At 44.8% G+C, this 72,089-nt stretch overlaps 1 protein-coding gene across 1 annotated transcript; it reads right to left on the bottom strand.

The window, feature by feature from the left end:
* Window positions 1-23,705: 23,705 nt before the first annotated feature.
* On the bottom strand, window positions 23,706-50,931 carry LOC138371607 (T-complex protein 1 subunit epsilon-like). The gene is made up of 5 exons (XM_069336551.1): window positions 50,680-50,931; window positions 44,741-44,966; window positions 31,565-32,550; window positions 24,660-24,840; window positions 23,706-24,049 (listed from the first exon to the last, which is right to left on the bottom strand). The coding sequence occupies exons 1-5, from the start codon at window positions 50,782-50,784 to the stop codon at window positions 23,919-23,921; spliced, it is 1,629 nt and encodes a 542-aa protein (XP_069192652.1). The 5' UTR covers window positions 50,785-50,931; the 3' UTR covers window positions 23,706-23,918.
* Between the last annotated feature and the right edge of the window lie 21,158 nt (window positions 50,932-72,089).

Genomic DNA, 72,089 nt, shown 5'->3' with positions numbered 1-72,089 from the left:
TCCAGGGTTCGAGTCTCCTAGAGCCCAGGTGAATGCAATATGAATCATTTCTCAAACAAACCTTCACTTCCAGTGCGGAAACTTTTCCACATTTGTAGCTCAAATGGAACTAATTATAAACCTTCATCAATTCGGATTTAAAAACAGCTAATTGGGGATCCCTCTGTAATATAACCGGAATTAATCCTTAATAGACCGGATGATGGGAGTACTTAAAGTAGGAAGAGGCCGGGGGGGGGGGTATCATCCAGAAGTAATTATTCTTACCGGAAACATTGACGATAATGATGATAATGAGAACAGAATAAAAGCTGATGGCAGAATATGACAAGTGGAAGCAGAGTATGATGATTAATTATTGCAGTCTAGTGATTATTATAGAATATGATGAGGAGGCAATAAGAAGATTAAGGCAGAGTATTATAATGAGGATAGAGTATGATGAGGGGACAGTACGATCTTCGGGTAGAATATAGTGAGGGAATACTCGCTATCGAAATAAAAGGGGGAACTGAAGGCGGCGGTGGGTCACATTTTGCCCAAACCCCCCTGCAGTTTTCAAAATATCCCAAACATCCCAAATTCGAAACCTGAGCCATATTTTGGACCCAAATTCTGGCTCTCTGCACCTATTCGCAGTTTGAAATTCCGACTTTTTATACTAAAAATATGCAATTACTGAAAGCGGCGGTGGGTCACATTTTGCCCAAACCCCCCCTGCAGTTTTCAAAATATCGCAAACATCCAAATTCGATACCTGAGCCATATTTTGGACCCAAATTCTGGCTCTCTGCACCTATTCGCAGTTTGAAATTCCGACTTTTTATACCAAAAAATATGCCAATTACTGTAAGCGGCGGTGGGTCACATTTTGCCCAAACCCCCCTGCAGTTTTCAAAATATCGCAAACATCCCAAATTCGATACCCGAGCCATATTTTGGACCCAAATTCTGGCTCTCTGCACCTATTCGCAGTTTGAAATTCCGACTTTTTATACCAAAAATATGCCAATTACTGAAAGCGGCGGTGAGTCACATTTTGCCCAAACCCCCCCGCAGTTTTCCAAAATATCCCAAACATCCGAAATTCGATACCTGAGCCATACTTTGGACCCAAATTATGGCTCTCTGCACTTATTCGCAGTTTGAAATTCCGACTTTTTATATAAAAAATATGCCAATTACTGACAGCGGCCGTGAGTCACATTTTGCCCAACCCACCCGCAGCTTTCAAAATATCCAAGCATCCCAAATCCGATACCTGAGCCATATTTTGGAGCCAAATTCTGGCTCTTTTATGACATAATACATTCAGTATTATTATACATAATGCATAATGCAATGAATAATATATTTACTTAATAATATGAATAATACTAAAATAGTTTGTAATCAATATCATTTTGTTTATTTGAATAATTTTGATGACAAATTAAAAAATTATTTGTCAATTTTTATTTTGTTTGGAAGCACAGTTTTCATAGGCATATTGAAAATGGCAGAGCGGACATTAGTTGACAGGTTGAGCGACAGGTTGAGCGACAGGTCGAGCGACAGGTTGAGCGACAGGTCGAGCGACAGGTTGAGCGACAGGTCGAGCGACAGGTCGAGCAACAGGTCGAGTAAATGCTTTCTCGACCTTGCTGGGTTCTAACACGTCAAATTATATAGTCAGCAAAATAAATACTAAATTCTTCTAATTCTCTCGTCTTGAGTAAATGCTAGAGTGGTTGGTAGGATGGTTCGTAGATAGGATGGATGGTTGGCTGCTTGGCTGGCTAGCTAGCTACCTAGTTGCGTTAATGCATTACGCATAATTTTCCGATGAATTTTCCTGCTATGTAATGCTACGGTGTTGTAATTGATCGATGTAAAGCTGTTAAGGTCGGGTGGCCTTGGACGGGACGAGGGGAGGGAAGGGGATTAACCACTTACAACCGCTCAGTATATTATAGTCAGCTACCTAAACCTAGTTACCCTCAATACCCCTCCCTCCCTCCCTCTTTCCCCTTGGTTCAACCGGTGGTTCGTGTTTGCGTCTCTGTAAGCTCTCTCCTTCACTCAATACATCACCCTTCCTCTCTCTCTCTCTCCCCTTTCTTTACGTTGTCTCTCCCTCTTCCTCCATCGCCGTATTCACAGCCTGACTCCACTTCCTGTCCTGCTGTCTAAACCCTTACACTCTGAATGTGAGCGGAAACGAGACATGTGACACGCGTGTTTGGGGTGGTGTGTGTGTGTGTGTGTGTGTGTGTGTGTGTGTGTGTGTGTGTGTGTGTGTGTGTGTGTGTGTGTGTGTGTGTGTGTGTGTGTAGCTGGATACTGTTTCCGTCAACGTGAGCAGTTTTTATTAGCAACCCCGTGTTTGAATACTTCTACATGATTGAACACTGGGAGAGGGAAAATGAATTCCTTCCTTGGGATTCTCTCCGTCAGCGTGCACGCGTCTAAGAGAATAAAGCTGAACGCTTTCCTAAGTATTGTGATAAGTCTGACGTTTGAAACATTATCATTTCAAAGGAACACTTCCTTGGTGTTTCTGAGTAATGGTTTGTGATAGTTCATCGACCAGCTCCTAGATGGTTTGGCCTGAATTCTTGCTGTACCTGGAGCTGCTGTGAATGACCACCACCAATCACTGACGGCATCGTGGGCCACCAATCACAGGCAGCATCGTGGGGCACCAATCAATGGCAGCATCGTGGGCCACCAATCACAGGCAGCATCGTGGGCCACCAATCACAGGCAGCATCGTGGCCCACCAATCACAGGCAGCATCGTGGGCCACCAATCACAGGCAGCATCGTGGGCCACCAATCACAGGCAGCATCGTGGGCCACCAATCGCCGGCAGCATCGTGGCCCACCAATCACGGGCAGCATCATGGGCCACCAATCACCGGCAGCATCGTGGGCCACCAATCACAGGCAGCATCGTGGGGCACCAATCAATGGCAGCATCGTGGGCCACCAATCACAGGCAGCATCGTGGGCCACCAATCACAGGCAGCATCGTGGGCCACCAATCACAGGCAGCATCGTGGGCCACCAATCACAGGCAGCATCGTGGGCCACCAATCACAGGCAGCATCGTGGGCCACCAATCACCGGCAGCATCGTGGGCCACCAATCACCGGCAGCATCGTGGGCCACCAATCACCGGCAGCATCGTGGGCCACCAATCACCGGCAGCATCGTGGGCCACCAATCACCGGCAGCATCGAGGGCCACCAATCACCGGCAGCACCACACCGAAATAAACACCGTCAAGTGTTTTTTTTGTGCTCGCACGCCGCGTGTGTGTGCAGGTAGAAACAGGAATTATCCCGGGTAGTGTATTCAAGGGAGACTCCCTGGTCTCTTGCACAAGACCACACACCTGGCAGGCGGGCGCACACACACACACGCACGCACGCACGCACACACACACACACACACACACACACACACACACACACACACACACACACACACACACTAAGGTTATCTTGAGATGATTTCGGGGCTTTTTAGTGTCCCCGCGGCCCGGTCCTTGACAGGCCTCCACCCCCAGGAAGCAGCCCGTGACAGCTGACTAACACCCAGGTACCTATTTTACTGCTAGGTAACAGGGGCATAGGGTGAAAGAAACTCTGCCCATTGTTTCTCGCCGGCGCCTGGATCGAACCCAGGACCACAGGATCACAAGTCCAGCGTGCTGTCCGCTCGGCCGACCGGCTCCCTCACGGGCACACACGCGCACACACGCACACACGCGCGCGCACACACACACACACACACACACACACACACACACACACACACCACACACACACACACACACACACACACACACACACACACACATTACAGTACATAGACACGCTCTACTAGTCTTTGGGAATATTTAAGTTGATTTTTAGCTACATTTTTCCGGACGATCAAATTAATAGTACAAAAAGTAGTTTTGCCGATGAACCGTCGCTACATATTGGTGCTCTCTACCACACAGCTGAGTGGTATTATGCCAGGAGGACGGCGGGTTGGTGGATAACAGTTCTTACGACTGTTCTAACTGTTCTAACTGTTCGACTGTTCTTAGTTCTAACGCCGGTTGGTGAATACCTACTTGCTATCTTTCATGAGATTTGTAAACACGCAACTGTACTCTCTGAAGTCAGCCAGTAGGTCCATGGAGTCCCGTCCTCTCACGGCTGAAACAAGTCCTGTGAAGTCCTGTGGCGGGTCTATGAAGCGTCCTGACGCAAGTATTGTTCAGGGCTCTGAGCGTTACAGGAGGCCTGGTCAACGACCGGGCCGCGGGGACGCTAAGCCCCGGAAGCACCTTAAGGTAAGTTCAAGGTAGGTCACTCCGTCCAAATTCACGAAAACTATTGGTTGTTTGCTCGATTTGCTTCGATTTCGTTGGTTTGACTTCAAGAGATGCGCCTCCCTCATTGAGTGCCTGCAATGTTGTGTTTTCGCTTCCTTATATTACATTTAATTAGGTTAAAGTCGAGTAGCCATCATTCGGACCAGCATTTTGCAGTTTGTCCAGCTGCTCCTACAGCATTCTAGTCTCGCTCGTGCTAATATAGTTGTAGAAACTCTTCATTATTTGCATACATAATTATGTATATACTTCCTCGGCCAGGTCACTGTCATATATATATATATGGACATATCATATATGTACATATACATATATATATTACATATCATATATAGGAACAGAATTGGTGGTAGTGCTGGGCCCTGCGGTACTACCATTATCTCCCATCTGACGGCAAGTCTTTGCCTCCTGGGCCCAGATTCTCCACGCACCTGGCATGTTTTTTAATTGGTTTTGTCATGAACGTTCTTGATGAGCCCGTAGGAGCTGTTCCACCACCGAGACAACAAACCCTTCCAACGACTTCTCAACTAATGTTGTAATAGTTCACTAGCTTGTCAACACAGGGCATTACTAAAGCGACCATACGAGTCATAATACTCATACTCCGCCCAAGTAAAACAGAAACAAGCAACACTTAGTGGGCCAGCCAGAGGCTTAGGGCCCGCCCAGTGGGCCAGCCAGAGGCTTAGGGCCCACGCAGAATATCCCTGCAAAAAACAAAGGGCACTAGTACTTTTGTTTGACCTTTCAGAGTGAAGTTAACATTATACCAGAGTGAAGTTAACATTATACCCCGCATTGTGGGTTTAGCTGAACACTAACCAATCACAGGCGTTTTATACCAGCTGTGAATAAGGACAATTTGCGTCATATTTAATTTTGACGGCGACAGGAAGCCTGAATATATATACACTACACTATATGACACACTATAGGAGCCTCGAACGGTCAACCCTAACACCTGCATGACATTTTATAAATGGTCTTCGGGTACTTAAGGTGTCGAGTGCCTTGAACAAATCCACAAGGACCGTGACGTGGATTCGAACCTGCGTCCGGGAGTATCTCAGAGTGCCTTTCTTATCCGGAGACTCGTATACGAGGTCACTTATCGTCTTCGTTATCACAAAGTTGGAACTAAATGAAGGATATTGGAGTCGATGAGTCACAATATCGGGGCTGAAGATGTGATGACCAACTACACATCAGAAAATAAAGAAAAGACGACATTTCAGTCCGTCGTGGACCATTACGACTTGATAACGGTCCACGACGGACTGAAACGTCGTCGTTTCTGTGGTGTGTTTTGATAGTGTGTGACTTTTGGTTATCATGAAGGATAATTTTCGAATGATAACTTTCTCTTTCGTCCGATTTTTTTTTTTACCGATCGCCATTTTTTTTCCTATCCATCTACCCTTCCTCTTCCACTTCTTACCATTCTCTCTCTCCCTCCCTCTCACTCTCTCCCTCTCACTCTCTCTCCCTCCCTCTCACTCTCTCTCTCTCACTTCTCCCTACTCCCTACTCCCTCCTCCCACTCCCGCGTTCAATTCCTGAACTTTCAAGTGGTTGGGCACCATTCCTTCCCTCCGTCCCATCCCAAATCCTTATCCTGACCCCCTTCCCAGGGCTATACAGTCGTAATGGCTTGGCGTTTTCCCTTGATAGTTCCCTTTCTCTCTCTCTCCTCCCATCTCCTCACTCTTTCCCACTGGACCTGTTCTCCCTCGTGACCCGACACCCTGGCGACCTTTGACCTCCATCTCCCTCTGACCTTTCCCTACGTGAGTTGCCGACACGGGTTTGTCTGGACGAGTTACACACACTCTCTGAAGGGTAGTGAAGGTGGTGAAGGGTAGTGAAGGTGGTGAAGGATAGTGAAGGTGGTGAAGGGTAGTGAAGGTGGTGAAGGATAGTGAAGGTGGTGAAGGATAGTGAAGGTGGTGAAGGATAGTGAAGGTGGTGAAGGATAGTGAAGGTGGTGAAGGGTAGTGAAGGTGGTGAAGGGTAGTGAAGGTGGTGAAGGGTAGTGAAGGTGGTGAAGGACAGTGAAGGTGGTGAAGGGTAGGGAAAGTGGTGAAGGATAGTGAAGGTGGTGAAGGGTAGGGAAAGTGGGTGAAGGATAGTGAAGGTGGTGAAGGGTAGTGAAGGTGGTGAAGGACAGTGAAGGTGGTGAAGGGTAGGGAAAGTGGTGAAGGATAGTGAAGGTGGTGAAGGGTAGTGAAGGTGGTGAAGGGTAGTGAAGATGGTGAAGAGTACTAAGTAAATAAGTAATTATCAAAAGTAGGCACCGAGCCGGGAAGGTTAGGCAGCACCATCAAATGTACGGGATAATCAGAGGGCGCTAAATATCACCAAGGATGCCAATATGAGAACAGAAACGGATAAGGCGAACGATATCAAAAGTATCCGATTCACCAAGAATTTTATCGAGGGGCAAGTGACCGCGGGGGACGGTCGGAAAGCAAGACACACGCTCGTCCTGGAAGTCAGGACATTCAACAAGGATGTGCACAACTGTAAGAGGGACAATGCAGTTAGGGAAAATAAGGAGCAGGGCGGCGCTTCATTAAATTTCCGTGAGTTAAGCGCATACGGCCAATACGTAACATTGCCAGAGCCGTTTCCCACTGTCAGTTATGGTGGTAGGAGGAAGGCCACCGGGACACACTACTCTTAAGAGTACGCAGTTTGTTACCAGTAACAGACGACCAACAACCCTGCCAACGGGCAAGGATGGAGGAATGAATAACTGGGTAAAATCGGAATAAGGAATACCTTTACGGGAGATGGGACAAGTGCGGATAGCTTCCTTAGCGGCAGTGTCCGTGCGATCATTTAAAGAGACACCAATATGACTGGGAACCCAGCAAAACTCAACTGTCTTAAATCTACTGGAGATAAGAAACAGTCATTGTTGAATCTCGACTACCACCCGATGGACTGGATTAAAGGACTCCAGAACCATGAGGGCACTCCGAGAGTCAACTACAACCACAAAGGAGGATTGACGGCAAGAAAGCTGGAGACGAAGAGCATAGACAATAGCATAAAATTCTGCCGTGAAATGCTAGTCTCCGGAGGCAGGCAACACATACAGGTGTGGTCAGGAGAAACAACAGAGTAGCCTACACCGTCAGCAGACTTAGACCCATTGGTGAAGATGGAAACGAAGTGGGAGTGTGAAGAAAAGTGTTCAAGGAAAAGGCGTTTCAGAACTGTAGGAGGGGGTAAAGCTTTGGTGATGTGGGTCAGAGATTTACAATATTGAGGAAGGGGGACCCTCCACGGGGGCAAGGATGGAACAACGCGAGGAGAAATATTAGTAATACAAACCAAAAGAGAATATTGCAGGCGAGACAACCGGACAGAAAGAGGGAGGTGGTGAAGGGGAAACAGGAACTACAGGAGGGGGAGAAGTCAAAGCACGACACGAGAGCAAGGGTGTTGTAAGGACTGTGCAAGGTAGCGAAGACAGTAGCGATCTCTGCGGTCATTTAGACAGGAAGCCAGTGTCAACGAACAAGCTGAGGGTAGGAGTCGAACGAAAGGCACCAGAGCTGAGGCGCAACCCAGTATGGTGTAAAGGATCAAGACAGCAAAGAGTAGAAGGAGAAGCAGAAGAATAAGCAGGGCAACCGTAATCGAGTTTAGACAGTACGAGAGAGGAATGTAAAGAGAGGATCGTGTGTCTATCCGCTCCCTAAGAAGTATGGGACAAAACCTTAACTAGGTTAAGGACCTTAGAGCATTCAACCCGGAGGTAAGAGATATGGGGCGACCAAAACAAACGAGTGTCAGAGATTAACCCCAAAAGCTTCGTGGAATCTTTGTACACAAGAAGGAGACCATAAAGTGACAAAAAGGGACGAAGAACGACATGCTTCCGAGTCATAGCACAAGTCTTAGTTGCAGAGAACTTGAAGCCATGATTGGTGGCCCAAGATGACACGGCATCAATCGTAAGTTGAAGAAGAGGCAAATCATCACTTCGACAGCAAAGAGTAAGATCGTCGACATAAAGAGTGGAGAAGACGCCAGAAGGAAGGAAGGAAACAAGACCATTGAGGGCAACCAGAAAAAGAGTAGTGATCAGAACACTACCTTGGGGTACACCTTCATACTGCCAAAAACATCCTTAGGGGATATCCTGAGAGACCTAGGTTTCCGAATTGGAAGTACAACGGCATCGAGCCAGTCCTCAGGGTCTGACGACGACTCCCAGACCTGGTTATACAGACTCAGTAAATACCGAGACGTGCACGGAGGGAGATGGCGAAGCATCTCATAATGAATGTCATCCGAGCTCGCTGCCGTAGATCCGCACAGGGCCAAGGCAGACTGAAGTTCAGAAAGAGAGAAGGGATCGTTATAGGGAAGGCGGAGATGAGTGTGGAAATGTAAGGGATGAGATTCAAGGATGGGCTTATGAAGAAGAAAGGATTGAGGAAGACGAGAACCAGAACTAACAGTAGAAAAGTGGGAACCCAGTTCGGTCGTGACCTTCACTGAGTCTGCCACAAGAGTACCACGGAGGTGAAGAACCGGCGAGACATCTGGAACGAACTTACCCACAATCTTGCCCACCTTCTTCCAGATCTGCGGCAGAGGAGTATCGGACGTAATGGTGGAAACATAAGATTTCCAACTCTCAGGTTTAACCTGAGATTAATGGGTTAATCTCCTATTAATATCAGCTAGGATAGTTAGCCCGACCACCGAAATGGGAGGGGACGTAGCGATAGAGGCAGAGGTGGGGAGCAAGGAAGAAAGCGATGCCTTCTTACCCGCTGAGAAGAGAAAGGAGAGGAGCCAGGCTTACGTTTCCGACTCAAAAGAGACAGGTGTTCCAGCAACAACGTACTGGGCGACAGACTCAATGGTCTCAACAGGAGAAGAAGAAGAACGAGGGCGAACAACATGAAGATTGCTGGGAGGATGATGGACAATAACTTGGACAGACAGGTGGCGTAGAGAGCCAAGAGACTAGGGGGATGTTTGGGAAGAAGAATCGGGGGAGATGGGAAAGAAGACACAGGAGACATGGCAGACAGGGATAGGAAGGGGGGGGGAAACTCCAGATGGAGAACCAAGAGGGAGACCCGTCAGGACAGAATGTAAAGGAACAGGGGGAGGAGGCGGTGGGCGTGTCCGGATCCAAGGATGTCCTGGAAGCGGTTGTGTGACTGAGGAAGGTGCGAAGAACATGGAGAAGTAGAACGTAACACGCGAGCATAAGAAACACCAGTGAATGGCGTCTCGCTTCAGGAAATCAAATGATACCGGTGTTTCAAGTTGAGGATGGCTTCCTCAAGCTTGTAGTGGATACACGTGCGGGAGCAGGTAGGGGTGGGCCTCACCGCAATTGAGGCAGCAAGCCTGGGAAGAAGAGCAATCTGTCTTAGTGTGGTAATCGTCCTCACACATGGGGCATAGAGACACAAGATTTATGCATTTGAGGGCACTGTGCCCGAACTTCTAGCACTTATTACAGTCTAGCAGAGGGAATGTCCTCCTGAACGGAGCACCTGGCGCCAGCAAGAATGATAAGAGGGCAGAAGGGTCCTACTATGGAAGGTGATTTTCACAACTCGAAGGGGCTGATGACGACGACCACGAGGGGATCGAGTGAACATGTCCACCTGGAGGACAGGATGGCCTTGGGCTTCGAGGACATGTTTAATATCCTGATGGCAGTCTTTAGATCCTTAACATCAGTTGCAACATGGTGCGGGAGAACAGTGCCAACATTGGGATTTAACCGAGCGTTTTTGGAAACCCGAACAGGGGTCTCCTCAATGCAGGACAAGGCGGCTAAGCAGGTAGCTGCATCCTGGGAAGGAGCAGCGACGACACGTATACCGAGACGGGTGGGGTTAAAAGTAACAGAGGCATCTACCGAATTGACAAGGTGTTTATGGAGGGAGAAATCATCAGGTGTAGGATCCATATGGAGGAGATCAAAGTATTTAGCAAACGAAGCAGGACCAAACAAGGTGTGGTATGTCCCCTTCCGTCTGGGAAGGAATCGTCCGAGTGCAGCCATGGCAGGGACGGCGGTGAGAACCCCCCCAGAGAGCGAGGGGTTAAAAGGTGCAGTAGTCACAATGAGAGACTGAACCTCGCCAGGGAACGAGGTAGTCACCACAGAGGGCTTGAGGCTCGACCCAACCACAGAGGGATGGAGGGGAGTAGTCAGGAGGGTCAGAGGAGGAGCTAGGTCTGAGCCCAATGTAGCGGGGGCTACAGAGCCCAATCTTCCAGCACAGTCCTACTCGGGGGCTTGGTCGCCCACCCGATGAGCCTGAGAAGTCATAAGAGGAACAGTATTCAGCGACATGAAAACGAGAAGTAATACTTTCATTCACGAATGTGCCTCCACACTCACCGCAGTGCCACAATTAGAGGATAGGACACCCAACAAGAGACAGGTCTAGCCGGGCCTTCCCAGGGGTGCGTCGTGAGTATACTCCTCACAAAGCGCCACCTTAAGAACCGTCAATCCGTCGAGATTGGGTTCAGTGACAAAAGAAGGATTGACAATAAAAGGGTCTCCTCGCTCGTGACGTTGGGTACCACAGTTCCACGGGTGAGAGTGCCTCCCAAAACACCCGGGCATCAAAACAGAAGAAGTCCAAAAGAAGAATCAAGACGGGCAAGAGGTCGGCGGGAAATGACAATGAGAAAGGAGAAGAGGGGGGAGAGAAAAATGAAACATAAGGAAAATGAAAAGACAACGGGCAAAATTAGTGAAGACAGAAGAAAGAGCATAAGGCTTCAAAAGGATAGAGGGACTGTCCCATGGAGCATCACACTCCGGCAGCTGTCCACCAAACCCCCTCACGACGACAACGGGCCGGAAAGGGAGGGGGTGGTGAAGGGTAATGAAGGTGGTGAAAGATAGTGAAGGGTGGTGTAGGTTAGGAGAGGAGTTGAAGGGTTGGGAAGGTGAAGGGTAGTGAAGATTGTGAATGGTAGGGAAGGTGAAGGGTTTCTTAAGATTATCTTGAGATGATTTTCGGGGCTTTTAGTGTCCCGCGGCCCGGTCCTCGACCAGGCCGCCACCCCCAGGAAGCAGCCCGTGACAGCTGACTAACACCCAGGTACCTATTTTACTGCTAGGTAACAGGGACATAGGGTGAAAGAAACTCTGCCCATTGTTTCTCGCCGGCGCCTGGGATCGAACCCAGGACCACAGGATCACAAGTCCAGTGTGCTGTCCGCTCAGCCGACCGGCTCCCATGGGCATAATAAACTGCCATTTAATATATTTCATATTTAGCTGCATAACAACAATTACAGTGCAATGAGTAAACATAAAATAGACAAACATATGCAGTCAAAACAGCTTGGTGGATCACTAAGTTGCAGATTGTGTAGTGATCGCAGATGTAGATTGCAGATTGGGTAGTGAAGATTGTGAATGGTAGAGAAGGTGGTGAAGGGGAAGGAAAGGGGGTGAAGGGTAGGGAAGGTGATGAAGGGAAGTGAAGGGGAAACATCTAGGCCTGGTTGTGGTATTTAAGGTAAAATATATTTGTTTGTTTTTTAAGGCCAGTTGTAGAGTCCACATTATTATGTTTTACATATCAGTGCCTCTATTTTAGGAAAAAATATAACAATAATTCCAATGTTTAACAACAAAGCTGAAGTCTTTACCCCGTCAGCAGGAGTTCCTCAGGGATCGTGCATCAGCCCACTCTTCTTCAATCTCTCTAAATGATTTGCCACGCCCTATTTATAGACACTATTATAACTCAATTTGTGGTCAATGTCATTCATATAGTGCCGTTGATGCCTGCTGGCCAAGGAACTAAACACGATTCAGTCATAAGGAACACGAAAGCGGAACTAGCAGCCACAGCAAGTTGGGAACAAGACTGGAAAATCATGACAAACCCTAACATGATACAACTCTGTTCGGAGGGCTGCTGGGCTAGTTCACTCGGAGTCATCAATATTGGCGGCACGTTAATACATGTTCAGAAGTCCACTACAATCCTGAGCTATGTAATATCGAGACTGTTGAATCCCACTGAGAATATTAATAAGAAAGTAGCCTCAGCCAAAGCACGGCTGTACCGATTCAGGCAAGCAACGCAACTTGTGAAGCTACAGAATGCTTATTCGACCTCTTAGAATACCCAAACACCTCGCTCGCTCTTACAAAGAGCAATTTTTCTTAATAGACGCCTCCACAACTTCTCAGCAAAGCAGCTATACAAAATGAAGAGCACCTAACTATCAAATCGTGATGACCCCTTTAGGGTATATAACACTACTAACTATGAGATAAAAGATCAGCCCCATAGAACAAGGAGGATGTCACCACAACAAAAAGTCAGACGGTACATCCATAACAGGAATTACCCACAGCTCAGGTAAGGTAATTATCAAAAGAAGGCACCGAACCGGGAAGGCTATATAGCACCATCAAATGTGCAGAATAATCAGAGGGCGCTAAATATCACCAGGGATGCCAATACGAGAACAGAAACGCATGAGACGAACAATATCAAAAGTATCCGATTCACCAAGAATTCTATCGAGGGACAAGTGACGGCGAGGGACGGTCGGAAAGCAAAACACACTCATCCTGGAAGTCAGGACATTCAACAAGGATGTGCTCAACTGTAAGAGGGACAATGCAATTTGGACAATACGGAGCAGGGCAGCGCTTCATTAGGTGACCGTGTGTTAAGCGAGTATGGCCAATACGCAACTTTGCCAGAGCTGTTTCCTACTGCCGGTTACGGTGGTAGGAGGACGGCCATGAGGACACACTACTCTTAAGAGTACGCAGTTTGTTACCAGTAACAGAAGACCAACAATCCTGCCAACGGGCAAGGATGGAGGAATGAATTACTGGGTAAAAGTCGGAATAAGGAATACCTTTATGGGAGATGGAACAAGTGTGGATAGCTTCCTTAGTAGCAGCATCTGCACGCTCATTTAAAGAGACACCAACATGGCTGGGAACCCAGCAAAACTGTACAGACTTAAATTTACTGGAGATAAGAAACAGCCAATGTTGAATCTCGATGACCACCGGGTGGATCGAATTAAAGGACCCCAAAGCCATGAGGGCACTACGAGAGTCAACTACCACCACAAAGGAGGATTGACAACGAGAAAGCAGGAGACAAAGAGCATACAGAATAGCATAAAGTTCTGCTGTGAAGATGCTAGCCTCCGGAGGGAGACGACACATATAAGTATAGTCAGGAAAAACAACAGAGTAGCCCACACCGTCAGCAGACGTAGTCCCATCGGTGAAGATGGAAACGGAGTGGGAGTGTGAAGAAAAATGTTCAAGGAAAAGGCGTTTCAGAACTGTAGGAGGGGGGTAAAAGCGTTAGTAATGAGGATCAGGGTCAGAAGGATCAGAAGTTCAAAATTTGGGAAGGGGAACCCTCCACGGACGCAACAACGGAACAATAAGAGGAGAAACATTGGTAATATGAACCGAAAGAGATATCTTGTAAGCGAGACAAACGGACAGAAAGAGGAAGGTGGTGAAGAGGAACAGGAACTACAGGAGGGGTAAAATTCAAAGTACGACAAAAGCGAGAGCGAGGATGTTGTAAGGACCGTGCAAGATAGCGAAGGCGGTAGCGATCACGGCGGTCCTGGAGAGATAGGAAGCCAGTGTCAGCGTACAAGCTGAGGGTAGGAGTTGAACGAAAGGCACCGAAGCTGAGGTGCAACCCAGTATGGTGCAAAGAATCAAGACTACAAAGAATAGAAAGAAAAGCAGAAGAGTAATAAGGGCAACCATAATCGAGTTTAGACAGTACAAGAGAGGAGAACAAATAGAGGAGCGTGCGCCTATCCACTCCCCAAGAAGTATGGGACAAAACCTAAAGGAGGTTAAGGGCCTTAGAGCATTCAACCCGGAGGTAAGAGATATGGGCTGACCAAGACAAACGAGTGTCAAAGATTAACCCCAAAAGCTTCGAGGAATCTTTGTACACAAGGGGATGACCATAAAGTGACAAAGAAGGACGAAAGACGACATGCTTTCGAGTAAAGGAATTAGCACAAGTCTTAGTTGCAGAGAACTTGAAGCCATGCTTGATTTCCCAAGACAACACAGCATCAATCACAAGTTGAAGCCACCGTTGAAGGAGAGGCGAATCATCACCTCGACAGCAAAGATTAAGATCGTCGACATAAAGAGCGGAGAAGATGCCAGAAGACCATTGAGGGCAACCAGAAAAAAGAGTAGTGCTCAGAACACTACCTTCGGGGCACACCTTCGTATTGCCGAAAAGAGGCAGATAGACTGGTACCAAGCCTGACTCGAAAGGAACGACGAGAGAGGAAGCTTTGGAGGAAGAGAGGAAGATTACCACAAAGGCCAAAAGAACGAAGTTGGGACAGAATATAGTATCTCCAGGTTGTGTCATAAGCCTTTTCCAGGTAAAAAAGGACAGCAACAATGGAGGTCTTTGCAGCAAAAGCAGTACGAATATAGACCTCCAAGTTCACCAAGACATCAGTCGTGCTACGGCACTTCGAAAAAACCAAATTGAGAAGGAGAGAGGTGGTGATGGTGTTCTAAGAAGACCACATCAGACAAACATTTACCATACGCTCAAAGAGTTTGCAGACACAACTCGTGAGGGCAATAGGGTGGAAGTCCTTAGGGGATATCCTGAGAGACCTAGGTTTCCGAATTGGAAGTACAACAGCATCGAGCCAGTTCCTTAGGGACTGACGACGACTCCCAGACCTGGTTATACAGACTTAGTAAATACCGAGACGTGCACGGAGGGAGATGGCGAAGCATCTCATAATGAATGTCATCCGAGTTCGCTGCCATAGATCTGCAGAGGGCCAAGGCAGACTGAAGTTCAGAGAGAGAGAAAGGATCGTTATAGGGAAGGCGGAGATGAGTGCGGAAATGTAAGGGATGAGATTCAAGGATGGGCTTATGAAGAAGAAAGGATTGAGGAAGAACCAGAACTAACAGTAGAAAAGTGGGAACCCAGTTCGGTCATGACCTTCACTGAGTCCGCCACAAGAGTACCACGGAGGTGAAGAACCGGCGAGACATGTAGAACGAATTTATCTGCAATCTTGCGGATCTTCTTCCAGATATGCGGCAGAGGAGTATCAGACATAATGGTGACAACACAAGATTTCCAACTCTCACGTTTAGCTGTACAGATGGTCTGACAGGCCACTACACTTGCCTTTCGTCTAAACAAAATAAAAGAATCAGCTGTCTGCCAGCGTCAGTGTTTCTTCCAGGCTGCACGCTTAAAGAAGACAGCCCGAGCACAATCCGCATTCCACCAGGGAACGCACTTTTGAAAGCCCCGGGAGGTAGAGCGAGGAATAGAGCAGAGGGCAGTGTCAAGACGGTGTCAGTGAAAAATGAGGAGGGCAGCGAGAAGAGGCAGAGATGGAGAGGTCAAGATAGAGAGTAGCACAGGAGGGTGAATAGGTTCCAGTCAGCCTTGGCAAACTGCCAACTAGGGAAGGAGAGGAGGAGGGTGAAAAGAGAAAAAGAAAACGAAGGATGGGGAAATGGTCACTGTTATAGAGGTCATCAATAACCCCATCACGTGAGATCTAATTAAAGAGACGACAGCAGAGAGAAAGATCAATGACAGGAAAGGGTGTGAGTGCGAGAGTCTGCATGGGTGGGCTCACCAGAATTCAGAAGTGACAAGGAAGAAGAGAGGACGAACGGTTCGAGAACGCGGCTTCAGGTGCTTGTCAGAACATCACCCCAGAGGATATGTCGACAGTTGAAATCACCCAACAGGAGCACTGGCTCTGGCAAGGAGTCAAGAAAGTGCTTAAGATCAGGAAGGGAAAGCAGGACATTTGGAGGGAGATAAATGGAACAGACTGTATCCCATTTACTCACAAGAACACGGGCAGCAGAACCATAGATAGGCGATGGAAACAGTAGTGGGACGAAGGGAATATCAGTACGAATCAAGAGAGCAGTCGAGTTATGGGCCCCAGCAAGAGCTGGGGAGGGGGGGGAGAAAGAAAGGAATAACCAGGAAAGTTACCAGGACGAACACCAAGCATTGGTTCCTGGAGACAAACACAAAGCGGTGAAAACTGTGTAATCAGAAGTTGGAGTTCATGGAAGTTGGCATAAAATCCACGAATATTCCATTAAAGAATAGACATTATCAAAAAGAAAAAGGACAGCAACAGAAAGGTAAGAAACAAAGGTAAAGATTAACATGGTATAATAATAATTATTTAAGTAAGCTCAGGATCAGGATCAGGGTCAGTAAAATTAGGGTTAGGGAGCATGGGTAAACTGAGTAAGGATTGAGTGAAGGGAGCGAGAGGACAGACCAGAGGCAGAGGGGTAAGGTCCGGAGGAGGAGACAACTGAGAGGGGAGGTCAAGGACGGCAGGAGAAGGGGGGAAGGGCAGGAACTGGGGAGGTACCTCAGCAAGAGCAGCAACCGAGAGGGAATCAGGGGCTAAAAAAAAACTCCATAGCTGGGACAGGGGGCCCGACCACCGAAATGGAAGGGGACGGAGCGAGTGTCTGCAGTAGAGGGTGAGGAAGAAAGTGATACCTTCTTCCCAGCCGGGGAGGACGAAGGAGAGGAGCCAGGCTTACGTTTCTGACTCAAAGAGACAGGTGTTCCAGCAACAACGAACTGGGCTGAGACTCAATTGTCTCAACAGAAGATGAACGGGAGTGAACAACATAGAGATTGCAGGGTGATGGACATCAACCTGAACAGACAGGCGGCGTGGAGGGCCAAAAGACTGGGGGGAGGGATGGGAAGAAGGATTGGGGAAAGAAGGGAAAGAACACACATGAAACATGGCAGACTGAGTAGGAAGCGGGGAAACTTCAGATGGAGAACCCGGAGAGGGCCCCTTCGGGACAGAACGTAAAGGAACAGGAGAAGAGGTGGTGAGCGTGTCCGGGTCTAAGATCTGAAAACGGTTGTGAGACTGAGTAAGGTGGGAAGGACGAGGAGAGGTAGAACGCAACACGCGAGTGTAGGATATGGCAGCGAAAGGGGTGAGAGAGCAAACTTGACGTCTCGCATCAGGAAAATGCAGACGATCCCAGTGTTTAAAGTTGAAGACGGCTTCCTCAAATTTGTAGTGTATACACGAGCAGGAGAAAGTAGGGTGGGGCTCACCGCAATTGAGGCAGCAAGCCTGGGGAGAAGTGCAGTCGGATTTAGTGCAGTCGGATTTTATAACTGCTACTGATAATGTCAACTGGGAGTCCGAGTTAGGTAACATAGAGGACATCAACCTAGCAGTTCAATCTTTTCTTCAAAAAACTCTTAGCCTTTATAATACCCACTGTCCTATGCTTACAAAACAAGTCACAACCAAAAGGCTTAACAATCCCTGGCTTACAAAGGGAATACTTAAATCTATTAATAAAAAACATGACCTTGAGAAGAAGTATAGGTTAGGAATTGTCTCCAAAGAATTCTCAAAGAATTACTCATTATTGCTATCTAAGATAATTAGACGAGCCAAAACTAAATACTACGAAGATAAATTTACCCAAATAAAGAGCAACATTAAACAAACTTGGAGAACAATTTCACAAATATTGGGATCAAAGAAGTCTTTAAATAACAAACCGACTCTCCTGTCTAATAACGATGGTCAGCTTTCAGCCTCTGATTCTGCTATTGAGTTCAATAGGTTCTTCTCTTCCATTGGTTCATCCCTTGCTAATGATATTCCATCTTCCAGTACTGACATTAAGGACTATCTTACAGGGAACTATCCCCAGTCTCTGTACCTAAAGCCTATTAATTCCACTGACGTCAATGAGATAATCCTTTCCCTTAAAACCAAGTCTGGTGCCCTTGAGGAGATACCAACTTTAATCTACAAAAAAGCCTCCAGATCTTTAGCCCCTGCTATTGCTTTGCTCTTCAACAAGTCACTTGAACTCCAAACCTTTCCAGATATTCTAAAAAAGCGAGAGTAACGCCTGTCCACAAATGTGGTGATCTCACAGATGTTAACAACTACAGACCTATATCAATCCTGCCAAACTTGTCAAAAATTTTTGAAAAACTAATCTATAAGCAGCTTTACTCATATCTAGCCAAACTCAATATACTTAGCCCTTGCCAATATGGCTTCAGGCCCAAAAAAAGCACTAACGATGCACTTATTAGTATGCTTAACTCGATTCATACAGCTCTTGATAAAAATGAGTTCCCTGTTGGGTTATTTGTGGACCTGCGTAAAGCTTTCGATACTGTCAACCACCAAAACCTTCTTCTTAAATTACATCATTATGGTGTCAGAGGACACTCCCTACAATACCTCAAATCCTACCTTACTGACAGGCTCCAATGTGTTTCTGTGAATAATACAATTTCTCCCACCCTACCCATCAACATTGGTGTTCCCCAGGGCAGCATACTTGGCCCTCTCCTCTTTCTCATCTACATTAATGACCTTCCAAATGCCTCCCAACACCTCAAACCAATTCTATTTGCTGACGACACAACCTTCCTTTACTCCAGTCCTGATCCCCTTGCTCTAAATGCCACAGTAAATACTGAGCTAAATAAAGTCCATCTGTGGCTAACTGCCAACAAACTCACCCTTAACATTGACAAAACTTTCTATATTCTGTTTGGCAATATATCCTCTAATCAAATAAATCTCAAAATAAACAATACCCAAATTTGTACCAAATTAGATGGCAAATTCCTTGGCATTCTCATTGACCACAAGCTGAATTTCCAGGGACACATTCTAAACATATCAAAAAAAGTTTCAAAAACTGTGGGCATTCTTTCTAAGATCAGATATTATGTACCCCGCCCTGCCCTGGTGACTCTCTATTACTCCCTTATCTATCCATATCTCAACTATGGTATTTGTGCTTGGGGCTCTACTACCCAAAATCACTTACGTCCTCTAATTACTCAACACAAAGCTGCTATTAGGACAATATCCAATTCTGGCCCCAGACATCACTCGGTACCCCTACTCAAATCTCTGAATATGTTAGACATTAAGTCACTGCACATTCTCTCATGTGTATTATACATATATAAAACGCTAAACTATAATGCCAATCCTGATCTCAAAAGCTTCATAGAAGGTTGTAACAGAACCCATGAGCACCACACCAGAAATAAATACAGTTTTGATATTCCTAGAGTACGACTTAATCAAACCAGAAATGCTCTACAAATCAAGGGGCCCAGAATGTGGAATGACCTTCCCAACCATGTTAAAGACTGTACCTCTCTCAACCAGTTTAAGTTAAAAACGAAGCTATACCTAATAAATTCCCTGTAACCTACCTTACCCCTCTGTTGTCAACCCATGTATGTTTTTTGTTTTTTTTTTGTTTTTCAAATCAACGCTGTTTGAATGTAATTTTCTGTAATAATTTGTAATTGTATTTGTGCTGCTTTTTCAACAATGTTCCCCCCTCTTTTACCTCTATTTTTAGTTGTACTCAACACATTTTATTCTTTTTACCCATTAGTTTTAAGCTTTAGTCATTAGTGTTTTTTCCTGCCCGAAACGCTTTGAGTAATAGTGGCTTTAGGCATTGTATGTACTAGCTCTATCTATAAAGCCAACAAACTTTGTAAAATCTCTTTATGTATGTACCTTTACCTAAATAAAAAATTATTATTATTATTATAGTGATCATCGGTCCCACACATGGGGCATATATAGACAGTACTTGAGTATTTGAGGACACCATGTCCGAACTTCCAGCACTTATTGGAAAGTCTAGGAGAGGGAATGTACTCCTGAACGGAGCATCTGGCACCAGCAAGAATTATAGAGGGCGGAAGGGTCCTACTATCAAAGGTGATTTTCACAACTCGAAGGGGCTGACGGCGACGACCACGAGGGGGTCGAGTAAATGTATCTACCTGGAGGACAGGATGGCCTTGGGCTTCGAGGATATGTTTAATATCCTCATGGCAGTCGTTTAGGTCCCTAACACCAGTTGCAACACAGTGCGGGAGGAGAACAGTGTCAACACTGGCATTTAACAGAGTTTTTGGAGACCCCGAACAGGGGTCTCCCCAATGCAGGACAAAGTGGCTAAACGGGTAGCTGCATCCAGTGAAGGAGCAGCGACGAAACGTGTACCTAAACGGGTGAGGTTAAAAGTGACAGAGGTATCCACCGAATCAACAAGGTGTTTATGGAGTAAGAAAACATCAGGTGTAGAATCCAGAGGGAGATCAAAATATTTAGCCCACGAAGCAGGACCAAACAAGGCTTGGTACATATTAATATGGGAAGGGATCGTGCTAGTACGGCCGTGGCGGGGACGGCGTTGAGAACCCCGAGAGAGGGGTTAAAAGGTGCAGTTATCACAATGAGACACTGAGCCGCGCCAGGGGACGAGGTGGTCACCGCTGGGGGCGTATGGCTCGACCCAACCACAGAGGGAGGGGAGCAGCTAGGTCTGGGCCCAATATAGCTGGGGCTACAGAGCCCGGTCTTCCAACACAGTCCGACTCGGGGGCTTGGTGGCCCACCCCACGAGCCTGTGAAAGCATAAGAGGAATGGTATTTATCAACATGAAAATGAGAGGCAAGACTTTCATTTACGAATGTGCCCCCATAACCACCACGGAACCACAATTAGAGGCAGGACACCCAACAAGAGACTTGTTGCCGATCTTGCCAGGGCACCCCAAGGGTGCGTCGTGAGTATACGCTCCACAAACGCCACCTTAAGAACCGTCAGTCCGTCGAGATTGGTTTGTGACGAAAGGAGGATTGACAATAAAAGGGTCCCCTCGCTCGAGACGTTGGGTACTAGTTCTACGGGTGCAAGAGTATGCCTCCTCAAACACCCGGGCGTCAAAACAAAAGGAGGCCAAAAGAATGATCAAAACAGGCAAAAGGTCGGCGGGAAATGAAAATTAGAAATTATGGGAGCCGAGCGGCCGAGCAGACAGCACGCTGGACTTGTGATCCTGTGGTCCTGGGTTCGATCCCAAGCGCCGGCGAGAAACAATGGGCAGAGTTTCTTTCACCCTATGCCCCTGTTACCTAGCAGTAAAAATAGGTACCTTGGTGTTAGCTGTCACGGGCTGCTTCCTGGGGGTAGAGGCCTGATCGAGGACCGGGCCGCGGGACACTAAAAAGCCCCGAAATCATCTCAAGATAGAAAGGAGACGATGGGGTGGGGGGAGGGGAAGAAAAACGAAAACACAAGGAAAAGTTGTCCAGTGTGGGAACCGACCTGTGAGATTTATATATATTTAATTTATATGAATTTATATAGAATTTATATTTACATTAATTTATATATTTCGATAGCAATTTGTTTGATGTTAAGTGTATTTCTGCAATAATCTCACAAATCGATCCTCTACACATTGGGGGGGGGGGGATTTATATTGAATTTATATATATGCAGCCAATCAAACTACAGTATTAAACTACATATATTAGTATACATTGAAGAGGTTCCTTATCTTATTATACAGCAGGCTTAGTCCACCAGATATAACTAGGATGTAGACACCAAATTATCCTCTGTGAGGCAGCTTCCGTCACCCAGTAACTGATACACAAAGTTTGCTTCCTCTTCTTGACCTGTCAAAGGCACTAGCTGTAAAGTCAGAATCCTTATATATGACGGCTATATCAGAGAAAACACTGTACAATGAATCAGATAAGGACCAAGGTTTAATTACCTTTTTTTAAGAGGCTGTTCGCATTCTAACCGATTCGCCCTATCTACCGACATTAATGGCCAAAAATGATTAGATAAATGGGTTTCAGCAGAACACTTCCCTTGATTATTGTTGACAGCGTGTTGATGATGGTAGACCTTTGGTTTCCATAACACTTCGTCCAAGAGAAATAATAGGAGCCGAATTTTGCTCCACTGCGCCTCTGGCCTTAAACAACAATGGCTGACCACTCCTTCCCCACTCACCCTACTGGCCTATTTGTCCAGATATCAGCAAGTGATAGAAGGGTCACATTTACTCTATTTTGATAGATAATTAAATTAATTTAAATAAGATGTTTTTATGATGGTAAAAGTCCAGACTAATGTATTTAAGAATTCCCAGCAGAATAGTTGGTGAATTTATAATAGTATATGGCAATGATATCCCGTTTTCTATAGACGGAAAATTCCACAAGTTACATTTTCTATGGGTAACTTGTGTATACAACGCAGCAATATTATCTGCAATTGCATTGATATTAAATGGTGTCGGATTTTCCGACATCCAGCACAATTTGAGAGGACAGCAGCAGGAGTATAAGGCCACAAAAGGACAGAGGACTGTCTCATGGAGCATCACACTCCGGCAGCCGCCCACCAAACCCCCTCACGGCATCAACTGGCCGGACAGCGAGGACGACCTACAGCCCAGGATACATAGTAACCTACCATGTGATGTGGTACTACATTTCCTTCCCGGTTTGGTGCCTTTTTTATAATTACTACCACGCGATGAATGGGATCCTTCTGATCCATTATACACTTAGCATGCACAAACTATGAACTAACAAGTCAACACCTGACACCATTACCTCTACCAACCAGGATAAAATCATTGTGAACATCAACTACAAGCTTCTCTAGCAACTACACATCTGCAAGTCACCACAGTACTGCTCTCTCGGTACAACAGCAAGACTGAAACCCTGTCCTCACATGGCAACTACTCTCCTGTTGTACAGCAGCTACAGCTCGCTGCTATTGGCAGTTAGGCAACATTCAAAATAACCACAAGAAAACCATCAGAGTGCAATCTTGCCTCGGCCATCATATCACATAACTTATTATCACTCACAAGCCAAAGTGGTTGGGCCACTACCCTGTCCTTCCCACTCTCCACCAAACCACCTTGTTTTCCTAAATCCTTCCCTTGCCACTCCATCCCCCCGCTTACCAGCTACAGTATATGGATATTTTCAAGTCCCCAGAGATGCTCCCACTTCTTAACAACCTTGCCTCGTACATTCTCTCACACTGGTGCCAAGACATCTTTCAATGTACCTCAGCAAGTACAAGTCCTTGCAGAGGTACACGGATGTACCCGCTAAAAGTACACGGGTGTACTTACTGAAGTAAACTGGTGTACTTGCTGAAGTACACGGGTGTAGCAACCCCCGTGTACTTGCCAAAGTACATGGGTGTACTTGCTAAAGTATACGGGTGCGCGCGTCTTGGCACGTACAACACACAGGGAGGGGCAAGGAGGGTCAAGGAACCCCTCACCGGCCTCAGAGTCCTAAATGAGCCCCCTCACCACGACAAGGTGACACTCTGGAGGTGGTTCAGAATGGAAAGTCACAAACTAGGTTGACATCGGGTACAGTAAATAAAACTATTTATTTATTGTTTTATTAAATTACAGAAGTCTGTACTGTGACAAAAGTATAGAGCAAAATGCGAACTTAGAAAAATGACTCGTTTACAGATTTAAATAAGAAAAACACCTTAAGTCGCCGAGGTAAAGCAGACGGATTAACGGTACAATATTAGCTTTCCATCTCAAACATGTTCATCTTAAAGGGAATTTAAGTCCATTGTTTCTTTATAATTAACCATGTAATGCTTCACCCGGAGTGCGAATATCATCGATCTTTAGAATCATTTTCACAAGCTGAGTGGCAAGAAGCAGCTGCTGCTTCTTGCTGTGCAGAGTCTCAATCACATGTTGTTCCTTCATATCTGCCAAGAAAAAATATATATATATAATTAAAAGATAATCATGGCAATACAAGAACTTAAGATTTGATTTGCCCTTTGGACACTCATATTGCCCACAAATGCAATAAATGGAAACTTGTTCGATTTCAATCAAATTTTTTTTGACTAGTTGTATATGAAAAGGGCTTCAGCTGGTCCAATCTCAGCATTGTAGTATAAATAGATAGGGATTTGAAAAAATATTGAATTATGAGTATTTTCAAAATGTTCAAAAATAAATATCAAAATACAATTGTCAATTGAAACATGTCTGACTCATATCACAATAGCATATAATAATGTGATAGACGAGTGTCATAGAAATGATTTAATTTGAAACTTGCAGTTGTAGAGTAATTTTGAAAATGTTGAAATTTTTTTAAAATATATTTTTTCTCCTTTCTATTTAGGCTGTGATATTGAAACTTAGAACAGTTGCAGCCCTTTTCATATACAACTAGTCAAAAAACTTTGTCATTGAACAGCTTCTAATATCCAGCATTATGGCCCCTTAAACATGCTATGCTATGCTATAACATTAACCTGAAATAACTATGAGTTTTTGAATAAAATAACTGAGATCAATACTAACCACTCGTTCCCCTGCTATTGCAGTCTATTCCTAAAGATGGGTTCTTCTCTGAGACCTGTCGTGCCTTGCATTCAGCCAAGGTGTGGATGGGAGACAGACCAGAATTCTCAGCAAGGGCAAGCGGAATGCTCTCCAAGGCATCAGCGAAGGCACGGAATGCATATTGCTCCAGAGTCGAGATCTGAGAGAAAAAAGATACAATTTGTTTATACATGATACAAACTGATAAATGCCTTAGCTGTACATGGTAAAAAAAATCAATCATTAAATGTAATCACTCTTTTCTGGTGGAGGATCTTGGTAGCAGTTCCTTTAAGCTTATCACTGCATCTTGGGAAAATGTAGGCTTCCAAGAACCACTTTTGCTTACCAGGAATCTGGTTACTTCAAAATTGTGAAGAAAAAAAAATCAGAAAGCATAAGCTTAAAATAAGTACGTTCAGTATGAGCAATGATCATTGCTGTTATGCAAACATACTGAACCTGCCAAGACAAGCAGAGTCTTTGACCCGAGAACATTTTTACCCCCCATCATACCTACTCCTTACCCCAATCCAACCCAACCTACCCAAAATGAGAAAATCTGTTTTGTGGAATGGACAAGAAGTGTAAGAGGGAATGCTTCCAAAATCACAGCAGACGCAGCCAGGATTTCTGGAAACAAAAATGCAGCCGAGGCTTACCCATGGGAGACAACAAGAGGACCTAGGGCAGAAGAGCACCATGACATGGCTTTGGATGACATGGCAATAAGCAAAATGCTAACGTATATACAGACTTTCACAAATCACTTTCGAAAAGTTTTCTTTCAATTAAGTTTGTCTAAATCAAGTTCCAGGCTAGAGAAGGTATATTGCATTATATCCACAGGGGTGTGAACTGGCGAGTTGGCTTCAATTTGGAAAAAATGGCATGCACACTGATACTGTACTTAAAAAAAAAATACATGCTAATTAGTAGACCATGTCAAATAATATCAAGAAAGAGGGTCCCAAACCAGGAAGACAACTTAGAAATGTGTCGCAGAATAGGCAAACATTTAAATCTCTCTCTACACTGCAGCAAGACCAAAAGACAATGAGCAGCAGCAAAGGCATCATAATAACCAAGGGTTCTATTGAGGGACATTTTATGCGTTGCACAACTGTAAGCAGGACAATGTAGTTCAGAAATAAGGAGCAAAGCATGCTTCCATTGTGTGTCCATGAGTTGAGCACATGTAGCTGCTACAATCCCTAGCCAGAGCCGTTTCCCACCACCTATTACAATGGTAAGAGAATGTCCATAGGTTATATTTAATATGCAGTTTGCTATTAGTGACCTCACTGGACTATTAGTGAACTAGTACGCTGGACTAGTGTACCAGAAATGAAAGGCCTGACCATCAATCATGCCTACAGATGCAGTACCACCATTACTACTGGGTATCTAGCAAAATTTGACTGATCTGCTTAAGCCAAGAATTTGCCAGTATTGGATTTTAACCACAAGATGGGAATGGCTAAACAATTAGAACCACAAGAACACTGTCAGTTAACCACAATAATAAAGAAATACTGGCACAAATTCAGGCGGTGTAAGAGCATTCAAAATTGTGTAAAGCTCTTTCGTGAAAATGCCAAGTCTCCGGAGAATGGTGGCATATACAGAAACATACAAGAAAAACAAGAAAGAAGGGAAAAAGACCTGGGAGTAGACATATTCCAACTAACACTACAAGCCAAGATAAACAGGGCATCAGCATCAGCACATGGCAACTTACCAATCCTACAAATGTCATTGTCATTTAAGTCTTCCTTGTCTAAACAAGGGAAGCTTACAAATCCATACACTGTACAATACACTGCCTGTGCGAGACCATTACTTTAGTACTCAGCTCCAGCATGTAACCCACACCTTGCGCAGCATCAACAGAAACTTCAGAGGTTTGCAACTTAATTAGTACCGGAATTGAAAGGACTAAGAAATGAGAACAAGGGGAATGAACTCTTGACTCGCAACCTTAACCGTAAGTAAATGCAGGCAATTTATTACCTGCATTTACTTCCTCATCACAATCAACTTGAGAATTGGTCCCAGGACGGACCAAAACAACATCGTCCCTTCACCTTCTAGTGTGTGGTCTGGTCATCATACCAGTTCCTTGCTAACCAGGTTCTTGCTTGATAAAACTGGAGTGAGTGGCACAGTGCAACCAAAACAAAGGGAAATTGCCTGTGTTTGACAATGCTATGCAAGTAGGTGATTGCAAGGCAAGAAAAAGTGGTGCAATGATTTCAGTGCAGTGGAAAGACAGACGAAGTGAACATGCTGACCATCATTCACCCTGGTACAATGGTGAACAGTGGCAAGGTGAACAGAACAAAACAAATAATATATAAGCCAGATTGTGATGGACAACAACATCAACATGCATTTAGTTGATAAATGCGACATAATGGTGGGTGCTGTAGTGTGTGTATGGGAAAACAGTGAAGTGAACAAAGATGATTTTCCACCTTATTGACGTAACAATGCTGAACAGTTACAACATGTATCTTGTGAAAACAGATAAAAAAACCATATTTCTGTTCGTTTAGTTTTCAAGTTGTGAAACAATTACTAGGTAGTTTGGCAAAGACACCCCTGGCATACAAAAACCCATTCAGGACCCAATATTGGACCATGCTCCTACACCCAGGCTCGCTTACAGGGAGGCCTTTCTGGTACACCAAATCAAGAAATTACCACCAACTGGAGTGCGTGCAGCAGGCCAGTGTCAGTGTTGTATGTTACAGCACAAAAATGAGGAAACGTAAATTGGTGTTAACATGGTGCGAAGCGTGTGTAGTCCCTCTGTGCCGTGTCGACTGATTTGCACAGTATCACAGTCTCCAGGACTACTAAATGTCTAATCCTTTTGTAAATATATGTACATATCAAGTGAATTTTAGTGTAAATATTGAAAAAAACAAAAATACATTGTATATTTCCTGTAATACATACCATTTTGGTGCGCATACTTGTGACAATAATATGTGAGCACGTAGTGAATTTATACCAGTTGCATTATAATACAACATCAAGTGACAATAATTGGAACAATACTAGCAAAAAAAATTATTGTAAAATGTGCCATAGATACTATGAATAATGCCGCAAAAATAAATTCGCAGCAACTTTGGCCTCTTGAGTCGCCACATGCAACACCCTTGAGCGTTCACTCTCTAACGTCATCGGCAAACTTGTCAGCTCAATTACGTCATTGGTAAGCACAATAGAATTTTTGTATTATTTTTCACGTGTTCAGGGAACACAAAATTAAACATTTTTAGAAAAAAAAATTTAATTTTTTTTCACGTGCACGGGAGTAAATCTCCTCAGGAACCTTTACCAGCTTAAAGGTTAAAGAATCAGAGGAGATATGGTAACTACATACAGAATTTTGTGGGGAACAGATAAAGTGGATAAAGGAAGCCTATTTAAATTATAGAGCGAGAGGACAAGAGGACATCGGTGGAAGTCGGGAATGCAGTCAAGTAAAGGAGGTGTAAGGAAATTCTCGTTCCCTTTACGGGTGGAAGTCAAGTTGAATGCATTGAAGGAAGAGGTTGCCGAAGCAAATTCCATCCACAAATTTAAAAAAAGAAATGCACTTAAACAATCGAAGTACAGTAGCCAACACCCTAAACAGACTGTACCCACTTGTCAACACACCACTTACAACTTACTTGTAAGTTGTAAGAACACCACCACACCACTTACTTGTAAGAACAACACTTGGGTAATTACCAGTAATGTGCGAATGGGAGGGGCAGGGGGGGGGGGGACATTTCATAAGATGAGAAAAAGTCTTCACTGACTTCATCAGTCTTGCAAAACTTCAACTGTAGGACCAACTCCAGGGATAAAGTAGAAATTGTGAGGAGATACATTGTGGAAATGAACTGGGAGAGAATTCTCCAAGTAAGCCATACTTGCAGTCAATGAAAGGATGAGGGAGGCAGACCCATCAAAAGGGTAGTCAAAGTATGGCACAAGATGGAATATGGGTGATAAAGACCATACAAAATACCCAGGGCAATACCAATCACATCATTCCTTATGTGATGACATACCACGTTTAACATGAGCTCCTCCAGAAAACCGCTATTGCAGGTGTTAAATATCATTTGGGAAAGAACCCTAGATCTGTTATCCCCAACACCATTCAAACAGTAAAGATTGCACCAATCAACAAAGAAAAGCAAACAAACAATTACAGAACAATAGTGCTAACATTATACACAGAAATCACAATATTGCGATATATCAAATGGACAAATCCACGAGGGTCTTGAGGGTTCAAACCCACACATGCGATGTTCCCAGAAGCACCTTAGTCAGCTGTACCACCACATGGTCAAAGAATTGCAACCTGAAATACTACTGCCCTTACTAGGATCCTAAAGTTTCTCCGAAGCACAACCGGGGTTTTACAGTTCCCCCATGCATTCGAGCTCTGTCAACCTCTACGCCTTATATCAAATTAACAAATCCACAAGGGCCTTGATGCATAGGTTTGAACCATCATCAAGGCCCTTGTGGATTGGTTCATCATATTATAATCTTTTAAGAGTGTATGCTAAGTAGATCATAAAACAGGTTGAGTCACAACATCTATTTATCCCTGGCCAACGTGGGTTTAGAGTGGAATGGTTGCTCATCCACCATTTCATGGACGATGAACAAAATGCCAATGTAATATACAGAGTTCGTAAACAAGTGTGAACTTGGTGTTATTGTACAATAAATAACTAGCAAAGTAGGAAAATTAATTCTGTACAAGAAGTTACATTGGGTTTGAGAGTACTAAACACTGAAGTTCTGCAAAGATCATCAGACTCGTGTTTGTTTACAGACTGTGACTGGTTGCTACCACAACTGAATACCTAACTGCCTTTGGCTGGTTATGACTGACTGGCTAGAAATGGCTGCCACTGGTTGACTGGCTGGCTGGATGCTGCATAACAGAGGCAGTGAACTCTGAGAAGGGAAAATGTAACCGCTGGCCTAGCAAGGGCAAGGATGTCACAAACAGCGGTGGCCTCCAGTTTAACGAGCACCTCACTAGTTAAACTTCATACCGTATTCCCGATTTAATGGCTAATAACTATAAATAAGGCGCCAGTTAACGTTACAGTCGGCAGAACAGTAAATCAATGGTCCTTAAATCTAGTGGATATTGTAGATACATTATATATAACGTGTCTACATTTTATTCGCCATAATGAACCACTAAGTTGGTATGGTGTCCAAGCGGTAGAGCGTCACCACACACCAGCCAGCAGACAACGTCACCTCACACAGCAAGAATCCTCCACCCAACTTACAGTACTATGCACATTGCTAATTCTCACCACATTCCTATTATCATAATTCCGTAAATGAATATTTTGCCACAAGTTAATTTTTTATAGGAACACAAACTGTCATTCAAGATGCTTAGATGGACCCCACAATGGTAGTGCTGTGGTTGCCTTCCTAACACTGTGAACATAAACAGCATTGTGTGCACTGCTATCTCAACACTATAGTGTTTATCAGTCAGGCTCTTCTATAATACTATCACAAAATAAAAGCAGTTTCATATATATTTCAGAATTACTTAGCGATGCTGTGGCTTCAAGTTAAACAGCAATGTTGTTAGCTGCTGCTGCATGCATTACCCATGGTAGCTCTCAGTACTGTGGTCTTCACACCCAGAATGGTACCCACACCTTTGTTTCAAAATGGTATCTGTTTACTGGAGGCCTAAGGAAGCCAATATGAGCCCCGTGTACCTCGGGAAGTCTTAAAATCTTACGCTGTAGACTACTGCTATATGCGATGTGATGCATAGTCAAGAGCATAATCACTCGCCCATCATATGTGATGCACAGCCAAACGGGTAAACAATATACAGGGTACAAAACAATCAAATCTGCCCAAAGTAGGAAAGCAGCATGTAAAAGATCTGGGGATAATGATATCCCCAGTCCTCGGTCCTCAACCAGGCCTCCTTTTAGTTACACCCCCCAGGAAGCAGCCCATAGCAGCTGTCTAACTCCCAGGTATCCATTTACTGCTAGGTGAACAAGGACATCAGGGGGGAAAAAACTCTGCCCATTTGTTTCCGCCTCTAACGGGGGTTGAACCCGGAACCTCAGAACTACAAATCCCAAGTGCTCTCCACTGGGCTGTCAGGCCCCCACTTAAAAGGAAGTAGCCAACAACTTCATATCAACCTTGTGTAACCAATAGGGGCAAATTTATTTTGAGTTTGTTTAATACCATAGCAGGCAAAGGAAGACTGGCTGTTCACAACCAAACCCTGCACTAAACTTCAATCTGTCACTGACGTGCATCCCATGAATAATGTTGAAGTTGGTACAAGCAGCAGCAAACTAACGTTGGTCTTAGCGGGAGTGCAGTTAGGCTGGGGGGGGGGGGGGGGGGGTTCATTTAAGGTTCAAATAAATATCTTTTTTATATTAAAGGTTCAGTAACTACTGTACAGTAGTTTATATTAATCAACATAGTACTCTGCTGTACTTAAGTTCTTCCATTTAATACAATACTCAAGACCCAATCAAATTCCTTCAATACACATTCCTTTGTGTAAGCAAGGAAACTGATACAGGACAAGTGAAGTAGAATTTTGTACTTTTATGGATTTTTTTCTTGTTCTATCACTTGCACATATAAAAAAAGAAATGCACTCAGAAGTAACCTAGTTGCAACAAATTCTTCACTAACAAGTCAGATCCTGTAGTTCACAGAATTGAGATTGCACTTGTATATTTTATTATAATTTCTTTGGTGCTAATACTCAGGCTGCCTACATGCCTGCTAACTGGGAAAAGTCACTTTCTTAAGCTACCATAAACAAACAAGAAATGCCTTACCTTATCAGCTTCCTCAGATACAGCCAAGGCACAGGAAACTTCCGCAGCGCCACCACCGTACACAATCTTGTTGTTCCGCACCAAATTTCTTACAACGCACAGTGCATCATGAATACTTCGCTTTGCTTCCTCAATAATCATCTTATTTCCTCCACGGATGAAGATAGTCACAGCCTTGGTGTTGGGGCACTCTTCAATAACTAACATTTTGTCCTTTGTCGTTCCAAAGCTCAATTCACGAACTTTTCCACAAGTTCCAAGTTTTTCTGGGGACAGTTCCTCAAACCTTGGAACAATTCGACCATTGGTTGCAATGGCAATGAGTTCAATCTCGGGTCCACCAACCCATCTCACAGCAGGAAGTTTTTTTTGAAGGAGAAGATGGTTGGCTTCATCATCAAAGCCCCATTGACAAATTGCTAGATTAGCTCCAGCTGCCTTTACCTTGTCCACCATATCAATGAATTGTTGCTGCTCATATTTGTGAAGAGCATTGTACTCTTCTACACTACTTATTTCAAGCTTATGCTTTGTCTTGGGCTTGGGAGGTTCAAATGGACAGGTTAGAATTGCCATCTTAACATCCTTTAACTCCTTTGGCATCTGGGGGTGAGAGAAATCCTTATCGATGACGACACCCTTAACCAACATTGTGTCTTCTAACTTGCCTCCAACTTTCCCTTCTACTTTAATGAGTTCAAAATTTACATCACGTGTTTCCATATCAGCAACTGCCATTACAGCATTCACAGCAATTTCTGCCATTTGCCGATGGCAACGATTGATAATCTTTGAGCCCAATGTTGTCATTGCAGTCAAAATTAAGGGCTCTAAGTGATTTGTGTCAACAGTAAATGTGTCTGCAATATTTTCCAAATTTTCAATGGCTTTCTTAGCAGCAAGTTCATAGCCATCAGCAATCCTAATTGGGTGAATACCTTTGTCCAACAAATATTCTGCCTTCTCTAGCAGTGCTCCAGCTAAAACTGAAAAAGAAATAAACAAGCCTTAATAAAACAATCAAAAAATATATATCTGGTCTAATGCAGGAAAAAAAATCACGGAGTTAATAAGAAATATTCTACAAAATACAAAAGGCCTCCATTGCCCACTTCAGCACTACCAAGCTCTCATCATAAGCACAATATAGTGCATCCTCATTTTAACGAACCATATGGTGCAAGGCCGATTTGTTACACAGGATTTCATATTATATACAAGACCATTGAAACCAAACAGGTGAAATGTTAATTAATGCTAGAGCGTATGAATTGAATTGAACTATCAGAGGAAAGCACCAAGCCATTACGACTATATAGCACAGTGATAAGAGGTAGGGAAGGACAACTGCCCTTCCTCCCCAAGCTCACTTGTCAGCTTTCTTCACTTCACCTCAGATGAAGCTCACTTCATCCAATCAGAGGCAGCTATGCTCATGTTTATTCAGTTCCAAGCACTTGAATGGAACTGTATTCCAACATTTATTTCAATCTTAAGCATTATGGTTACTCCATTAAGGCATCTTCGCCTACTAACCAGCAATGGTGTTTGAACCAATCTACTAACTCCTGGCATGGATGCATTTTTGTCTTAATATTGTAGTTTTGAGTTGACAAAATTAATTTGGGGAAGGAACATGTGAGTGATGCCATAATCATATTCACTTTTGTCTATTGTGTTATATTTTTAATTGTCATTTTATAATATAATTTGTAAATTATTGTCATATTTAAGTTTAATGGATGTTTTTAAGCACTGTACAATAGGTCATGGGTGTTAACACAGCCCACTCCCGACACTTGGCCTTGGCTTAAACAATCCTCAATGAAACATTTGTATGTTAAAGTGAACTATTTATACAAAATACAACATGTTTGGACCATCCAGGAATTTAAGTAAGGATGGTCTCTGTACCTAAGAATATGGGGTAAAGGTATATCCTATAACAGGATATACCCATATACCCTTGCAAGTATGCATGTTACATTGCACTACATATTCATACCCACAATGCCTTATCAGAATAAGGCCTTTTATTTTAATTAAATTTCAAACTACATTAAATAAATGAATCGGCACCAAAAATTTGACGTGTCTTATGCCGGTGTACAACTAACTGGACCCATTTAGAACTTTCAATTTGTGTTCCATTAAGGTCTTCACTAATCACAAAATTTACTTGGGGTGTTTTCTTGGTTATCATAAATTTTATTTTTACACATTAATTCACACAATAATTCAGCAGTGTCAATGCATAATACATGAAAATATATTATTATGTATTCAACAAATTGTGAAGGTGAAACTCACTTATGAAAGGGACTATCAACTGTAACTTACCGCTGACTTTTGTACATCATACTAAGGACAAGGACATGACCATACAATTCTGTACCTGGCACTACAAGCCATGTTGACATTCCTTCAACAGCCGATTCCACAAGAAAAAATGGACTCATTTACATTATACAGTATATAGAATTGATTATATGTGCTGATCTTGTGACAGGGAAGGGGAGGGGAGGGAGAATTAAACATTAATGTTAGAATATATTCCGTTTTGTAAAGATGGAAATAAAAGGTGGATTTCTAGTGGTTTCTGATCCATACTGTAATGCAAGTTGGGTTTGTGTAGGTTTTGATTTGCATGAATTTTGTAAATCGCATATAGTATCACATATATTGTATAATTCTTAATTCTTGAACAATTATATATTACCTTACTTTTCATTTAGTATCAAGTGTTTACCCCCCATTAAACTTAAAATAATTCAGTTGAATTAAGCCAAAAATGCTTCATGTACTAGTGGCTTTTTCAATATGCATTGTATGCAACTACTAATTACCTTTCATGTTCTTACGATTACTCTGCACGTACTTTATCATGTAATCCTCCAAAAATACTTTGCATCCAAGGAGTCTAGCAGTACAATACATGGAGTGAACCTCAGGGAGGAGCAAATGAGAAATCAAGCTCGACCACAGAGGAAAATATCACCCACCCCCACATAAGTCACAGCAAGAAAAGATGAAGGGCTGGGCAACCAGGGCCTCACCCAAGATTCCTCCCGTCCCACAAGCCCAAAATGACAGACTTCAGGCTAGAGCCATGTTGCACGCCTCGTGTCTTGACAGACAAAGACATCTCCAAACTAAAAAGATCAGATCCATACACGTTATGAACCTTGTCTCTGTAAATATTTTTGGATAAAAGTTATAAAAAAATTTGGCCGAGAGAAAGCCGCATAAAAGTATTAGACACTTGTTTCCTGGAGGGAACGATCCTGGCAGCTGGAAGGTTGCTGATGTCACTCCGCCCATGAAACTAGTAGCGAGTCTAAGGTGTATTTTGGAGAATCTGTGCATTGTATGAAAATCTTTTGTAAAGGAGAAATGGACTCATTTATATAACCTACAAATAGAGTATGTTTAAATGCAAATATATAGATTGATCTGTAATGATGAAAGATATGGCATCAAGGGGCGGGTGACGTGGCAAACCAGACGGACGCCGATGAGATTTGACAGAGGACGTGTTGACTGACGGCCTTTATTTTAGAGGGTTACAGTCTGCCAGATATTCAGATAAGCCACACACTTGAATTTATTCAAGTTGCAGGAGATCCTAGAGTAGTTTGAGGTACTACCAAGTAGAATAAATAGTCTCCAGGTTTTTTTAAGATGTGTATGTGTGTGTTACCTGGTTGATGGGGTTCTGGGAGTTCTTCTACTCCCCAAGCCCGGCCCGAGGCCAGGCTTGACTTGTGACTTGTGTGTGTGGGGGGGGGGGGGGTAAATGCTATGGCAGGTGTGATTTTTGCTCAACACCGTGCTGCACTGCCTTAAAATATGACACCCATGGTGCACCAAAAATAAATTCTTTGCAAATAATGATTCTCTTATTTTCCTCTTCTTATGTTGTTAAAATGCAGTCTCAATGATAGAGCCGAGATGTTAAGCAAATTAAATATGGGCGCTGAGCGATGCTCAGCACGCTGCCGAGCGCTCGGGGTCAATCGACTCCGCCACCCCGTGGGGCTGAGTCGATAAAAATTATATTCGCAGCCAGTTGCTGCGAATATAATTTTTCACAATTATTTTGACGTTTCATTCGTTTCTTCTCTGTTTTTATTTGCTGTAATGTTATTTAAAAGTGTGTAATTTGTGGATTTCATATAGTTTAATGTGTGGAACATCACTATATTCAAAATTATGGGATTATTATGTGCACACATTTTATATACCTATCTACATGTTTGTGCACCATAATGAACCACAAAGATTGTGTGCCGAGTTTATGTACACAGAACAAGAATACAAGGTCAGCCTAGTAGCCGAGAGCAGAGTGTGGCAGGGGCTGCCACAAATACACTTTTACATAATTATTTCAGTGTCTGTGAATGCTTTATATTTAATTTGTTTGCAGTAATATTATTCAAGTGTGTAATATATGGTATGTATATAGTTAATTGCCATCGAGAATTATCTCCGCACCGACCGAGAAGCACTTGAAGCGAGGCTCGAAGTCTTGCTTAACACTTTCGCACTCGTGGCGCTCAAAAAAAAATAATACCCTAGATGCTTTCGGCACTCTGCGCGCCTACGCGGTAAGACCGAAAAAGTGTACACTCTTTTTACTGTCCTGACAATAATTGAAGGCGCACGTATTTAAATTTGGTATCACTGTTCGCAATGAAATTGTCTATAAGAGCATACTGTCTCCACTCGATCATCCGGACTATATGGGAAGGACCCCCAGCCGGATTATCACATTTTTCGGATAATGGTACTTTTTCACCTACGAGTCCAAAAGTGACCATTTCCAACTATTTTTATACTACAAACAACATAATTTGAATTACCTTGCCACATACAATTATTAAATATTCAACTAGAAACCTCAACTTACCTTGTTGGTGTTCGTCTTCTTGATTGATGCCACACATCTTGAAGTTAAAAATTCTTAACAATTTACGTAACCTATACTAACACAACACTAAAATTAACACTTAAAATTACTGTACAGTTCATTAAGCTAAGTTAGTTTTGACTGCCAGCTGCTGAAGCCTCACTGGTTGAGGGCATTTGGGTTGCCTGTGAGGCCTCACTTGTTGAAGGTGCTTGCTTGCACCTCACTTGTTGAAGCGCTTGCATGCCCTCACTTGTTGAAGGCGCTTGGCTTGCCTATGGCGCCTCACTTGTTGAAAGCGCTTGGCTTGCCTATAATGCCTCACTTGTTGAAGGAGCTTGGCTTGCCTGTGGCGCCTCACTTGTTGAAGGCGCTTGGCTGCCTGTGATGCCTCACTGTTTGAACAACACGTAACTTGTCTTTAATTGCTAGGACAATCTTCTTCCTCTTAACACTTCCAGAACGATTGATGCTGCTACCAGACATATTCTTGGCCAAAAATGTTCAAAATTACTATGAAAATTAAGAAAGTTATTTAAAAAAAATATTTCACTAATGGCGCAACACTGAGGCCGCACTGGTTGAGGCGTATAACTGTGACTTGTCTTTAATTGTTAGGACAACTTTCTTCCTCTTAACACCTCCAGAATGATTGATGCTGCTACCAGACATAGTCTTGGCCAAAAATGTTCAAAGTTACTATGAAAATAAAAAAGTTATTTAAAAAAATATTTCACTAATGGCGCAGCACTGTGTATAACACGAGGGACGGACGCACATGGGTTGACCAGTGTTGGACAGGTCCACTTGGGGCAGCCATAACGCGTTATGTAGGCCGCCAGGAGGAAAAAAATTCACAATATTTTTTAAGGAAACTTCAGCCTGTGCACAATGCTTTTAGGAAACTTATTTATTTGTTATTACATAATTACTAGTAGTTATTTTATTTGTTTTTGGCTATGATTAATTGTTCTAAAATTAATGGTAATTCCTGTACCCAGGTAGTCCCTCCTGACGCACCCCTCCCACCCTCCCAACACCACCCACCCACCCCACCCCCACCTACACCATGCGCCTCGAGTCTCGGGCAGACGGGATTAATACCGTATGGCCTGCCTCATGTTTTCATATACGGACAAAGGCACGATTATCTGGGGGACTGACCGGATAGTGTAATTTCTGCAGAAAACCTGCTTTAATCCGGTCCCTGTGGCTATTTTGGCCGGATATTGTGATAACTTTATCCATTCACGATTTTGGCCGTATAAGGGCGTTTTTCGGATGTTCGAATCCCGGATAATCGCGGGGTTACAGTACCTATAAAATGCCGCCCAAGCATAAGGACTATCAACACCAAATAAAAAACTATTCAGATCACTCGCCAAGAGCGCCAAACAGCAACAAAATGTTTCCACTCTTAATGGTTGCAAAGCCTACAGTTGTCCTACATCGCTAATTGTGGTATCATTGGAATCGCAATAAAATTCTCTACACGGACATATGCATATAAATATAGATTCAATGTCGTAGCCCACCCAAAACAGTGTGGGAAGTGGCCGAAGTGTTACCTGCGGCAGCATATCGGCGAAACTCGCTTTGAAAAGTGTATATTCAATTCACTGTCCTGACATTATTTGTCGATGTATGTATTTCATTTTTGTACCAATGTGCTCGTAATAGAATGTTCTATAAGAACATATGTATTAAAGGTCACATAAGGATGCGTTCGACCGGCAACATATATAAAAACTACGTCGATTACACTCGTCGTGTCAATAATACAATTGTTTTACCACGACGATTCACTGCCACGCCGTTTTCTTTTATAAGCCGTTCGGCTATTAGAGAAAACGTAAATTTCATGGCAAACATTTGTATACTATTCCCAAGTTGATCGGATAATAAATGGATTTTATACAAATATTTTTGCTCGTGACGCCCCCAAGGGGCACGAGTGCTGTGTGCTTAAAATATTGGTGACGAGTCACGTCTACTGGAAAGCGCGAAAGTGTTAAATGTGTGGAACTTCGCTTTTCTGAAAAATACAAAGCTCATATATGGTGACATTATATTCTTAGATCAACCAGTGTCCTGTTGTTATTACACTATATACACGTTATATCACTATCAACACTTATATGCACCATAACATACTAACACTATCGAACTCCCTGGAGTAAACTGTAGGGTTCTGGGAGTGCACCCTTCGTTTCGGGCGACCGCGCGGCGACACTAAAATGTTTATAATCTTTTCGGTCTGCTCACCTTAATATTCTATGTATGTATTTAAATTTGGAATCAATTTGTTCGCAAGAGAATGTTCTAGAGGAATATATATGTAAAATTTCACCAAACTCGACATGAGACCCGCACCAAATAAAAAACTATGGCGATCGTTAGCCGTGAGCGTCAAACCGCGCTGAAATGTTTATGATCTTTTCATGTTTGTCAACCCCAGAATTGTTCTACGTCGTTAATTTTGTTATCACTGTGACCGCAATAAAATTCCCTACACGGACATATGCATATAAATGTAGAATCATGGTCGCAGTCCATCCGCAAGAGTGTGGGAAGTGGCTGAAGTGTTACTTCTTACGGTACACCCGACAACAGATCGGTGAAACACCTATTGAAAAGTTTATATTCTTTTCACTGTCCTGACCTTAATTTTCAATGTACGTACTTCATTTTTGTGTCAATGTGTTCGCAATAGAATGTTCTAGAAGTCACACAAGGATGCGTTAGACCGGCACCAAATAAAAAACTACGTCGATTACACTCGTCGTGTCAACAATATAATGGTCTTACCACGATGATGCCGTTCTCCCAAATAGGCTATGTGGCTATTAGAGAAAACAAAAATTTAATGGCAAACATGTTTATACTATCCCCAAGTTGATCGGATAAGAATTGGATTTTATAGAAATATTTTTTCAAATGCCGCTTGAGGTGCATTCAAGAGAAGAGAAAAAAATGTCGTGCTCAAGCGACATATGGGTGTGAAAGTGCTAAATTGTGTGGAATCTAAAGGCGCTCATTTTGAAATAAGAAAGTTGATCGGATAATTAACTTTTTTTTTAAATATTTTATATAAGCGACGCAACGGAGTCGCTCGCTCAAAATCAGGAGAAAAGTGAACGACTCGGCATTCAGTCACTAGAGATTGAGTGTTAGGCTAATAAGCAGTTCTGGTGAGTATGGTGATAAAATCAAACAGCATATAGCCACAAGCAGACATGATGCAAGACAATGCCGCCAATATTCTACTCATCTCGCTATGACTAATTACAAAACCGCTGTTATTATCACATTCCTGTCACAAAATCCCAAATATGAATCCATTTCCATTGAACATTGGTGATGGAACATAAGGTTGTTTAATGATCCGTAGATGCAGGAAACAATGGCCGAGTGCCGTCTCTCTCTACCTCATGCTATGAATATCATAACATTGTGTTCATTGATATTTGAATGTTGTACATAGTCAGGATCATCTATAACACAATCAATGCAAAATAATTTGTTACCTATTTTATTCATCATCAAGTGGTGCTGTGGCCCCTAGCTGCACAGCAGTGCTGTGCGTGGCTCCAGCATGCACAAACCTTGGTCATTCTCACAGCCAGCACGGATGCTGACAATTTTTTCCAAGATGGCATCTGTTTACAGGAGTCCTAAGGCACAGAATGTGCACCCTGTGTACCCACAGCAGTTCTGAATCACCCTATAACTAAAAATACCACAAGGCACTCTGAGCACCCTCGATCCAGCGCCAAAAGGTGTTCTGCAGTGCAGTGGTTAAGCTTACGGTTATCAGACCAAAGTATTTAGGTTTACCATATTGTTTATGTTCTTTGAGGAAGGTAAACCATATTGGCAATTGATTATTAATACACCTATGTGTGAAAGTCATTAAGGACATTAGGAATTTTCTCCTGAATATTTTACTTGTTGTATGTAGTCAAGTTTTTGTAAATATATACTTGTTTCTGTTATTCTACTTAGATGTTTCTATGCTCCTGTTGGAATTTCCTTTGGCTTAACTAGAAGGCTAACATCAATCACACTTCCCTAGACAAATGAGTAAATTTAATTAAGTAACTATATGACCAAAGTAATGCCTAGGGGCACAGCTAAACTTATGATTATGTATCATAAGTTTATGACGGGCAGTGACAGTAAATTATCGGCAACATATAAAGACGTACAGTAATGGGTACCAGACTGTCGCAAGAGAAGTAAACAGGCAGCAGACTAGCAATATATATCACACTCCCACCCAGAGAGACTCATATGGTTCCTTGGCGAGACACAATGGCTCAACTGTCTCCGGGGGTCAATGTGAAATGGAAATTCTCACCGAGCTACTTGCAGCCGAGGTTTGAAACCCGCAGACAATTCAGAGCACAAAGCAGAAGAGTGGGGATCATAAGAGGTCCATATAAGTATACCAGACTTTGGTAGGTACAACAGCAAATAAAGCAACAGTAGAAAGACAAGCGGCTCCAGCTCCAAAAGCCAAGGCAGACTCCAAGGCAACCACTCAAGCACCAAATCTCAAAAACAAAAATAGGCAAATGAATCTGAAGTAGCCACTGCCTGTTGAGCCTCATCATAACAAAATAAACAAAAAACCAGACGACATAATATAGGCAAAATAGAGAACCAGTAAACCCAAATGTTGCAAGCCTCAGAGTAGAGGATAATACATACCTAACAGATGGCAGAGAGGTAGTAAAAACTACCATCATTTTTATGCCATCAGTTGGCATAAAAACCAACAAATATCCCTCAAACTTGCAAGTAGCAAGCGAAGGCTCGGCAGGTTGGTCCATAATGAGCTACACCAAAGTCCCATGGGGCTTGCAAGGACTTCAATGTATGGACCAAACAGGATACCCAGGCACTAGAGTTCTTTACCAAAAACCCAAAGCCTTCAAGAGAAACAAAGCTACAAAGTGCATCAGCAGCATGCCTATGTACAAGTATGTGAACCCAAATGCACCCCCTCAACAAACCCCAGTCTCACAGGAATCAATGACCATTGCACTACTTATGGCAAGGTACCCTACACATAAGGCTAGCCTGTGGAACTCTTGAACCCACCAAGAAAGTCACCCTGTCAAGGCAGGGACATCACTAAACAAGCATTTAGGGAAAGGCTGCCCTAATCACATACAGCCTGAAATGAAATTTCTAAAGTCCACACAAGTAAGGCTTGCGAGGACTAGACCTTCGAATGACAAGCAAATGGGCACCCAATACCAGTCTAAAGGATGGTCAACACTTACCTAGAATTGGATACAAATTGGGACTGTACAGTGCTGACATGGGAGCCAGCATCTACTTGGGTGCTGCCACCTAGTGGTGGTGGCAAGCTGTAACTCACGAGGAGTTCAAACTGACCATAAAGTGGATTATTTGCCGCTTCATTTCTCTTCTCTGTGAACCTTGAAGTTGCTCGAGAAAATCAGTAGGCGCCATATGAAGGATTCAAACCTACTCACTTGCTTCTCCCATGCAAGTGCCCTAGACTACTACTACACAACATTTCAAAAGCAATACAACTTGCGATTCCACTGAATCTCCTAGGGGTCCCGAGGCTTCAAATGAAGCTCAATCAGGGTTTCCACCCATTGTCCACGTGCACTCTGCTATAGTCCAGTAATTCTGCCTCCAATACTTATCAATGCACACTATGAAATCACATTAAGGGGCCAGGGTCCACAAAATATTGACAAAAAAATTTTTTTTTATATAACATATGTATGGAAAGCTCTTTTAAAGTAGCAACACGATGGTATTATATTAATCAGCATATGTTCGCACCCAGGAGCTCAGGGAGGCTCAACACACCAGCGTTCATTAAGACACTGAGGGAGAAGGATGAGCACTGTGGCTCGGGCAACAGCCCGTCCTCCAAACAAAAATAAGGCCCATAAGTGATTCCGTGCACCCGCCAAACCCCGTTTATGAATAAAAAGCAATTTACATACGACTCGTAACTGATGACGTTCGAACAGTTCCGGAACAAGTGCTTCATTTGACGAATTTTGTTCGAACCACGCTATAAATGCTTCACCCAAGTACTACAAATACAAATAATCGCAAACAGAACCTAAACATTTAACCTAACCAATGCCTCTATGTGCACAATATGCTAATATAACATTAATTTATATTTGAGAAAATATCAGTTTTGAATGAACAGCACATTAAAATTTATGAATGCGTCTGTGGGGTCGTCCGTTACGACCTAATTTGCATGTTATCTATGTGTCCGATATTAATCTTGACAATGAACAAATCCACAAGAGCCGTGATGAGGGTTCAAACCTCATCAACCTGAGGGGGGGCTAGGTTGTGGCTCTGGTCCTAAGTAGGCTATTAAGGATTCATGGTGAAGATATATGCAATTACCTAAGTGTAGTTACAGGATGAGAGCTACGCTTGTGGTGTCCCGTCTTCCCAGCACTCTTTGTCATATAACGCTTTGAAACTACTGACGGTTTTGGCCTCCACCACCTTCTCACCGAACTTGTTCCAACCGTCTACCACTCTGTTTACAAAAGTTAATTTTCTTATATTTCTCCGGCAGCTTTGTTTCGTTAGTTTAAATCTATGACCTCTTGTTCTTGAAGTTCCGAGTCTCAGGAATTCATCCGTATCAATTTTATCAATTCCTGTTACTATTTTGTATGTAGTGATCATATCGCCTCTTTCTTCCATCTTCTAGTTTTTGCATATTTAATGCCTCTAACCTCTCCTCATAGCTTTTGTCCTTCAATTCTGGGAGCCACTTAGTGGCATGTCGTTGCACCTTTTCCAGTTTATTTATGTACTTCTTAAGATATGGGCACCATACAACCGCTGCATAGTCCAGCTTTGGTCTAACAAAAGTTGTGAACAATTTCTTTAGTATTTCTCCATCCATGTGAAACTATCTCTGTGGCTAGCTTCAGAGAGCGACCATTTGCCCCCCCCCCCCCTCTCTGGAAGCCTGGAAATTGCAAAGTGGGTGTATGTTGTATCCCTGCATACCTCCCCCCCAAAAAATCCCCCATTTCCACCACTGCTTATGGAAATGCATTAGCAGTTACAAAACAAATACTTAAATATCTAATGAAAATCTCCCTGGCCAAACAAATTCACAAAAGCCTGAAAGTTGTAGCATTAAACATTATTAATATCGTGAGGCGACATTTATATATGGAACTAATAGAGTAAGATCTCAGCAATGTGATGTTATAGTGGCCAGAATATGCCTGAGATATAGACGTATCTGGCAGCTTTCTCAAAACCCAAATGTCGAGTACACAATGTGTCAACTTTGTGAAAGAGAAAACATGCACTCCCTTGAATATTGTATTTAGAATGTCCCATATTGACACTTCCCCCCTCCTGGGCTGAACTACTGTACTATATGAATACTGGAACACTATGATATACTGGACTTGTACCAAAGATTGACTAATATATCTGTTATACAATGTATTGTACCTATACAATATGTAATACATCTGTTATACAATATATGTACCTATAACCTGAGCTTGTAAAAGCATCTTAATCATCTTCAGTGGTTAAGTGTTTAATATCACTAGTTTCTACAGAAGCTATCTTACCCTGTCAAAGTAGGATACATAGGTGTATGTAGAGGGAGGGAGCCGGTCGGCCGAGCGGACAGCACGCTGGACTTGTGATCCAGTGGTCCCGGGTTCGATCCCGGGCGCTGGCGAGAAACAATGGGCAGAGTTTCTTTCACCCTATGCCCCTGTTACCTAGCAGTAAAATAGGAACCTGGGTGTTAGTCAGCTGTCACAGGCTGCTACCTGGGGGTGGAGGCCTGGTTGAGGACCGGGCCGCAGGGACACTAAAAAGCCCCGAAATCATCTCAAGATAACCTCAAGAAGATATGTATATATATATGTGGATATTTGTAGGTATGTGTGAATATATATGTTTGTGTACATTATTTGTATACAGGATATGTTGAAGCTGGTCAGAATTGCATTTCACCTTTGTAAATGCACATTAATGACTACGTAAAGACACCTCAAACACTTTATGTAGGACAAGACGCAAATCTGTGTATTTATGTTTGTAGGTTAGCTTATTTTAATTAATATTAAAATATTATATTTCTCAAAAAAGATATTGATTATTCTTTGGTATTCTCTATTTTACAGTAAGAAACCTCCCTCTTTCCTGCCCCCAAAAATTTAATATCATAAACTGGTTCAAAAGCTTTTTAATTTTAGACTTACCTACAACTCCAGTAGTACCATCACCAATTTCATCATCTTGTGATTGGGAGAGCTGTACCATCAATTTTGCTATTTGGTGTTCAACATCCATCATCTTGAGGATGGTTGCACCATCATTTGTGACAGTAATGTCACCATCTGGGCTCACCATCAACTTGTCCAAGCCTTTAGGACCCAACGAGGAGCACAGGATGGATGCCACACTTCTGGCCGCCAAGATGTGAGACTGTAATATAAATAACAGTCATTTACGCTGAAATATTGTATAACAAAAGGCAAATGCACCAAATTACTTTTCCTTTCTAACATTTAAGTACATTTTTTTTATTTTTAACCTTAAATGCTGACCTTTCTTAATGTTGCCCAGTTAGTACGATTGCTCAATCCCTGCCGTCTACATGCCCGCCCACTGTGTCGACAGGCCCCGGCAGGCGCCCACTGTGTCGACAGGCCCCGGCAGGCGCCCACTGTGTCGACAGGCCCCGGCAGGCGCCCACTGTGTCGACAGGCCCCGGCAGGCGCCCACTGTGTCGACAGGCCCCGGCAGGCGCCCACTGTGTCGACAGGCCCCGGCAGGCGCCCACTGTGTCGACAGGCCCCGGCAGGCGCCCACTGTGTCGACAGGCCCCGGCAGGCGCCCACTGTGTCGACAGGCCCCGGCAGGCGCCCACTGTGTCGACAGGCCCCGGCAGGCGCCCACTGTGTCGACAGGCCCCGGCAGGCGCCCACTGTGTCGACAGGCCCCGGCAGGCGCCCACTGTGTCGACAGGCCCCGGCAGGCGCCCACTGTGTCGACAGGCCCCGGCAGGCGCCCACTGTGTCGACAGGCCCCGGCAGGCGCCCACTGTGTCGACAGGCCCCGGCAGGCGCCCACTGTGTCGACAGGCCCCGGCAGGCGCCCACTGTGTCGACAGGCCCCGGCAGGCGCCCACTGTGTCGACAGGCCCCGGCAGGCGCCCACTGTGTCGACAGGCCCCGTCACGCGCCCACTGTGTCGACAGGCCCCGTCACGCGCCCACTGTGTCGACAGGCCCCGACACGCGCCCACTGTGTCGACAGGCCCCGACACGCGCCCACTGTGTCGACAGGCCCCGACACGCGCCCACTGTGTCGACAGGCCCCGACACGCCCCCACTGTGTCGACAGGCCCCGACACGCCCCCACTGTGTCGACAGGCCCCGACACGCCCCCACTGTGTCGACAGGCCCCGACACGCCCCCACTGTGTCGACAGGCCCCGACACGCCCCCACTGTGTCGACAGGCCCCGACACGCCCCCACTGTGTCGACAGGCCCCGACACGCCCCCACTGTGTCGACAGGCCCCGACACGCCCCCACTGTGTCGACAGGCCCCGACACGCCCCCACTGTGTCGACAGGCCCCGACACGCCCCCACTGTGTCGACAGGCCCCGACACGCCCCCACTGTGTCGACAGGCCCCGACACGCCCCCACTGTGTCGACAGGCCCCGACACGCCCCCACTGTGTCGACAGGCCCCGACACGCCCCCACTGTGTCGACAGGCCCCGACACGCCCCCACTGTGTCGACAGGCCCCGACACGCCCCCACTGTGTCGACAGGCCCCGACACGCGCCCACTGTGTCGACAGGCCCCGACACGCGCCCACTGTGTCGACAGGCCCCGACACGCGCCCACTGTGTCGACAGGCCCCGACACGCGCCCACTGTGTCGACAGGCCCCGACACGCGCCCACTGTGTCGACAGGCCCCGACACGCGCCCACTGTGTCGACAGGCCCCGACACGCGCCCACTGTGTCGACAGGCCCCGACACGCGCCCACTGTGTCGACAGGCCCCGACACGCGCCCACTGTGTCGACAGGCCCCGACACGCGCCCACTGTGTCGACAGGCCCCGACACGCGCCCACTGTGTCGACAGGCCCCGACACGCGCCCACTGTGTCGACAGGCCCCGACACGCGCCCACTGTGTCGACAGGCCCCGACACGCGCCCACTGTGTCGACAGGCCCCGACACGCGCCCACTGTGTCGACAGGCCCCGACACGCGCCCACTGTGTCGACAGGCCCCGACACGCGCCCACTGTGTCGACAGGCCCCGACACGCGCCCACTGTGTCGACAGGCCCCGACACGCGCCCACTGTGTCGACAGGCCCCGACACGCGCCCACTGTGTCGACAGGCCCCGACACGCGCCCACTGTGTCGACAGGCCCCGACACGCGCCCACTGTGTCGACAGGCCCCGACACGCGCCCACTGTGTCGACAGGCCCCGACACGCGCCCACTGTGTCGACAGGCCCCGACACGCGCCCACTGTGTCGACAGGCCCCGACACGCGCCCACTGTGTCGACAGGCCCCGACACGCGCCCACTGTGTCGACAGGCCCCGACACGCGCCCACTGTGTCGACAGGCCCCGACACGCGCCCACTGTGTCGACAGGCCCCGACACGCGCCCACTGTGTCGACAGGCCCCGACACGCGCCCACTGTGTCGACAGGCCCCGACACGCGCCCACTGTGTCGACAGGCCCCGACACGCGCCCACTGTGTCGACAGGCCCCGACACGCGCCCACTGTGTCGACAGGCCCCGACACGCGCCCACTGTGTCGACAGGCCCCGACACGCGCCCACTGTGTCGACAGGCCCCGACACGCGCCCACTGTGTCGACAGGCCCCGACACGCGCCCACTGTGTCGACAGGCCCCGACACGCGCCCACTGTGTCGACAGGCCCCGACACGCGCCCACTGTGTCGACAGGCCCCGACACGCGCCCACTGTGTCGACAGGCCCCGACACGCGCCCACTGTGTCGACAGGCCCCGACACGCGCCCACTGTGTCGACAGGCCCCGACACGCGCCCACTGTGTCGACAGGCCCCGACACGCGCCCACTGTGTCGACAGGCCCCGACACGCGCCCGCCCACTGTGTCGACAGGCCCCGACACGCGCCCGCCCACTGTGTCGACAGGCCCCGACACGCGCCCGCCCACTGTGTCGACAGGCCCCGACACGCGCCCGCCCACTGTGTCGACAGGCCCCGACACGCGCCCGCCCACTGTGTCGACAGGCCCCGACACGCGCCCGCCCACTGTGTCGACAGGCCGTGACACGCGCCCGCCCACTGTGTCGACAGGCCGTGACACGCGCCCGCCCACTGTGTCGACAGGCCGTGACACGCGCCCGCCCACTGTGTCGACAGGCCGTGACACGCGCCCGCCCACTGTGTCGACAGGCCGTGACACGCGCCCGCCCACTGTGTCGACAGGCCGTGACACGCGCCCGCCCACTGTGTCGACAGGCCGTGACACGCGCCCGCCCACTGTGTCGACAGGCCGTGACACGCGCCCGCCCACTGTGTCGACAGGCCGTGACACGCGCCCGCCCACTGTGTCGACAGGCCGTGACACGCGCCCGCCCACTGTGTCGACAGGCCGTGACACGCGCCCGCCCACTGTGTCGACAGGCCGTGACACGCGCCCGCCCACTGTGTCGACAGGCCGTGACACGCGCCCGCCCACTGTGTCGACAGGCCGTGACACGCGCCCGCCCACTGTGTCGACAGGCCGTGACACGCGCCCGCCCACTGTGTCGACAGGCCGTGACACGCGCCCGCCCACTGTATCAACAGGCCGTGACACGCGCCCACAGTGTCAACAGGCCGTGACACGCGCCCACACTTTGATGGCAAGAAATTAGCCTAGCAAATGTTAGCCAACATAACCCAAAAATGGTTTTATAGGGGGAGGGGGCTGACATTCGCTTTCAAATGCCTTTTTTGCACATTAAATATTCTGTATTTCAAATATTACTTTTAAACAAAAACATCATATATTCACAAACATGCTATAAACATACTAGAAACTGATCCGGAGCATAGCACATCATTAGCTACTAAATTCACAATTTAAGTGCACGTCACAATTCAAGTTTACACAGGCACGAGACATCTTTACAGAGGCCAAATTATATATTGTATGTACAGGGTATTCCAATCCAAGCAGCAGAATAGAAGTGTACTACTGTATACACAAAACATAATACTATGTACATAATATACAACAAGCGTTTTCAAATTTGAAACTTAGTGCAAGCCACCACAGGTACTAAGTACACTGTACCTGCTTGCTAGAGGATAAAGGCCACTTCAAACAAGATTTTGCAACCCGTCCTAATACAGCGCCACATTTTGACGTATACTGTACTCTACTTAAGGCCAAAAATCGTCTTACTAGAAAATGGCTGCAGCTCACAAAACTGACATACTGTCCCGTTTACCTTTGTGGGTCCTTTGTTAGGTTAGGATAAGGGCACCTTAGTACACAATGACGTTGGGAAACCTTAGGAGGACGGGCTGGATGGCTAGCCAACAGATTTTAAACCCTAACAACCCAATAAACCTAACCTAAACTAACCCACCGATAATCTTAAAAAATTAAAGCGAGCAAAATGTGACAACAAATTTTGAGTGTACCGTACACTACTGGTCGAGGTTCACACACACACACACACACATACTACTTCATACAGTACTGTTAATGATAAACCTTACAATACCAAAATACCTTACATAATTATGTAAATTACATAGGCGACTGTCATTGACACTGGGGGCCCCGAGTCACTAGGGCACCGGGACACTGGGACACTAGGACAAGGGCATTGGGACAAATCCTGGGACACTAGGGCATTGGGACAAATCCTGGGACACTAGGGCATTGGGACAAGTCCTGGGACACTAGGACAAGGCCTGGGACACGGAAAGGGACACGGCAGGAGGAAAGTGTAAGGTGATGAAATTAGGCGAAGGGAGCAGGAGGCTGAACACAAGGTATCATCTGGGAGGTGAAATCCTGCAAGAGTCAAATAGAGAGAAAGATTTGGGGGTTGATATCACACCGAACCTGTCCCCAGAGGCCCACATCAAAAGAATATCATCAGCGGCATATGCTAGACTGGCTAACATAAGAACTGCCTTTAGAAACTTGTGTAAGGAATCTTTCAGAACCCTGTATACCACTTTGTAAGACCAATCCTGGAGTATGCAGCTCCAGCCTGGAGTCCATACCTAGTTAAACACAAGACAAAGTTAGAGAAGATTCAGCGGTATGCCACCAGGCTCGTCCCGGAACCGAGAGGATTGAGCTACGAGGAAAGGCTAAAGGAGCTGAACCTCACATCCCTGAAAAAGCAGAAGAGTAAGGGGAGACATGATAACCACCTACAAAATTCTCAGGGGAATTGACAGGGTGGACAAAGACAAACTTCAGCACGGGTGGGACACGAACAAGGGGACACAGGTGGAAACTTAGTACCCAGATGAGCCACAGAGACGTTAGAGAGAATTTTTTCAGTGTCAGAGTAGTTAATAAATGGAATGCACTAGGAAGTGATGTGGTGGAGGCTGACTCCATACACAGTTTCAAATGTAGATATGATAGAGCCCAGTAGGCTCAGGAATCTGTACACCAGTTGATTGACAGTTGAGAGGCAGGACCAAAGAGCCAAAGCTCAACCCCCGCAAGCATAATTAGGCAAGTACAATTAGGCGAGTATGGACACTAGGGCCTGGGACACGTAACCAACTACACATCTACTATTGACCTGCAACTAATTTTGTAAATTATTAAATTCTTTGGCATTAATAACTATGGATAACTAAAGATAAATCTATCAGTTCAAATAAAAGGACGACACAACTGTTTGTACCATAACAACACTCGTGACGGCATTTTGTTCCTAATAATGACCACTTGTACAGGAGGGGGGAGAGAGGCAGGATAAGCACGAGTGGCAGGATAGGCACGTGAGGCAGGATAGGCGAGGCAGAAGGCAAGCCAGGAAGGTGAGGCAGGATAGGTAGGCAAGGCAGGCGTGTCAGGATAGGCAGAATAGGCGAGGAAGGCGAGGCAGGCTAGGTAGGCGAGGCAGGAGCACCAAACAATGGCGAGAACGGACCTTGAGAGCGTCGGCGCCGGTGAGCCGCTTCTGGTGGTCCTGGTCCCTGAGGATGATGATGGGTTTACCGTACTCGTCGAACACGAGCTGGCCCATGGCGGCCATGGTGGAGGAGGGCGCGAGGGCCCGGGATGGCGGAGATGGCGGCGGCTACAGCAGGCGGCGACGGGGAGGTGGACGGGGCGCCGCTGGAGGAGAGTGACTGGCCGGGCCGGACACCAGCGCCACCTACAACAACAACATTCGGGAATCATCTCGAACATTTCCCCCACTTTCCGCCCACTTCCATACTCTCATCTCTCCGCTCTAGCTTGTATTTATTTATTTATTTATTTATTTATTTATTTATATACAAGAAGGTACATTGGGTTTGTGAGAATACATAGCATAGTATTTACAATCTTGTAAAACCACTAGTACGCGCAGCGTTTCGAGCAGGTCCTTAATCTAACAGATAATTTTAAGTTTAAGATAATTTTAGCTCTATTATACTCACTTATTACACACTCTAGAATTATATCTTGACATTTGTTATAAGAATATTTTAATATGAAGGATGTTAGGAGAGTAGTAGTGAGCAGGTGTGATGTATATATACGGTGATGCTTATATGTAAGTGGGACTATTGTATGGGTCAAGACACCCATACAACATGTTCTATAACATCACCGTCTCACTCCTCGGTTCTCACGCTCCTTCACCTCCATCTTAACTCAGTTATTCGCATCTTGACACCATAAACAAGTATGACTCATTCTGAGTACAATCAATACCCAAGTTAGGAGCGACATGATGTCCGACTCTACACCCCACCTGGCTAAACTTTCATATATTACCGTAATGTCTTCTACCTTTAGCGGTTCACCCTATCATATAATAAACCACAAACCTATATACTTCATAATTTATTAATTCAAGAGCTTAATTAAGGACGTATATATATTTCCTCCGCTGCATGTGCTCGAACTCCCGGTAAACTGTTCACACTGTTGGCTCACTTTCCCCAACATTAAAAGTAATGTTTTATAATAATAATAATAATAATAATATTTATTTAGGTAAAGGTACATACATAAAGAGATTTTACAAAGTTTGTTGGCTTAATAGATAGAGCTAGTACATACAATGCCTAAAGCCACTATTACGCAAAGCGTTTCGGGCAGGAAAAACATTAATGACTAAAGCTTAAAACTAATGGGTAAAAAGAATAAAATGTGTTGAGAACAAATAAAAATAGAGGTAAAAGAGGGGGGAACATTGTTGAAAAAGCAGCACAAATACAATTACAAATTATTACAGAAAATTACATTCAAACAGCGTTGATTTGAAAAACAAAAAAAAACAAAAAACATACATGGGTTGACAACAGAGGGGTAAGGTAGGTTACAGGGAATTTATTAGGTATAGCTTCGTTTTTAACTTAAACTGGTTGAGAGAGGTACTGTCTTTAACATGGTTTTACACTGAGTCATGGACCACCCATACTCATCCTGTGAGCGGTAGTTTATTGTGCACCCCATACTCATCCTGTGAGTGGTAGTTATTGTGCACCCCATACTCATCCTGTGAGTGGTAGTTTATTGTGCACCCCATAGTCATCCTGTAAGTGGTAGTTTATTGTGCACCCCATACTCATCCTGTGAGTGGTAGTTTATTGTGCACCCCATACTCATCCTGTGAGTGGTAGTTTATTGTGCACCCCATACTCATCCTGTGAGTGGTAGCTTATTGTGCACCCCATACTCATCCTGTGAGTGGTAGTTTATTGTGCACCCCATACTCATCCTGTGAGTGGTAGTTTATTGTGCACCCCATACTCATCTTGTAAGTAATAATAATAATAATAATAATAATAATAATAATATTTTATTGAGGAAAAGTACATACATAGATGCAGTTACAAAAATTCTGATTGATTTATAGATAGAGGTAGTACATACAATACCTATATAAAGCCACTAGTACGCACAGCGTTTCGGGCAAGGCGAGGTGGGGAAAAACACTAACCAAAACTTAATAGTAATTGAGCTTTATTACAATATTGACCTTGGGCTACAAAATAGTCCTCAAGTAGACTATTTCCTTAACAGCATGAATTCCTGTATGCTCCTGTATTTCCTGTATGTATACCTGTATGTATAACAGGTATATGTTATACATACAGGTATATATACAGGTATATATACCTGTATGTATACCTGTATTCCTGTATGTATAACCCTCCTCCGCGAGGATATTAGAAACTACAAGGCTAGCCAAGACCAACTACAGCATGATTTGAATGATCTCCATGAGGAAAACAACCTTCGGAAAACTGATGAAGCCTTAAAAAAGCAGGAGGAAGCTCTCAGCAAAATGACTGCATGTATCAGTACATTTTCAGCTCAACGTTCCGTCTCCCAGGAGGAACAAGACCAGCAAAAGCTGCTAGACTCTGTTATAGTGTCGTCCCAAGATATACCTGTGGAACATGAAGGTGAAAATTGTTTCGAAATAGCTCAGGATCTCTTAAAAAACAAACTGCAGCTCAATCTAAACAAAACTGACGTTATTGCTGCCTACAGAGTAGGCAAAAAGAATCCATCAGGTCTAAATCAACGGAAAATTCGCCTGAAGCTGTCTTCCCAGTTCATGAAATCCAATCTAGTCCGGACAGCTGCATCCCTACGGAAGGGATTATACATCAACGAGTGCTTGACCAGGAACAGACAGCAAATCCTCTACCGCCTGCGTCAAATCCGGCAACAAAACCCAGATGCTATTCATCAGTGCTTCGTTAGAGATGGTCTGATAAAGGTGAGAAAAACCGCAGAGGGCAAAATGTTTACTATTACTAGAGAAGAAAACCTCAACACTTTCCTCTCCCAATGTGGTTTGTCTCACCTTATCACTCCCAATGAATTAACTTAATTAACCCCCTGTCAACTAGTGGGGCTAGGTATCCTAAGTCTCCTTGGTTCATTTTCTGACTTAATTTTTAACTTACTCTTACCTAGTCATTTACCGAAATTATTTAATTGAGTTTTAAGTAGTTCTTCAGGTCTTTTTAATTATACAGTCATTACTGAACTATCTATAGTTATTAATCATTAGCTTAAATTTGCCTATGTTTATTATTCAACATTTCTTTGATTTCATTTATTACCTAGGTTGCCTAGCCTTGCCATGCTCCCTTACTCCATTGTACCCCTGGCTTTGCCTGCATCTCAAATTGCAAATTGTTACTCACAGTGTACCTGTGAGTACTCGTAAGCAATCTACCTCTTTTTTGCTCAATTTGTTTTTTTTCTTTTTTTTTTTTGTATTGCTTAGTCTTGCTTATATTTTTTGTTTTGTATTTCCATATCTTGTGTTTTGTATAGTTCATGTTTACATGTTTTTTCTTTAATCTCATTAATTGCCTAGGTTGCCTAGCCTAGCCATACTCCCTTACTCCTTTGTACCCCTGTAAGCCCCTTTTGTGTTTGTTTTGTACAGTATTGTGTATATATTTTTCCCTATTTTATAGTTTTTTTCTACTTATTTCTGATTCTACAATCAGCTTTTTTTATGCAGTCAAGTATAGACCCTGAACTTAACCTCTTATCCACTATCTATGACAATAATCACTTTAATGATCTAAATTGCAGATATTTTGCAGCACATGATGTAAACAATGTATTAACTCATAATCACAATATCTCTGTAATCAATTTGAACGTTAGATCCCTAGGTAAACACTTCGATGATGTTAGTGCCTTGATTGAAACTATTGGCAACAAATTCTCTTTTATTATACTTACTGAAACATGGTTGAAAGAGGATACTACTCAACTCTTTAACATGCCTAACTACTCAGCAATTCACAACTGTCGTCAACTTCAGAGAGGTGGTGGCACTGCTCTTTACTACCACCAAGAACTAACATGCTTAAAAGAAATTAGAACTAGAGACTGCTATGGGGAGTATATCTTCGCCAGCTTCAGAGTCAAGGGTGCCGAGTCTGTCCTGTCTGTGGGTGCAGTCTATAGAATTCCCAACACTGATGTGTCTGGATTCAACTCAAACCTTAGAAATCTAATACTTGATAACAGACTGAACAAAAACCACCTAATTATCGCAGGGGACTTTAATATTGACCTCTGCGAGCCAGAACACCCTACTGCTGTTAGCTTCCTCAACTGTATGAATTCCTGCCTCCTCATACCCTTAATCACTAGACCTACTAGAATCACTGATAGCACTGCCACGACTCTAGATCACATCTGGACCAACATAACCTCTCCGCTTACTTCAGGTATAATCACCGATAGCACTACAGACCACTACCCCACATTTCTTTTAACTAACATTAGCAAACCACCTCTAGAAACAAGGGAGTTAAGCTTTAGGCTGCACAATGAAACTGCTATAAACAATTTTATAACTGCTGCTGATAATGTCAACTGGGAGTCCGAGTTAGGTAACATAGGGGACATCAACCTAGCAGTGCAATCTTTTCTACAAACAACTCTTAGCCTTTATAACACCCACTGTCCTAGGCTTACAAAACAAGTCACAAGCAAAAGGCTTAACAATCCTTGGCTTACAAAGGGAATACTGAAATCCATTAACAAAAAACACGACCTTGAGAAGAAGTATAGGTTAGGAATTGTCTCCAAAGAATTCTCAAAGAATTACTCATTATTGCTATCTAAGATAATTAGACGAGCCAAAACTAATTACTACGAAGATAAATTTACTCAAATAAAGAGCAACATTAAACAAACTTGGAGCACAATTTCACAAATATTGGGATCAAAGAAATCTTTAAATAACAAACCGACTCTCCTGTCTAATAACGATGGTCAGCTTTCAGCCTCTGATTCTGCTATTGAGTTTAATAGGTTCTTCTCTTCCATTGGTTCATCCCTTGCAAATGATATTCCATCTTCCAGTACTGACATTAAGGACTATCTTACAGGTAACTATCCACAGTCTCTGTACCTAAAGCCTATTAACTCCACTGACGTCAATGAGATAATCCTTTCCCTTAAAACCAAGTCTGGTGCCCTTGAGGAGATACCAACTTTAATTTACAAAAAAGCCTCCAGATCTTTAGCCCCTGCTATTGCTTTGCTCTTCAACAAGTCACTTGAACTCCAAACCTTTCCAGATATTCTAAAAAAAGCGAGAGTAACGCCTGTCCACAAATGTGGTGACCCCACAGATGTTAACAACTACAGACCTATATCAATCCTGCCAAACTTGTCAAAAATTTTTGAAAAACTTATATACAAGCAGCTTTACTCATATCTAGCCAAACTCAATATACTTAGCCCTTGCCAATATGGCTTCAGACCCAAAAAAAGCACTAACGATGCACTTATTAGTATGCTTAACTCGATTCATACAGCTCTTGATAAAAAGGAGTTCCCTGTTGGGTTATTTGTGGACCTGCGTAAAGCTTTTGATACTGTCAACCACCATAACCTTCTTCTTAAATTACATCATTATGGAGTCAGAGGACACTCCCTACAATACCTCGAGTCCTACCTTACTGACAGGCTCCAATATGTTTCTGTGAATAATACAATTTCTCCCACCCTACCCATCAACATTGGTGTTCCTCAGGGCAGCATACTTGGCCCTCTCCTCTTTCTCATCTACATTAATGACCTTCCAAATGCCTCCCAACACCTCAAACCAATTCTATTTGCTGACGACACAACCTTCATTTACTCCAGTCCTGACCCTCTTGCTCTAAATGCCACAGTAAATACTGAGCTAAATAAAGTCCATCTTTGGCTAACTGCCAACAAACTCACCCTTAACATTGACAAAACCTTCTATATTCTGTTTGGCAATAAATCCTCTAGTCTTATAAATCTCAAAATAAACAATACCCAAATTTGTAACAAATTAGATGGCAAATTCCTTGGCATTCTCATTGACAACAAGCTGAATTTCCAGGGACACATTCTAAATATATCTAAAAAAGTTTCAAAAACTGTGGGCATTCTTTCTAAGATCAGATATTATGTACCACGCCCTGCCCTGGTGACTCTCTATTACTCCCTTATCTATCCTTATCTCAACTATGGTATTTGTGCTTGGGGTTCTACTACCCAAAATCACTTACGTCCTCTAATTACCCAACACAAAGCCGCTATTAGAACAATATCCAACTCTGGCCCCAGACATCACTCGGTACCCCTACTCAAATCTCTTAATATGTTAGATATTAAGTCACTGCACATTCTCTCATGTGTATTATACATATATAAAACGCTAAACTATAATGCCAATCCTGATCTTAAAAGCTTCATAGTAGGTTGTAACAGAACCCATGAGCACCACACCAGAAATAAATACAGTTTTGATATTCCTAGAGTACGTCTTAATCAAACTAGAAGTGCTCTGCAAATCAAGGGGCCCAGAATGTGGAATGACCTTCCCAACCATGTTAAAGACTGTACCTCTCTCAACCAGTTTAAGATAAAAACTAAACACTACCTAATAAATTCCCTGTAATCTACCTCACTCCTCTATTGTCAACCCATGTCTGTTATTTTCTTTTTTTTTTTTTTTTTTTTAATCAACACTGTTTGTCAACCTATTGTATTTGTGCTGCTTTTTCAGTCATGTTTCCCCCTTTTTTTTATCTTTATTTGTATTTGTTCTCAACATCTTTTATTCTTTATGCTCAATTAGTATTAAGTTCTAGATATTAATGTTTTCTTGCCCGAAACGCATTGCGTAATAGTGGCTTTAGGCATTGTATGTACTAGCTCTATCTATATACCAATCCATTAATGTAACATCACTTGTATGTATATACCTTACCTGAATAAACATCTGAATCTGAATCTGAATAACAGCTCCTCTTACATCAGGTATAATCACTGACAGAACAACTGACCACTATCCTACCTTCCTTGTAGCGAACATGGCCATAACACCACCAGGTAACAAGAAAATTACCTTTAGGTTACACAGTGAAGCAGCAATAGGCAACCTCTCAAATGCTCTCCACAATATAAACTGGGAATCTGAATTTATCAATATACAGGATAATAATTCGTTAACTAGCCTCTTTCTTTCCAAAATTCTAAGCCTTTACAATACTTATTGTCCTCTCCTCACCAAGCAAGTAACTGGCAAAAGGTTAAATAATCCCTGGCTCACTAATGGCATACTTAAAGCAATCGACAAGAAACAAGAATATGAAAAAAACTTAAGATTGGCCTAGTTGCAAAAGAAGTAGTTAAGAGGTACTCATCAGTGCTTACCAGTATAATAAGAAGAGCAAAGTGTTCCTATTACGAGAATAGATTCAAAGAAGCGAAAGGCAACATGAAAAACACATGCATGGAGAGCCATCTCTACCATCCTAGGAGCTAAACAACATTCACATAATAAGATAAAAATCTCCAAGGATGGTTATACACCTGCCACAGATCTTGAAACAGCAACTGAATTTCATAGTTTCTTTTCATAGATTGGTGCTAACCTTGCCCGAAAAATCCCAGAGACTCAGACACATGTTACCACATATCTTTCACGCAGCTATCCAAACTCTCTTCTCCTCTCTCCGGTCAGCCCTACAGATGTTGTGTCCATCATTCACTCGCTAAAAACCAAAGCTGGGAACATTAGTGAAATGCCATCCATGGTATACAAGAGCGCCTCCTATGCCCTTACACCACCCATAGCTCTGCTGTTCAATAAATCTCTAGAGTGTCATACCTTCCCTGATATCCTTAAAAAAGCAAGAGTAACGCCAGTTCATAAAGGAGGTAACACGGCAGACATAAATAATTACAGACCAATATCGAATCTACCTATATTATCAAAAATATTTGAACAAAATATTTACAAACAGCTCTACTCCTATCTTGTAAAGTTCAATATACTAAATCCCTGTCAGTTTGACTTCCGCTCCCAAAAGAGTACCAACGATGCTATTGTTAGTCTGCTTGACTTAATCTACTCAGCCCTTGACAAAAGTGAGTTTCCGATTGGACTCTTCATCGACCTGAGAAAGGCCTTTGATACTGTTAACCATAACTACCTCTTACTTAAACTCCACCATTATGGAGTCCGAGGCTTTGCTCTGAACTATATCCGAGCCTATCTTCGTGACAGACATCAATATGTAGTGTCACGGGGGGTGGGCCGGGGCTCTGCTAGCACTCAGCTGCTAGGGGCTCAAAAGGCCGAATACTCAGCCCCTCCGACTCCCGGGATTCACCGGAGTCTCCTTGGTCACATGGGAGAGGACCAACAATGCCCACCTCCGCAGGTTCCTCCGCTTCCACCACAAAAGGGGTGCCACTGATTCACCCTGGAAGCCCTTCAGTCAAACACGGGGAAACTACTGTTAACAGTTCCGGCCTAGACCCGTGGAGGAGTGAAGGAAGACTCAGGCTTACCTTATAACAATAACCTCCCTGAGTCTTGCCTGCCAGACAAAAAGGTTGCAGGAACTCCTTTCCCGCCTGTCTTCTCTATCTTCCTCTTAACAAGGTCGCCAGCTGGGTTATTATATCTGCACCCCAGCAATGCAATTCAGTGGGTGTATTATATATTGTTTGTAGCCAGAAGATTGCTACTCCCATAGTACTTCCATAGCTACTAGACTGTCGGCCCAGGGTACTCTCCCAAGAAGGTCTGTGTGGCTTTACCTCTCTCTAGCCATCACGTTACTAGTTGCCACCATTCAGGCACTGATACTGATCGGATGGCTAAGGGTACACTTTTATATAAGTACGTGCTGTCTTAACCACTCTCCAGGCACTAAGAACTTCTATAGAGAACGTAGTGTTCCCTAGGTGGTACTATGATAACCTCCGTGTATGCTCGTAGAGAAATATTATAAATGGAGGCACACTTAAACACAATGATAAAATGTGTGAACTTACTGACGCAAATTACATGAACACGCATACAATCACAAGTAATACATGAATATGAAAATAAGGATAATAAGTCTGGAGATCGTCAGCCTCTTCTTCCACGACCTCCAACACTCCTTCAACTGGGCAGAAAGACAGGAGTCCCACACTCTCTCACAGGAGGGCCTCTTCACCACGTCGGCGCCTCTTCTTCACTGTCCTGCCATCCATACTATTATACTCGTGGGTTGGTTGGTGTTGTCGTCGTTGATCCTTCTCTATGGACAACCCAACCCACAACTCGGCAGAGTGATTATACTAGGAGATCACCCTTGGCGCTTCTGGCTCTTGGAGAGGGGCTCAACGTCACACGTTCAGGGGATGCGGCTCCAACACTTAGCCTCGTTGTCACGTGCACACACCCACTCGAGCCGCTGTGACTCCCCACTCTCTCCTTATGAGATATGATCTCCTCAATCCCCCTATGACTTACTAGTATTACCTCCTACCCTGTCCACAGCAGTGGTTCTTGGTTCTTTCTCTCTCCTTCTTTACTACCTCCTGGGAAGCCTCACTAGGACAAGGGCAAACACCAGCAAATTGTGACACATTTACTGGACAAAGCACATACACGATACATACACACATATAATAATAGTGAATTCTATACTCTATAATATCACAATCAGGTTGCACTCCAACACCATCAGAACTCTATTAACCTCCTCAAGTTGGTCAAGCCTACATACACTGTTGCACTATCAGCAAGATAATGTATATATAGAAAATCAGCATTTGGATGCAATAACATATACCAGTATAAATGTTCATTGATACACAACAATGATTAATCGATCACTGTCAGTCCTCGAGCACATACATCTGTAGGTAATCAAGCCTACGACTGCAACTCTAAACTTCAGAATAAATCACTCCTTGACATAAGAATGCAAACAGTCACTCACCTCTCACTGCGTCTTGCACGCTACTGACAACCAAACACTATCAACTCCCTACAAGTAATCCACCAGAACTTCCCCTTCCACCTCTGGAAGTTCACAACCCTAATATCCTTAGGTTCTTCCGGGCTTCACTACCAGGATCCTCTGCAGCTCCTCCAGGCTGCTATCATGAAGTTTCCTTGAGTACCTACGGTGCTTCACCCTTCTGCTAGATTCCTCCACAGCTCTCTTGGCTGCTACACCATGAAGTTTCCTCGAGTAACTATGGTGCTTCACCACCTCTACAGAAGCACGTGACACTCCTCTTCACTGCTGCTTCTCCTCACAGCTCGAGGTCCTCTGCTCCACTACCTTGGAATCTCATCAGCTACTTCATCTGCTGGCTTCGAAGTTCTCAGCAACTTCTTCCCCAAAGACAAACCTGCAACCCATCGACGTTCCAATAAAATGTTCCCCTTTAACACATAAACAAAAATAACCACACAATATGCTTGCCTCAAACCTCTATCTGTCCTCTATATACAGTGAGAGTGGACTCCCCCGTTTTGGGCGGGTCCATACTCCACCTCGCCTGGCGGCGGTCCTCACTCGCTGGAGGGTCTTCCTCCATCCGGAGCCAGGCTCCCTCAGTCGTCCGCCAGCGCTCAGAGGGGGCGGACGTCGCTCCGTGTTCCTCCCTCTCCACTCTCTTATTTCAGGCCTTCTGCCTTATTAAAACATGTCTAACTTATAAATAAACATTGCTACTGTCGCTGGGCACACGACCAAACTACAAGCGATCACTATGAACTGGCGTATATCGTGCTTACCACAGATTAACTGATCGAGGGCGCTTTTCCTCTGACGGCGTCTGGTCAGGGCGCTCCCACGGCCCACAATAATGCCTCCGGGCGGCTTAATATTCACTAATTATCGTCCACGACTTGAGACCACACGTCCCCAGCTCGATTCCACAGCTGGCACGTCTGCACACTTCTCTTCTCTTAGAGATATATCACTAGGGGTTCCCTTCTGACGGGAGCTCAAACGGAGCGCGGCTTCCCCCTGCGATGTCTGGCACTCAAGTGAGGTCAAGGTCCTCTGGAAGCGAGCCTCACGCCTCCAGCAAAATGTCCACATCTCCTAGCCAGTCATTTATCTATTTCCTTACTTACTGCCCATAATCTTAAACTGCTCATTGAATCCACCATACTATTTTTCATATGGGTTATCACCTCAATATATGCTAGACCTTCTAATCAGGTCAGGCTTGCTGAATAACTCTCAAGAAGGGAGACGCGTTTCTCCTGCAGGCTGAGATCATAACACTCCTCTCCCCTTATTTTTGAGAGTTATTCCAGTGGCTAGGCTCGAGATAACGCATCAGCCACTACATTGTCTCGCCCTCTTATGTGCGTTATCACCAGGTCATACTCTTGGAGCGATAAAAACCATCTGGTTAATCTCTGGTTTGCATGCTTCATTTTCTTCAGGAAAACTAGGGGATTATGGTCTGTATACACCGTTACTGGGTGTCCTCCCCCACTCACATACACTTCAAAATGTTTCAATGCCATCACCAGGGCCAAAGTCTCTTTCTCGACTGTACTGTACGACCTCTGGTGCTTAACGAACTTCTTCGAGAAGAAGGACACGGGGCGGTAAATTCCATCATTCTGCTGCGTCAGTACAGCTCCGGCCCCTATATCACTGGCATCTACAAATAACGTAAACGGCGCTTCAAAATCTGGCGACACTAGTACAGGTGCCCCAGTCAACAGTCTTTTGGTCTTCTCAAACGCTTCTTGTGCTGTTCCATTCCACTCCCACTTCTTGCTCTTTGATAGCAAACTCGTCATAGGAGCGGCTATGGTGGAGAAATTTTCACAGAACTTCCGGTAATATCCAATCATACCGAGGTATCTCAACAATTCTTTCTTACTCCTGGGCACCGGGAAGTTGTCAATGGCCTCCACCTTTGTTCTTACCGGAGCAACCTCGCCTTGCCCTACTATATATCCAAGGTACTCCAGGCGGGCTCTCCCGAACTCGCTTTTTGCCAAGTTGATCGTCATGTTGGCCTTCTCCAAACGATCGAACAAATCTAAAAGTCGATCCACGTGATCCTTCCAGGAATCAGCGAACACCACAATATCATCGATGTACACTGCACATCCGGTCGCGCCTTGTAATACCTGATTCATTACTCGTTGAAAACAACTACCACTATTCTTCATTCCGAACGGCACCACTTTATATTGGTACAAGCCGTCGGGAGTCACGAACGCTGAGATCCTCTTGGCCTCCTCAGACAGGGGAATCTGGTAGTATCCCTTCAACAGGTCTATCTTCGAGACATACCGTGCACTCCCAATCCGATCTATGCAATCGTCAATGCGCGGTATCGGAAACGAGTCAGCGACCGTGAGTGCATTCACTTTCCTATAATCGGTACAGAACCGGTACGTGCCGTCACTCTTCTTCACGAGGAGGCACGGCGAACTCCAATCACTGTCGCTAACCTCTGCCAAGTCGTTATCTAGCAGATACTTCACTTCTGCTCTCATTGCCGCTGCTTTCTCCGGGTTAACTCTGTAAGGGTGCTGCTTGATGGGCTCAGCACTCCCTACATTCACTTCGTGCACCGTTCCGCGGTGTCTTCTAGGCACGTCCGTGAATAACGACTTATTCCTCCGTAGGATCTCCACTAGCTCCTGGCGTTGGTCATCCTCCAAATGACCCAGACGCTCACCTATCTTGGCCAGGCTTTCTGTATTTGATATCTTCGCGCCATCGGCCCTCTCTAACTTACAGTTCTCCTCTTCTATTCCTTTGCCGTCTCCTCCACACAGCACCGTCGCCTGCAATGGGGTTTCCATCGGTTCTTCATCGCCTAGAGGCTTATCTCTGTCATAGTACCTCTTTATCATGTTCACGTGGCAAACCTGTGACTTCCTCGGACGATCTGGCATGTGGATTACATAATTCACATCCCCTAATGCCTTCTGGATGGTATATGGTCCACAAAATCTCGACTCGTATATACTTCCTTTTACCGGTAGCAAGACTAACACCTGATCTCCTTCTTGAAATTTCCTGCCCTTCGCCTTCCTGTCGTGGTACCTTACCATCTCTGCCTGGGATGTCCTCAAATTTTCCTTGGCCAAATCTCTGGCCCTAGAGAGTCGCTCTCTAAAAGTCTTCACATATTTTCCCACATCCACCTTAGGCCTATCCACGGTGAGCTGCTCCTTCAGCGCGCCCACTGGGCTCCTCACGGAGTGTCCGTACACCAGTTGAAATGGGGTGAATCCGAGTGATTCTACTACCGCATCCCTGATGGCGAACAACACGGATGGTAATGCCTCGTCCCAACTACTCCCTTCCTCAGCGCAGTATATCCTCAACAAGCTCTTTAGCGTTCCATGGAAACGCTCCAATGCTCCCTGCGACTGAGGGTGATACGGTGACGAGCGCACTTGCTCTACTCTCCATCCTTTCACAGTTTCCCTAAACAACTTCGACTGGAAGACACTCCCCTGGTCCGTCTGGATAACCTTGGGCATTCCTACCCACGCAATGTAGTTCTGTAGTCTATCCAGAACGGCTCTCGACGTCACTCTTCTCAGGGGGATTGCTTCAGGGAAACGGGTGGCCGTGCACATTATGGTCAGTAAGTACTCGTGGCCTTTTCTGGTCCTCGGCAACGGACCTACACAGTCTATCAAGACTCTCTCAAAAGGCTCGCCAAATGCCGGTATGGGCTTTAAGGGTGCCTTTGGTATAGCCGGAGCCGGCTTACCTGCACGTTGGCACGCCAAACATGTCCTACAATATTTCTTTACCTCCTTCCATACGTTCGGCCAGTAGAAGTGCTCCTGCACCTTATTTAAGGTCTTCTTCACCCCCAAGTGCCCTGCCATATCTACGGAGTGGGCTAGTTCTAACACGGCCGCCCTAAACTCCTTCGGCACTAACACTTGGTGCTTCTCCAACCATACCTTATCTGCGCCGGCTTTGTCCGGTCGCCATTTCCTCATTAGTACATCATCGTCCAAGTAGTAATACACGGGGGACTCCGGACATGAATTTCCCCCTTTTGCCTCCCTGATTAGATCTATAAATTCCTCTTTCTGAGCCCTAATCAGGTCCGCTCGGTTCACGCTGAACTTTTCAGGTAGGGTCATTTTCACTTCCTGTCTCCTCGAATCCTCATTCTTCTGAGCTCGATCTTCGTCGAACAGCCCAGACATGTCCATGTTGACCTCCTCCCTTGGTGGAGTCGACACTGCCATATCATCTCCAATGTCTTCCTCGGCGTCTACGTCCGACTCTGTCACTACACAGGCCGGGTATACGATGACTTGACTGTCCTCTGCCTCATCTTCAAGGATGCTGGCTAGATCTATCTTGTCCGGCGTTCCACTTGTACCGCGGTCCTTCTGGTTCACCTCCGGCACAGCTTTTACTATCAGCTCTGGCAGCACCTTGGACCCACACAAGTCGTTCCCCAGGATCACTTGGACTCCTGGAACAGGTATGTTGGGGCACACTCCCAACATCACCTCCGCCGACAAATAATCTGACTTCAACTGGACAGCACACACGGGCATGTCACTCTTAGACAACAACCCATGAACCTTTATCCTCCTACTGCCAGCTAACAGTCGATCATTTCTTATTAGGCCTCTCAGAATCAAGCTCTGATTGGCTCCAGTATCCCTGAGGATACTAACCTCCACCTCGGGTTGACCTTCTATGCCGACCCAACCTTTACTAATGAACGGCCTATACCGCTCGTTCATCAAATCTACCTTCTGTGGTTTGTCTTGTTGTACCTCAACGAACTTCTTCCGGGGATCACATGTCGTCAGGGTCACGACTCTCTTGCCCTGCCGACAATCTCGCATCATGTGACCTGATCTGTTGCACTTGTAGCATCTCATTTGGGAGAAATCTCTCCTATACGCCCCCGAGTAGCTCTGACTCTGCCCACTCGTATTGGAGTTCCTCGGGCCAGATGTACTACTCATACTCTGTGGAGCTTCATTGGACTCTTGTCTCCTCTGCACACTTTTATTTTCCTGCTTACCTCCAGCAGGCGGACTCGGCAACTTTCCTTCCTGGGGCTTAAAACTAGCTGGTCTGCTTGTCTGCCCCCCAAAACTTCTTCCTCCCCAGACTCCACTGGGTCTGCTATTGCTGCGTCTCGCCTCGCTTCTCACTCTGTTCTCCCTTAAGCTCTTGTACGCTTCAGTAATCATATCCGCCCTATCTGCGGCATCTTTCACCTCCTTTATCCCTGCTTCTTGGATCTTGAACTTTGTTTCGGGATGCATCATCTCCAAGAACTTCTCCATGACCATCAGTTGCTTCAGGTCAGCATAAGATCCAACTCCAGCAGCCTCAATCCACTTCTGGAATCGTCTTTCCAGATCTCTTGCTGTCTCAGCAAATGTACATGCTCCAACTTTGATCATCTCTCTGAAGCGCTTCCTATAAGCTTCTGGGGTTAACTGAAACGAGCGCAATATGCTGCTCTTTACCGTGGCATAATCCTGGCACTCTTCCAGTGACAATTGGGTGTATGCTTCCCTGGCAGCACCGGTCAATCTTAACTGGACCAGCTGGGCCCATTCCTCCTGTGGCCACTCCTTGATGCTGGCTACTTTTTCAAAGTGCTCGAAAAAGCTCTCTGCCTCTTCGGGAACAAACAAGGGAATGTCCTTCTCCCTAACCCTAACATCTGGTGGGTGTGATACCTGGGTGGTGCTCTCTGGCAACCCATGTTCGATCCTTTGCTCAGCCAAGGTTCTATTCGCTTCTATCTGCATTTGTTTTGTTCTCTCTTTTTCTTTTTCGACCTGGGCTTTTTCTTTTTCTATTTCCAGTCTGGTTCTCTCTTTTTCTTTCTCGGCTTCATTTTTCATCTGGAGTTCTAATTTCATCTTTTCCAGCTGGAACTGTCTCTCCTCACGCTGCATCTGGAGCTCTAACTGGAATCTCTCCAAGCTCCTATTTCGGCTACTCCTGCTACTGCGGCTACTCTTACTGCTCCTACTCGATCCCTGGGATCTCACTTCATCCTGTCCATCATCCTCCTTTCCACTTTCAGCTCCTTTCTGGGCTCCTTGTTCTGCCGCTTCATTTTTGGCTCTTAACTGCCTCAGGATCTCATCCTTCATCCCAGCTACTTTAGATGCTTTCAACCTAATGCCACATTTTTCTGCTATTTGTTTCAATTGATCCCTCGTGCAACCTTCTAAGTCCTCAGGCTTGCCTGACTCCACAAATGCTTGCACCTTATCCATCTTTGTCCTGTGAGTCTTCCCAAGAGAGAGAATATACACCTGCGGTCACACAGTTTATCTATTTCAGCAAGGGTGTACAAATCCACTCTTGGACAGGGTGTGGGTGTGTCAGTTCACTCTCCCGGACAGGCCCCCAATTTATTATACTCGTGGGTTGGTTGGTGTTGTCGTCGTTGATCCTTCTCTATGGACAACCCAACCCACAACTCGGCAGAGTGATTATACTAGGAGATCACCCTTGGCGCTTCTGGCTCTTGGAGAGGGGCTCAACGTCACACGTTCAGGGGATGCGGCTCCAACACTTAGCCTCGTTGTCACGTGCACACACCCACTCGAGCCGCTGTGACTCCCCACTCTCTCCTTATGAGATATGATCTCCTCAATCCCCCTATGACTTACTAGTATTACCTCCTACCCTGTCCACAGCAGTGGTTCTTGGTTCTTTCTCTCTCCTTCTTTACTACCTCCTGGGAAGCCTCACTAGGACAAGGGCAAACACCAGCAAATTGTGACACATTTACTGGACAAAGCACATACACGATACATACACACATATAATAATAGTGAATCCTATACTCTATAATATCACAATCAGGTTGCACTCCAACACCATCAGAACTCTATTAACCTCCTCAAGTTGGTCAAGCCTACATACACTGTTGCACTATCAGCAAGATAATGTATATATAGAAAATCAGCATTTGGATGCAATAACATATACCAGTATAAATGTTCATTGATACACAACAATGATTAATCGATCACTGTCAGTCCTCGAGCACATACATCTGTAGGTAATCAAGCCTACGACTGCAACTCTAAACTTCAGAATAAATCACTCCTTGACATAAGAATGCAAACAGTCACTCACCTCTCACTGCGTCTTGCACGCTACTGACAACCAAACACTATCAACTCCCTACAAGTAATCCACCAGAACTTCCCCTTCCACCTCTGGAAGTTCACAACCCTAATATCCTTAGGTTCTTCCGGGCTTCACTACCAGGATCCTCTGCAGCTCCTCCAGGCTGCTATCATGAAGTTTCCTTGAGTACCTACGGTGCTTCACCCTTCTGCTAGATTCCTCCACAGCTCTCTTGGCTGCTACACCATGAAGTTTCCTCGAGTAACTATGGTGCTTCACCACCTCTACAGAAGCACGTGACACTCCTCTTCACTGCTGCTTCTCCTCACAGCTCGAGGTCCTCTGCTCCACTACCTTGGAATCTCATCAGCTACTTCATCTGCTGGCTTCGAAGTTCTCAGCAACTTCTTCCCCAAAGACAAACCTGCAACCCATCGACGTTCCAATAAAATGTTCCCCTTTAACACATAAACAAAAATAACCACACAATATGCTTGCCTCAAACCTCTATCTGTCCTCTATATACAGTGAGAGTGGACTCCCCCGTTTTGGGCGGGTCCATACTCCACCTCGCCTGGCGGCGGTCCTCACTCGCTGGAGGGTCTTCCTCCATCCGGAGCCAGGCTCCCTCAGTCGTCCGCCAGCGCTCAGAGGGGGCGGACGTCGCTCCGTGTTCCTCCCTCTCCACTCTCTTATTTCAGGCCTTCTGCCTTATTAAAACATGTCTAACTTATAAATAAACATTGCTACTGTCGCTGGGCACACGACCAAACTACAAGCGATCACTATGAACTGGCGTATATCGTGCTTACCACAGATTAACTGATCGAGGGCGCTTTTCCTCTGACGGCGTCTGGTCAGGGCGCTCCCACGGCCCACAATAATGCCTCCGGGCGGCTTAATATTCACTAATTATCGTCCACGACTTGAGACCACACGTCCCCAGCTCGATTCCACAGCTGGCACGTCTGCACACTTCTCTTCTCTTAGAGATATATCACTAGGGGTTCCCTTCTGACGGGAGCTCAAACGGAGCGCGGCTTCCCCCTGCGATGTCTGGCACTCAAGTGAGGTCAAGGTCCTCTGGAAGCGAGCCTCACGCCTCCAGCAAAATGTCCACATCTCCTAGCCAGTCATTTATCTATTTCCTTACTTACTGCCCATAATCTTAAACTGCTCATTGAATCCACCATACTATTTTTCATATGGGTTATCACCTCAATATATGCTAGACCTTCTAATCAGGTCAGGCTTGCTGAATAACTCTCAAGAAGGGAGACGCGTTTCTCCTGCAGGCTGAGATCATAACAATACACACTGTCCCCTCTGACAGTCCTGGACACAAGCTGCCTTGCAGCCTATTCTACTACTAAAGTATTAATGTCCTGTTGCCACATACATAAGTAAATATTGTGGCCTAACTAGCTTACTCACACAAGGGGTAATGGGAGGGAAAATGATCTACCTTACATTCCTGGCTCACGACGCCTGTCCCTCGATGGTGTGAGGTTCCCACGCTTCCTGAGTCGATCCTTGACGATCCAGGAACGTTCCACAGGTCCTCAGGTGTCGTGGAGCCTTCGCGTCGTCGCCGTTCCAATCTCTGAGATTCAGCTACCCCAATCCTGGTTCATCGATGGGCGCTGAGCTAATCACTATTTTCCCACACTCGCCCCTTCCACAAGGCGTTGTTCCTTGTCCTAGGAACGGTGTTGTCCTTCCAAAACCCTCAGTGGATGTGACCCGGTCACAGCTAGGCTTGCCCGCCACACCTATTCAGGCCCCCAACGTCCAGCGTCGCCGAATATTTTCCAAGTTTGGCACTCTTTTGCTCAATAAACTTGGTTCCTTTTTGCTTCCCAGAAGCGCGGGGTCTCCAATACGTGAGATGGGCTGTGATAGCCAGCTCTAATCCACTAAGAAAGGCTTGTAGAGCCTCAAATCCTTGAGAGTTGACCGAGGTGCGTCCTCTCGCCTTCACGGTCAGGTCAACTCTGACGTTGGCGCCGCCCAGGGCACTCGGTGACGTCACGGCGGGCCCTGATTGGTCGCCCGCGACCTAAGTCGGCCAATCCGCGATCGGCTAGTGTCCCTTCCAAAACGTCATATCTGCAGTAGGGGATACTCTTTCATTTTATATAAGGGCGCCAATTTCCCCTTACTTACAACTTATAATGTAACTCTCCCTTAACTGGCAGCCGGTCTGGTCGCCACATATATCATTAGACTCCCTGAACCTCAGAGAATCAGTAGGGAGAGCTGATATGACTCTTTAAGCCGGCAAACGAAAGAAATAGGAGAGGGCACCGTAACAGTAGCCATCAAAGACATAACCTCTCCTACTCTACCATTAACCGTAGGGGTGCCACAGGGGCAGCATCCTAGGACCCCTCCTGTTTCTTATGGGGCCATTAGATTGTAAATTCAAAGTTGTTCAATGTCAACCAATATTTTTTGACTAGTTGTATATGAAAAGGGCTGCAATTGTTTCAAGTTTCAGTACTGCAGCGTAAATAGAAAGTTAGTTTAGTTCATTTGTTATGCACCCCATACCCATATCTTGTGGGCGGTAGTGGAAAGGGTTACAGAGGCACATAATAATGGGCTCAGGGACTGAACCCCACAATTCATTTAGCTAAGCAAGTTACAATCTTGATGAGCTAGTTACAAAATTCAATATAAGTCGTCACATCAACAATGGGTTCGAGATCGACCTCAAGTACAGGTTCTAAATTAAGCAACTGACATATGTGGAGAACTAGTGTCAAAATTGATATGTTTGTCCTGCACACCGCCCACCATCCAGTGGGCAGCGGTGGATAGGTTACAATCACTCAGTTACTACCTACAGTTAGCAAACTGGGGATATTTGGCTAAAATTTCTGGTAGCAGATCATTTTGAGTGAAATATTTATACATCGCTGGAACATTGGTTATAGAATTGTCTCTAAATTCCCGTATCTTTTTGCACTCCATCACATAGTGACGGAGGGTGTGCGAATAATTTTGTTGACACAGTTTACATTTGGTCAGGTCTACATCAGCAGATAATGAGAATTCCCAGAGATACTTGTAACCGAGTCTAAGCTGAGCAGTAGTAACATCTAGAAGTCTGCTGATTTTATTGGATGATCCATAGATGTGTGGCTCCTCTTGCATGATAGTATGATGATAGATGGAATTACTGGTGTCAATTTCACTTTGCCTCAGATCTACAAGATCTTGTTGAAGTTCTCGGTGTACTGCTGCTCTCAGATTGCTCATTGACAATCCAAGGTTACACTCAACGGCTCCTTTAAAGGCAGATTCTTTGGCTAACTTATCAGCTCTATCATGCATTCGGTGGCCAACATGAGATGGAGACCACATGAAATGGACTCTGTTACCATCCTTAATAATTTTGTTGTATTTGTGTCTAGCTTCGGACACGAGCATGTTACTGTTATATCTTCAGGAGTTGAGAGCATTTAAGGATGATAAGGAGTCACTTACAATTAATGTATCAAGTTTGGAGACTTGTACACATTTCAGTGCAAGGATCAAGGCAAATAGTTCGGTCTGAAGGGTAGAGGCCCAGTTGTTTATACGGACTCCCCACTCAAAGTACAAGCCATCGCCCATTGTCAGAACAACTGAATAGAAAGGGAGATTTTTTGTTTTTTGTTTTTTTTTCAACGAATTTTACACATTTTCAAGTCTAAATAAAAAAACACACCTTTCAGATATAATCATTCTATGACACTTTTCTGACACATTAGCAAATAATAAAAGATCGGTAGTTAGATATTTTCCAAAACATCTTTAGTTTTCCTAATACAAATTTTCAAAGTTCCCCACCTCAAAAAAATTATGCAAATATGTCATGTTCATTGCTATTATAAAATCAATAAATAAACGTAGGAAAAAAAGATAATAACCGATTTTAGAGACATAAACTTTACATATAAGGTGTAAGTTTCATGTAAATTGAATAAAAAATGAAAAAGTTATTTGAACGTTTATGTTACTTGGAAATAAATACGAAAATAATAAAGTCTAAGGTGTTGCCATCTGTGGCTGAGGTTGACATCAACCAGTTTTCTCCAAAATTGGCACCCTTACAGATAGACTTACGTGCAGTCAGGTGTATAAGTTTCATGCAAATCGCCCGATAAAAAAAAAAAAAAAAAACATTTTTTGAAAAAAAAATACTTTTTTTTTAACTTAAATTTTTTTCTAATAAAACTATTTTTTTTAAATATATGTTATCATGATAGCTGAGAGTCATAGATATGATTTCAGTTGACACTTGTGTTTGATAATCGTTTTTGACCATTTTGGAATAATTTTGACACCTACTTCAATATTTTTTTCTCCCTTCCTATATATGCTACGATGCTGAGACTTGGGCCAGATGAAACTCTTTTTATTTATAACTCGTCAAAAAAGTTTGATTGAA

The sequence above is a fragment of the Procambarus clarkii genome, chromosome 36 (assembly GCF_040958095.1).
Source record: "Procambarus clarkii isolate CNS0578487 chromosome 36, FALCON_Pclarkii_2.0, whole genome shotgun sequence".
NCBI classification, from domain to species: domain Eukaryota; kingdom Metazoa; phylum Arthropoda; class Malacostraca; order Decapoda; family Cambaridae; genus Procambarus; species Procambarus clarkii.
This window is presented reverse-complemented; position numbering and strand designations above follow the sequence as displayed.

What these genes read in the sequence shown, in the direction of transcription:
- LOC138371607 (XM_069336551.1), bottom strand. Translation starts at nt 50,784, where the DNA reads ATGGCCGCCATGGGCCAGCTCGTGTTCGACGAGTACGGTAAACCCATC. An exon ending in CCGGCGCCGACGCTCTCAAG is followed by an intron (nt 44,967 to 50,679) that starts GTCCGTTCTCGC and finishes TTTATATTACAG; the next exon opens with TCTCACATCTTGGCGGCCAG. An exon ending in CAATAGCAGGGGAACGAGTG is followed by an intron (nt 24,050 to 24,659) that starts GTTAGTATTGAT and finishes TTTTCTTGGCAG; the next exon opens with ATATGAAGGAACAACATGTG.